Source organism: Coffea arabica, chromosome 1e (genome assembly GCF_036785885.1).
Source record: "Coffea arabica cultivar ET-39 chromosome 1e, Coffea Arabica ET-39 HiFi, whole genome shotgun sequence".
NCBI lineage: Eukaryota > Viridiplantae > Streptophyta > Magnoliopsida > Gentianales > Rubiaceae > Coffea > Coffea arabica.
In genome coordinates this window covers 47,123,967-47,194,034 of record NC_092311.1, presented here as the reverse complement: position 1 = coordinate 47,194,034, position 70,068 = coordinate 47,123,967, and the positions used below count along the sequence as shown (strand labels likewise).

Below are 70,068 nucleotides of genomic sequence, written 5' to 3'. Positions count from 1 at the left end.
GGGGTTGAGAGGTGAACCTCCAGACCACAAATACAGGGAACAGGAAGCTCAATTAGATTTGTATGGAGGTTAGGAGATGAACTTTCAAACCAAACAAGTGGAGTAACACAACAATCTACACTATAGGCGAGGGAAACTCTTGTATGAGAGTTGAGAAATCTTATCATATTTTCTAATCAATTTTTTTACTTCACATACATCACATTTAAAAAAAAAAAGTGTTACAATGTATTTTCCCAGAGAGGCTCTATTTAATAACTCTCGCTGTAGCAAACCGACCAAAATTGGAGCAAAATTTATAGTAGTTGCACTAAAAGGGCGTTTGGTGGTACGTAGTTTTGAGAGAGACCAGTTGATAGATAAAAGTAACATGTATGATGCCCATCAAAGAGCAGAGAAAGAAGTCTAGCTCTCCATTATTATGTCTTGTTACAAAAACTTGTTACATCAAGGACAGAAAAATATCTACTGTCCTCACTAAATTTGGAATTTAATGATTGCGATGAAGTGCATGATGGGTCGAAATGTCCTGGCTGATTTCTTGAGGTGGGTCAAAGTATTTTGCTGTGTTTTGTCGCATATGTTTTGATTCTGTAGATGCTGTTGTTCGTGTTGTCTAAGCTCCGAGGGGCCTCAAATCCGGTCAAACTTTTAATTTTTCGTGTGTGGCCCGTACTGCCTATCCTTGTCTCATTTTAATGGATTCCGCCAAAGTCGGCCTTCTAAGGAGCTGTATTATTGCCTACCAAAAATGATCCGCATCGAGAAATAAATCCGAAAATTAAAGAGCACCACGCCGTTACAGGATTATTAGCCTGTCCCCAAACAGGAAGGTTGCAGCCCTATTTTGTGGAATGGTTGTTTGTTTTAAACTGGAAGCACCTCGCCGTTGGGAAACATATGGTTTTCTAGATATTGGGCCGGATCCTGCCACGGCCCTCATCACAAATTAAGAAAAAAGGTAGTATTAAAATCTTGGACTTGTTGCTTTTGGACTTTTCGGTGATTATACCCACGGTATTTTATTAATCGAAACTTAACTGCTAAGTTTACAAGATAGTTGGTCTGGACTGTAATAAAATTTATATTCGGAATTACCATTTTCAATGAGGGAAATGTTTAATTGCCCTAAAAAGACAGAGTGATCTGTTATTAAGTGAATCACGACTTTGAACAAGGGGAGTTTTGTCAGCCGGCGCTAATAAAGTACTCCATTTCATTCACCATTTTAGAAGTGCTGTGAGCCAAATTGCTAGTGAATCCGGATTCGCAATTTGGTACATGATTATTTGTACATTAGAGCGATTAAGTACAAGGATAAATGAATATGGGACCTTGACTATTAAGTCTCTTCGTATTATCCTTTTTTGAAAAAAAAAAAAAAGAGTCTGTGTATTAACCTTCTCTGCTTCCAACATGATTTTTGATGCAGTATTAGCTGCATGGTGTACTAAAAAAAAAAAAAAAAAAAATCAAAACTTTATGTATTTGATCAACAATCAAATCTTTCATTGTGGAATAGCATTAATCTGCTCTGGCATTTGTATTTGTACATCACCATTATCACTAGGTGAAACTTCTGAGACCTCAACTATCCTGTCTTCTTTGTTTTGATGAACAATTTCTTGTTGTTGACAATGGGGCTGCTCTTCCACGATTTCATCAGCCCCTGTACCAGAAGCAAACTCTGCCAGGGTTGGCATTCTTCGATGAGAGGATACATCAGGTGTACTGTTTGTGCTTATGCTTCTTGTGGTTGAAGAATAATCGTTGTAGTGGTTAGGATCTCTTGTATCTGCTTGATTCTTTCTCTTCTTCTTCACATCTGCATGCCATTTCTTTAGGGCGTGAACAGTTTGTTCATGTAGCACTGTGCTTTTAAACCGTGAGCCCATCTGAAAGAATTTCATACTCTTAGGTTTAATGTACGAATATTAAAAAAAAAAGAGATTTGAATGATGAGTCTAGGAGTCGAAATCAAGATCCAGGTGAGGAATGGTTGACAAACCTGGGTTACAAGAGCATAAAGGGGAAGGGTAATGTAACTGCAGAGAACTTGAACCATCACCCTGGAAAAGAACCATAGTGGATGTGAGTTTTCGGCCCAAAGACTGTACACTCATTAATCTTGTATACATTATCAGTGCAAGAAAACTATGGACAATTATGTCTAAAATCTAGCACCACAATTACTTACGCTAATACAACTCTGATAACGATGATTTCAACTCGTTCATGATAGCAAGATTTTATGCCGAATTGTAACTGAACAAAATTTCAAAAAGAAAAGAAATCAACAACATAACTATGGGAATGATTTTATATGAAGAGAAAATGAAATAGGAATTCATAAATACCGTAACCCATATGAAGAATGCGAATTCAAATGCATTCTGCAATGAGAAAAAAAAAAATTTTTAGTTAGCTAAAGAAAATCAAAGAGAAAATCACCTAGTTTTCTTCTTCCCCTATTGATTAAGAATTGAATGTTTGCGAGCAAGGAGGAGGACTTACCATGAAAAGAGTGAAATGAAGAAGAGTCAAGACAAACTTCGGCTCATTCAACCAGAAAAGGCTATCATTGGGTTGCACCACCGGGGTTCCTCTTATTATACTGTTCTGATCTTGAAGCCGAAGAGCCAGTCTGGCCACGATCACTTCCAGCTTAGTTCCAATTACTAGAACAGTCTACAGAAAATTTTTTGTAAGGTAAAGAAAAATTATGGGCAAGTTTCACCATAAAAAAAAATTTTCTTTTTAATCAAACCAAGCGTTCAACATGTAAAAAGATAGAAACTTGAGATAACCCAAAATCTGAAGTACTACTTAAAAAAGAATTCGCATGTTACAGAAAATATTACTTGGAATTTTAGTACTTACAAACAGTGGGAGAAATGATACCCAGAGGAACACATTCCAACCTGATTCAATTGAAGCCATATCAGAGATTATGGAATTTAACTCGAGGCAATATTTCTTCAGAACTATGAACTAAAAGCTTGTGCATCTTGGGGAAGTACAACACTTGATTGCAAAAGGTTTTAGTTGAAATTGACAGTTCCATTTGTCGTCTGGACCAAGAATATGAACGACTTACCGTGCACATCAACAAGCAAGAAAATAACAACCACGAACCACATGAATGGGCTGCAAATTAAACAACAAAATAAACTCTTAGAATGAATTCTATTATAAAGACAACTACACAAAGGATTTTTTTTTTTTTTGCGGTTTAAAAAACAAAAAGGATAAATAGAAAAAAGAAAGAAAGAAAACACCAAACCCAACATCATATGCGTATCCAACCACTAGCCTTTGGGCTAACATTAAAACTTGGTGGGGTGGGAGGCAAGGTTTGCCACATTAAAAGTAACTTTGCTTAAAAAAAAATCTAAGCGGGTGCGTAGTGCATCCATTTAGTCCGATGGTGGTTTAATCCCCTTCGAATTAGCCCTAGACTTCCTTGGATCCGCCCCCTCCCCTAGTATAGGATAGATTAGATTATATAACAATTATCATCGCTAAAAAAAAAAAAAACCATCATATGCGTATCCATTGTGTCAATGCCCTTGCTAACGGCGTACTAAAATTATGTCCTTGCTACAGTAGCACAAAGGAAGATACACTTTTCGGCCTAGTAGCCTGATACCGTCTAATCATATATCAATGGCACATTTTATTGACGGTGCCTCATATGTGTTTAAAAATACTCAAATTGGCACATCTGGTAACATGTTTCAAAAGTTATGGCATTTGGCAACAATTACTTTGTACCAAATGTTCACGTTAGAGATAAAATGGAAATGCGTATGAAACATAAAGGATCAAAAGCTTAGACCCTTATGGACAATAGTATAACTATTTCAGAACTGCTTTATTTTCCGACTCCTTTTCGTTTTAGAGGCAAAGGATGTTAGTTAGTCAACGAATTAAGAACTCAGCAGCATTATTAATATTCTGGTGGTTACTTCTGGAAAATATTACTGTACCAGTCAATGTTAATTTGATTTCCTGTTAGATTGTTAGTCAATAAGTCAACTTTAAGGAGGTGGACAAGTTTAAGTTATACCACTCGTCCACAAGGCACACATAGGTTGCTAGTAACTGTAAAATTTTGACCGAAGAAGAGAAGATTTATAGTAGAGTAGTTGCAATCAATACCTTATTCCAACAACCACTTTGAAATCGTCTTCCAAAGATCGCTGTATATACTTGCGAAAATTGAAGGACTTGTTTGTGGACAAATGAGCCTGCAGCCAGATTATCAGAGATAAGGTACACTCGAGTGAATGAAGGATTTCATACCAAAAGAACAAGTCAACGAGAGATTGAAAATGACAATTTGTCCCATAGACCTTCTTTTTGGAGATGTCACTCCAAAGACATTTGTGGGACTATTCTTTTTTTTTTCTTCTTCTTCTTTAAACCCTTGAAATGTTCAACTTAATTCTTTAACTATTTGATTAAAACGTTAGAAGTTAAAAGGGCAAAAAGGGTCTTCATCTGATGTAGAAAACATACAGAAAAGAATCAGAAATGTTACACACCGAAATGAAGCCATGGCGGAGGGTGAGGTAGTCAACTTTGGCTACTGAATGGAAGAATTGCCTGAAAAAGCATTTCTGTAGGCAATCCAAAACAGTACTGTCACCCATCAGCAAATGTTTAGCAGTAGTAATTGTCAAAGATGAATTTAGATTGCTAATCATTTTCACCCACAATCCACAACAGAGTAGGTGTTTCTGTGCAAGCGCTCATGTGCCTTCGTCCAAAGGTTGTTTGCCTTGCAAACCTGAACCTTTCAGGATCTGTTGAATAATGGATTCACTGATTAGTTCACTAATTTCTCGAAGACACGTGGAAACATCGGATCCGCTAAGTTAGATATGATTAAGTCATTAAACAATTAACAATTTATTTCATCAATTATTTATCGTGTTACTTATGTCAGTTGAGTTTATAAACGTTAATGGGGAAGACTCGTGAAAAAACTAGAAAAATGTAGTACCATTAGCAGCCATGTATTCCACGGTTTCGGTCTCCTTCTCCCAACTTTTCCAACGCCTCATCTGCCAACAAATCATGGGATAATAAACACAAATGTAAATAAATGCAGGAAAAAATAGCAGTACATATGTGTGTGTGTGTGGATTTTTTGAAATATTTTTAATACCTCCAACAAATGTCTTCTTGATTCTGACTAGATAAGATCAACACCGTTTGTGGTAGGAGAATTAAAGAGCGACCAGAAAAGTCTTAGGAAAATAAGGTACCCGATCGATAGTTCAGTTTTAAGTTTAACATCTAGCAACTATTATGAATGAAATTGGTGACCAACCGTCGAAACCAAAGTAGAATTGCTAGCCGACAACAAAGGTTATTATCATCATCTCAGAATCCAATTACTGCTAAATAGTAAGATCGTTCGCTTCACAAAATAACCTACCTATGCACGGGAATAGTCTAATAATAAGCAAGTCAGTGTGTGTAAATAAGGTGAAAATAATGTGTAATCCAAATGCGCTCATTGTCTTCTCTTTCAATTTTTAGCTCTGAGTATCTGTTTCGCTCTATTTTGTGTTCAATCTAGGTTCGTTACAACAACAAATGGATCATGCTGGAATTATTCACCGGAAAGCCAACAAAGACTGCACCTATATGTATGAGGCTGTCCAAAACTTCCACTTTTCATGAGCTAATTTCAAATCTGACACTAAATAGCACTGCTTAATAAGTCAACAGATTCTAGAGGGAAGAAAAGCCCAACCCAAGGGACAAAAAAAAAACTGTTCAAAGTAAGCTTAATTATAGGTAACCTATTATAGTACTACTTTGAACGAAGGCTGCTTTATTTATGTGTGCGGCGGCTGCAGTAACTGACTTTTTATTTTCTGGGGTCCTTAATAAATTAAGTCTGCTTAGATTGTCCTTGTTAAACAGCACTCTGAATTAGGGTTGTGACAAAATTGAAGGTGCTGGAGCTTACCTTGGCTCTTCCCAAAGCCATTGTTAGAACACTGTACACAATCTGCATTACTGCTAGTACAAAAATGAATATGTTGAGCTGATTCATACCATCTGGCGATATAAAAGAAGTCATTCCCTGCAACAACAGCAAACCAGTTGTCAGTACAAAAAGTTGCAAAGTAAGTTAGAAATTTGTTAGCTTGGAACTTACAAAAGAAAAAAAAGGGTTGATCTGTTAGCTGTTTATAAGCTAGTTGCAGAAAAACGTTGGATAAATGAGCAAAGAATATACTACCTTAGAGCCACAGTGATCGGAAGAATTGGAGGTGGCAGAAGCAGCAGCAGCCAATATTCTTTCGTGATGAAATCCATCTTCAAATTCGACTGGCGGCAGAAAATTTTGGGATTTGCTCCAGACATTCTCGTATACTTTGGTCGTCTTGGTGGCGTAAACTTTGCGGCATGGAAGCATAGAGTATGCCACTCTATGTGGTACACAAATTTTGGATATGGGCCTTTGGGTCACTGTTAGTATTAGCGACATGAACCCCAGGAGCATCAAAACTGCACCAAAAAAAAGGCCATTTGCTCATTTAAAAGAGAAAATGAATTAAAGCCGTATGATTTTTAAGCAATTCTAGTGAACTTAAATTATACTTCCATTACTGAACTGTTAGCAGGAAGGAAGTCCGAACTCTAAACGCACCTGATTTTAGCTTCTCCACCGCTTCAAATAAAGCAGTTTTCCTATGTTTCTGGAGCCACTGCATCATTAATTACCACAAGAAAAACAAAAACTCTTCATTAATCCGACATCTGAAGTTATAAAATCATGATGAAGAGTTAATATATATACGCGAGCTTTTAGTTTTAGATACTAACATGACCAACGAGATGTATCAAATGTTCGATCAAAATTCCAAGAAAGATGAAAATGAAGCAAACGGTTGCAACAGCCCAAGTGGGAGTTTCTTGTAAAGAGTGTGGTGCGGCTCCTCCTCCTCCTCCCATGATGCTTGATAAGAGTTTTCTGAATTTGAAGTTGGATCAGCTGGACGAAGAAAATTGAGGATGGAAAACATCCGGTGCAGAATTTTGGAAGCTTTTTTTAGATGTTACTGACGTGCAAGAAGAATATTTAAAGAATTGATTAAAGAGAAGGAAAGGGAGGGAGAGAAGACTGAAGCCATGTTCAAACTTTTGAACCAAGTCTTGCAATGCAAATTAATGCCAGTCTTCGCAGAACTGCTACACTTAAATGACTTCACTAGTCAAGGTTTGATCTGTTGTTTGGCTTCGCATTGACTGACAAGGCTACGAGATATGCAAATTCATCCAAGTCCATGGAGGCGGTCTAGAATCTTGATACCAAGTAGGGCTGTTGCATGGGCCTACCTTTCCAAATAAGTTATCACCCACTCCCTGTACATGTGTGAGCATTTATTTTATATATATATATATATATATATATATATATATATCATTTTGTGGATAGAACTTCATTCGTGCCCCCAAAATAAAAAAAAATAGAAACAAACTTTCCAAATAGTTGAAATTTTTGCTTAAGATTTGACTCTTTTTTTTTAACTTTTAAACAGAAGATGGTGGAATTTAAGAAATGAAGAGGAATAGAGAGATTAGAATTAAGAACAGCATTATATATATATATATATATTTAAGTTGAGAAGGAAGAGATTTTTTATATCATATGATACGTTGGTCACCTGAGGTTTATTTTAGGACTAATACCTGCTATTTTTATTCTGCTAGTCAATCCAAGTTTGCAGGTCCTAAAAGATATTCTAAAGGTCCTTTTTTTTTTCCATAAAAGATCCTAAATAAGACTTCTATGCTCCTTTTCCAATATAAAATGTCCGCTTGTTGTTTGTATTGATTGTCTCAAATTCAATCAGTGAAGTCCGTTTTGTACCTATAACTTAAGTTTGTTTAATATATAGTCCCTTTTATTACCAAAAAAAAAAGAAGTCGCTGTTCCCAGCAGAATCTTATGAAGCTCTAGCACACTTGACTCGAGGGGAGGAGGTTCCCAGTTTGTTGGCACGGACGCAGTTGACTCAGAGCTGCAATATGTGACTACCGATTCGGCTTCTCCATGCATTATTAAACGTAGAAAATTTTTAAAAGCCTCTCGTAAAAACTCTTGTATGCGATCTATGATTTTGGAGAAATGTTTTGATCTATGATGATGATCAGAAGTGAATCCATCCAAATTTTATATTACCAAAAAAAAGGTGATACGCTATCCTTCCTTCCAATTAGGACTGACCCCAAAATTCAACATAAGAATGGGATAATTTCAGAGACCTCCCTTGAGGATGTCGTCCGTAATTACTACTAATAAAATTGAGGGGACAATTCCTAAACGGATAATTAGCAAAGATAATGCATATAACCACCATGTTGAATACCCAATTTTATCATCCAATAAGCCGCCATCAAGATGATACAAGTTTGTTCATAGTTCGTTATCAAGATTAATTTTTTCGACCTCTTTTAAACTGCATCAATCAGCTGCTGGAGCATCTACAGAGATGCCAGAAACAAGAATCTGAGAGCTCTGAATATTCAACGTTCAAAGAAAACACAAGCACGCATTCTTCTTTTTTTCTTTTCTTTTGGTGAACTGATCTTGCAGGTACTGCCAATAACAGCATGCAATTACATAAAATGATTCCATTAATTTATCGCGGGTGTTACAATATAGTGTCAAACAACGAAGATGCCAAAAGGTATACAGTCGACAAAAGCCATATAGACGTACCGCATCACTTGAGACATTTTCAGGAATTACACACAGCCACATAGTAAGAGGGGTGTTCTCTTCTTTCTTTTGGCCCTGTCTTGACAGAAACATTCAACGATACTGACGAAATACGACCAAGATGGACTGCCTCAGTTAATGAATCGAAATGAAAGAAAAGTAAACGAGGGACTTTCTATCTTGGCTGCTGGAATATTCAGAATTTCCTCCGGGAGCCTAGGACCACCACATTTATCATTAATCACTGATGGAGACTTAACTTCTTGACGAAACATAATCCACTACAGGGACAGGAAATCAACAGGGCTCCCTTTCCCTTTCATTTGAATACAAGAAGAGAGTGATAGCTGGACACTAGTATAAATTATGCACTCAACTTTGCCATTTCTGCAACTTGAAAATTGAAACGCACACAATCAACTTTGCGGCCTCTAAGAAATATTATTATCACCTACATTTAATTTGGATTAGTCTAAATTAGGATGCGTAATCATAAATGAAGAGGGTAGATAAGCCTATCATTTTTTAACCTCATTTTCAGAAATTGGTTTGGACAAAATTTGTGAGCCAATAGTATACGCCAGTTGCGTACATCCGAAAGTTTAACATGTTTCAGAAAATTATTCCTCCAAGGGATCACGCATACCCTGTTATATTAAACACTAATGGTTTTAAATAGCTATCAGTACGTAGTCGTTCATTTACTACATTTCTTCAACTGGTTAACGTGTTTTTCTCTCAGACGAACTCTTCTATCCCACACTCTATTTCACCTTTTATCCTTTTGTCATGCAAACTGATTTTCTTATCCAATAATTAGGTTCCAAAATCTGTTGGGTTCTGTTGTATTTTCATATTTGATATGAAGTCACTCACTATCCTAGGAATGTAGAATATATATATATATATATATATAATTAACAATGTTATGTACTAAGCGCTTGATGCTTTTTTTGGTTTTGAGAAAAATAATAGATATAATAGCAGTTCTTTTTTTTTTTTAATTGGGGTCGAAGAGTATTGTATTTTGCTCTCTCTCTAGCAATCTCACAAAGACACTCAGATATCACAAACGCAATTATGCAACGAGAATTTTTACTGGGTACAAATTATTACCATTCCAAAACAAGCACATCCAATTCTCATACACTTTGATAGAATTACTTGTCCGATGCAAAAGTTAAACTTTAACCAAAACTCCAAATGATAAACATGATATTTCATAAATTCTATGGACATAGGTTTTTAAACATACAAACAGGAGAAAGGAAGTTAATTCTGCATTTATATGGACATATCGACTTTTGTTCTATTTATAGTCCGAATTGCAAAACTTGTATCACCACAAAAGGGCATTTGGTCTAGTGGTATGATTCTCGCTTAGGGTGCGAGAGGTCCCGAGTTCAATTCTCGGAATGCCCCTTTTGTCTCACCTTATCTCTTCCAAGTTCAAACAATCCCCCGGATGCCACTCTGTTTTTCTATCTTTTTTGGCATGGATTTTGAGTGTTGCTGGAGCAATGAAAGGCGCTCCAGTAAGAGGAGAGAAAACTAATAAGGCCTTGCTTGGATTGCTGTTTTCCGTAGAAAAATTTTATCATTTTCCGTGAACACATTTCTTTATTACCTTTTTTCCTCACATACATCAAATCGCTACAGTAATTTTTTCATGAAAAATGACGAAAAATGCAATCCAAACGGGACCTAAATGCGCTTTAATGAATGAATCAAGAATGTCATCAAATTGTAGTACTTGCATAGCATATCATCATCCAATATCCACTATCCGATTCTGATTCTACAAACATCCACTTCCTACATGTAAATGTAATACAAGGTTCTTGAAGTACCCTTCTGGATACGGGCTAAGGCACCACTGAATGAAATCAAAACCAAAACTACTACACCTCATTAATACTACTGATTTCTTGCAAGATTTTTCAATATCTAAAATGTAAAAACTTCTCTTCACAACAAAATGCTAAGCATTTCATTAGACAAGTGAGACTCCCTCTCATTCATTCCCAGGCTCTCCAGCGACTGGTTCCATGATTTGCTTCTCTTGTTCATCATCACGAGTGTCTCCGGGGTGACCGCTGTCTTCAATTGCCTCTTCCTCCTTGTTATTGTGGCAGAAGTTGCTTTCCTCCTTCATTAATCCATAGCTAATAGACAAATCTTTCCACTCTTTTTCTCCAGATAAGTACTCGTGTCGCCCCAAATATTTCTTCAGCTCAACTTTAGTGTTTCGAAATGGCTAAGGACAAATAATTTAAAAACAGCCACTTCAGTACTCTTTCATTCCACTGCACACAATCTAGGAGATAATTGCAATTCAATTGTCAATTATCATTTTTCCCTCTTCTTGTTTAGTATTACTTTTGAGAATTTAGATAACAGACCAAAATCTTTGTAGCAGCAATTGATGAAAGGTCTAAAAGTACCTCTGCTAATTCCAAAAAAAAAAAAAAAAAAGAAGAAAGAAGAAAAAGACTGTAAAGGAAATAATACCTCTGCTTTGCATTCAGCAGCCAATCGGAAGAAAGCAGCAGAAACAAAATGCTTCCCAACGGACTCAGCTAATCTGATTTGACCGAGCCAATACGAGGATGTCTCAAGCTTGTCGAATCTGCATTTGCTGCATCTCTCAGCACTGTGGTAAGGCGTCCCCACAACATTAGGCTTAATCAAAAAGGGCGATCTTAGAGGAGTTTGAACTCCTGCTGAAACATCACCCTCCTGCAATATCTTATCCTTATTTTCCTCAACCTTTTCGCAAAAATTCACGGTCTTCTTCTTGCTCCTTGCAACAACATTATTATTATTCTCAGACGGTTTCTTTGGAGTTGCAGCGGTTTCTTCAACAGCAGTGGCATTGATTGGCATTTTTGTCGGTTTTTGAGGAACCACAGAAAAGGGCTTTTTCGTGGGCTTTTCGTTCGTCACTGGCTTTGTCGGTGCATTTTGGTTTCTTACTGTTCCGAAAACCCTTCTTTCCCTGAAAGAGACCGGTCGAATTTTAAAACGCCTGAGAGATTGAAACTTCATAAGTAAAAATTCTCGTGCTTAAGTTCTGTACCTGTTGACATGGGATTCCTTAACATTCACTTTTGGTGCTTCAGAAGCTTTTCCATCAGTTCTTGATTTCAGAACCCGGGTTTTTCCTGTAATTAACTCAGGTGATGGAAAAAACTAGGACTCATAAGGAAAAGCCATGCATCTAAAATATTAGAGTAAAAGGAAACAATGACGAACGAATGATACCTGGAAATGGGGTGCGAGGATGAAGATCCATGGCAGATAATCTACAGAGGGAAGTAAGTTAAGCCGAGTATGAATATGCGTTGTATTTGAACAACTTTTCCGCTTTCAAATTAAAGCAGAAAACTGGTATTTACTACTACTATTTAATGGTAGTAGCAGGGAAAAAGTCTCCGAAGTTTCGAATGAAGGAATGGGCGGGAACAGGTTTCCTGCAGGTTCGTTGCAGACGCTCCAAATAGGGACCCATCCTCAAGCACACTCCACTGGCCTTTTGACGAATTGAAGGAATTTGATTAGGCTGTGTAGATTAAAGAAGTACTCATTAATTTCTAAACAGGACTTTTAAAGAATTTAAAGTAATATGAGGTTGCATTTAATTGAATAAATAAGGCTAATCCTTCAGGCTGGGAGAAAGACGTACTACATCAGTTGAATTGAGTGTTTTTCATTATTTTCTCAATAAGCCCCACAAAAAATATTTTATCATCAATCATCCATATGCAATTGGTAAATAAATAATTCTTGCTTGGTTAGGGATGTTTTGTTATGTTAGTTAGTGTTACTTGACAATTGCTCCCACAAAAAAAAAAAGGGGCAAAGTCTTGATCTCTTTGACGTTTCTTCTTGGCTGCGTGGTGCTTTAAGGTTTCCATTTGAATTTGATCTCCACTTCAAGTTTGTTATGTTAGCCTCTAAATAGTTATTGGGTTTTCCTAACGAAGTCCATTAGTTACTTATTAACATACCTAAATTTCACATAACCTATTTCTTTCATGTATATATACGTATTAACAATTATTATCATTCATTGCATTTGTACACTTTTCCTAAATAATCTTACTTTTCCCATTTAGTGTTAGTTGAGATTAATTTGCATTGTTAGCTTGATGTGTTACACGGCTAAAATGTCATGTGGACCAATGTTGGAGCTAAATTAGTGTTAGGTTTTCTAGTTGTAGCCGATTTAGGTTTTTTAATTTGATTAGAAGTTGGGTTATGTATAAGGCTATAGAATGCCTTAGTTATATGTTTGAAAGGATGTCAAGATGAATTAAGAAATTTCAACAAACAACACTTTGTGTTGCGTGAGTCTCTAAAGTTGAATACTTAAAAGAATTCTTGAATTTCAATTGACTTATCAATTTAGAAATACACTAGATTGTGACGTCATTCTACCATTCTAACATGGTTTTGATAATTTAGAATTTGCTAATTCAAACTTTGATACCATATTTTAGATCTGTGGGCTTGTCTTTTACGATTTCGTCATAAGGTTGACAGGGTTCGTATGAGGATTCGGCTTTTACTAAGTGTCAAAGTTGAGGCCTCAAAAATTAGAGATTTTATAATAGAGTCCCACTAAAATACAAGTTTATTACTACTGGATGCTAGTCTTCGTGCTTACAATATGTGGAGTTAATCTTATTGATCCCATAAATTGTGAACTATTTGCAATCATATCAAAAATAAATAAATAAATAAAAATTAAGAAGCGGAACCACGACCCAACAAAGAATAGATAATTAGATATCCGGGCTAAACTTGTTGGCCCAGAGCCCATCAGCCACAAATGCAAATATGACAGCGGGGCTTAGCCAGTGGTGTACGTCCCATGGCCCAATTGCTTGCGTCGATAGTCAAAGCCGATTAGCCGAATCCATTTTTCAACTTCTGAATACTACACACTAGTTTGACATTTCAACCTTTGAGCCATAGGCTCTCGTTTCAACTGGACAAGGGCCTGCAACCGTCCCCAACGGTTTTGGCTATTTTCAATAGCGCGTAACTTTGGTTGCACACAGCGTAACTTTATTTGCACAATTTATAACTTTAGTACAAAATTTTGTGAGTTCTACACACGGTGTGAAAATCGATGCACAACTTGTGATCTGGATCGCACAATTTGTTGATGCCAAATCATGGCTATGACCGCCCCTGCCCCGTTTCCATTTCAACTTTCAACCCAAAAATTCTAATAATTTAAAATATGACATTCGAATTATATTATTCATATAGATGAACTTATAGGACTGCTTTTCTCAAAAAAAAAAAAGGTATGAAATGCATGTTTTCTTCCATGAATTTTGCTTTATAGTTTGACAGAGCACACTCCTTCTAATAATTAACATACACTTTCATGTTCATGTCTCCGCAATTCGTAGACCTATTTTCATTAAGGACTAATAATTTACAATAACATATTGTAGGCAAATTATTTGCAAAATAATACTCAATTAATTGTAGGCAAGTTATTTGCAAAATTCTGCCGACGAGTAGCGGTTAAGGTTGAGGTAGCAAAATAATTTGTTACTAATACAAGTACTATGACGACATTGCCCTAAAAGTAAAATACAGGCTGATATGGAAATAAGGAAAAAAAAAACAAGTAGTTTAATACCAATTATTTCCTTAAAGAGAAACCCTCAAAGTTTGAAAGAAACAAGGAAAAAAAAGAAAAGAAAATGGTAATAAAATGTTAAATGCCGAGCTACCGAATAATCCAAAAAGGCAGAAAAAGACTTGCAGGGATTTGACAGAGTAATGTATTCCTAATTGTCGTCGTCAAGGTTTAGATTTTGGCAATGAATTACTAGTTTCTAAATCTGGAGAGTTGGATTAGTCTTGAAATTTGAAAGATTATAACCGGAATCGTTTATATAGACAATATATGGAACCACAAGTTCTGATGTTCAACGATGCAAAGGAGACCTTGCGACCTTGCAAACTAGCAAGAAATGACCCACCTAAGACCCAAATGCCATTTTATAAAATAAGACAATTTTAAATTTAGATTGTTAAAAAAACTTGCAAACTGAAACTATTATTGCTCTTGGATCAGAAGATGTTATATTAAAATGTGCATTTGGATCGCATGGTCACAGGCCAAACAATACACCTATCTATGAATTTCATTAGATATTTGACAGATAAGTAGTAATCTAGCAGTGATGTAGCCTAGCTTTACTATGGAATAAGTATTGTAATACTTTTTGTGACGTGATATATATGAGATAAAAATGTGTTTAAAAAAAATAAAAAATTGATTAAGAAACGTATTTATAATACAAGTAAAGTAATATTTAGAAAAAAATTAAACAACAGCTGATGAATATATTCTAATATATTCTACCTACTTTGCTACGTATTTATAATATATCCTGCCTACTTTGCTACGTCTCTGATGAATTCAACAGCTGGACTTCAAAGCTCTGACTCACAGCCTCTTTTTTCAGACAAACAACACAGGAGAATTAAACCCTCTATTCCTACTTCTCGACATTGGTGGACCGTTGCTTTGATGGAACCTAGTTCACAAACATATTTAACCCCTTTTTTTCCATCCTTTTTTCTACATTTTTTTTTTAATTAACTTGAGAACTTGGCTGTTCCCCCTTGGTGTTGGTAAGAGATTAAAGCTAGCTAGAAATGACTTGTGATCATTTACACAATTCCAAGGTCCAACTGAATGAGGGGCTTTTGACAAGTCTGCTTCTTATTTTGTAGCCTAATGTCCCCCACCTAGAATTTTTAGGTAGTGTCCTGCGGACCATCTATTTAGTCCAAGTCCGAATTGCTCAGAAGTCAGAAGAATCGATTGTTATTGGTTGGTAAGGTTCACCAATGGTCTCAAATTCGTAGACATCAACAAGGATTGGTTCAGTGTCTTCTGTTTTTGTCCTCAAAGCGTATATGAACAAGAACAAGCCTACGCTCCCCCAACAATTTACCACAAGCTGACTTGTATTCATTAGTAGTACCCGTAATCAATGTTTATGGTGCCCTTAAGTTTGTGACTTTAATTCATTCTTCTTTACCGTGTTTATGCTTATCAATGTGATCCAAAGTCTTCTTTGAATGTAACAGAATTAACTCGCATTTAGAGCATCATGATTTCTTATTCAACAAATTTGATGCAGCTACTGCTACATATAAATACTGAGAGAAACTCTTTTATAGAACTGGTTTATGTCAGTCGCTTCATGAAAGATTTATAAATAACTCGCAGTGGTGGAATTAAGATAAACATGTTACAATTCGGCAGCATTACTAATTTTTTTTCTCCTTAAACAGCAATGATTCATTAATAAACTAAACCAGATTACATCTCTGTGGGCAACTGCCCTTACAATCTGCTTGAACCAACTCAAGCAGCCAGGCTAGGAAGTCACACTTCCATTCAGCAGTTTCTTTCAAATTTATAGCAAATTTTGCTACGCAATGACTAACAGAATTGTTAATCCTTCTAGTGAAGGAGAAACAACATTCATCAAAACTGGACTTTAGTTTTTTTAATGTCTGAAATCACTATTGCAATTGTTACATCCTCTTTCTCTCTATTTATCCCATCAATTACGTGCTTGCAATCTGTTTCAAATTCCATTGTTCTTCAACCCTGATGTTTTGCCACTAGCATGGCAGTTCTTAAAGCCATTGCTTCCTCCAACTTTGGGTTTGAGCAGCTTGTGTTTGGCACTGCCCAAACTCCCTTAATCTTCCCTTGCCAGTTCCTCGCAATCATTCCCCATCCTGCACTATCTGCTTTTTGGTTTGAGGCTGTATCTGAATTCATCTTAACCCACTGGTTTCTTCCAACCACTCAACTCCTCTTTTCCACTCCTATATCTGTTTGATTCCCCATCTGCTTCCTGAGTTTCTTGATACTCCTTCCACTCTAATATAGCTTAATTGACTGCTACCATCGGATCCCTTGCTTTAGCATCAAAATGCCTCTCATTTCCTGATTTTTAGATTCGCCACAGTGCGTTCATTGTCAAGCAATACGTTCCTGTCCATTCTCCTTAGTCACAGCATCTTTCAGCTCTTCTCACCAATGCTAAAATTTGTTCCTGTAAATCTCTAATCCCTTCCAACTTAATGGAGCTACTTTCCAGATTGATTTGGCATTGTTACAAAAGAACAACAAGTGTTCAATGGTCTCTGTATATTCATCAAAGCACTTGCATATATGATCTCATTTTGAACATCTTTCCCTTATGACTGCATTCACTGGTAAAATGCCTTGCAAATATTTCCAGATGAAATGCTTCAATTTATGCTTTACGTTCAGAAAGTTCCAGCTTTGTGATAAGCACTTCCTTCTGCAGCTAGATTCTGCACATGTTCTCACATAATCTTCCTTCTTTTTGCCATTTTTTGCTGGTCTGTATCCTAATTTGACTATATATTCTCTACTGCTCGACTTGCCCCAGTATATTCTATCATTCATATGATGCACACTTAATGGTATTCTCAATATTTCCCTCCCTTCCTTCTCCTCAAAAACTGGTGCAATTAACTCTTTATCCCACTTCCCTTCTTTTATAAGTTCACATACTCTTTGAACGTTATACTCCTTACTTCTTTTAGATTTCACTTTCCCATTGTGAGAACCTCAAAGTATATATATATAAACCTCAGTGCATACTTCATTTGCAATTCTAATTCCTTAATAAATTCTAACATTACTTTTACTTGTTTTTAAATAAAGTGCGTAAAAATAATTTTTATGTGAAAAATAATATAATTGTACTAAATTATTATCTTACTTGACCTATTATAACTAAATCGATATTTCTTGAGTTAGATTAATTTTATTGCTCTAAAAATAAATGCTTTAAATTTTGATAGCTAACTTTTCCCTAATAAGGTCAAGAGTAAATAGGAACCTTAGTGTTAAGGTGAAATCGTTAAATGTTAGATAAACATAACACAAGTATACTAAGTATAAACTTCGGATGTAAAAATTTCGATAATTGAACCCTTGCGAGATTGGTATATTGGTAGGCGTTTAAATCTCATTTGGAATAATTCCTGGAATTAAGTTAGAATTGAGGACTCGAGTAGAAATTAGGAGAAAATGTGAAAAGACCAAAATACCCTCCACTACTTCGAAAATATCCATGCAACCACCAAACACTTTCTCGGACAAACTCTATATAACATAGCCATTTCCTTCGGCCGGATGCAATCTTCACCATTTCCACACTCAACCTTCTCCCTACCGCGCACCATTTCACTCTCCACCCTCTCACCTCGCACCATCACTCCACCTCACCTCGTGATCATCGAAGGAAAGGAGAGAGAGAGAGCCGTAGCCTTAGTATCATCGACGAGAGAGCGAGCTGCAACCCGCGAGCTGCAACATTCCAGTTCTGACCAAGGGAGTGAGCTGCACCATTACCCTCATCCCAACCACGAGCTGACCATTTTCTTCTGTTTCTTCAACCCCCACCAGCGGCAACCAGTTCACCAGTTCCAACCACCAACTCCACCGCCTGCAACAGCCGAAACTGCTGCAACCAGAACCAGCACTTCAGGCCTTGCGCGTGAGCCGAGAGGAAAGAAAGAAAATTCAGCGTACTGTCGAGGGAGCTGGGAGTCTAGCTGAGGTAATTTCTGAGCTAGACTAAGTTAATTAGAGGTAGATGATAGTGTTTAAGAGCTTGCATGTGGGATTTGTGCGTTTGGATGAGAGATTTAGGAACAGAAAATTCTGATGCGCGAGGGAATGGGTTTTGCCGAGAGCTGAAATGATAATGTAGCATTAACCTTGTTTATTTCTTGACAATCTGAGCTTGCATTGGTGATTAACCAACTAACCACTAGATGCTTAAACTGGTTACAGACTTGCATGTTGGATTTGTGCATTCGGACGAGTAGTTTAGGAAAAATAAAATCTGATGTGCGCAAGAATAGGTTTGCCGAGAACTGATTAGGAATAATGCAGCTTTATTTGGCTTAATCGTGATGTTCTGAGATTATAGCTGTGATTGGCTAGTTAATAACAAGATAATTAAGTCCTGCATGAGGCTAATTAGCTCGGCTAAACAAGCAAAATAAAATGAAACAGAAAAGTTATGCATGCAACTTCATCCGAGACCAGCTGGATGAATTTCTGGATTTTTGGAATGATTGTAGTCGTTAACCGAATCTGATTTTGAACTAGATATATTAATTAACAAGCTAAATGTTTGCATGTCAAATTGGAGTATTTAAAACGCTGTTTTAGCCAAGGAAAAATTGGACTTAAGACTAAGGAGCTGCTGGAATTTTTTTTTTGTAATCCGAGAAACTTGAGTTGGAAATTTTAGATGATTAGAGTGTTGTTTGCATCTGATTTTTTTTTCTGGAAATGTTAATAAGCTAGCTTAGTGTTTGCATGTCGAATTTGAACACTTAACACACTGTTTTGGCCGAGGAAAAGTTGGAGTTAAGAACACCTAAGTGCTGGAACATTTTTGATAGCCGAGAGGTGAGCAAGAGTTTTTCAGTTTATTCCTGGAATTGCAGGATGTTTTTGGAGTATTTTCCTTGGAGCATAATACTCAAAAATGCAAGAGAAATGTGTGTTCAAACTTCGGAATCTGCTTAGCTACGAAGCCTTGGTCAGTTGTTTAATTTTTGAATAGAAATGAATCTATTGAAACCTAGGGCTAATGATTGACGAAACCCTAGTGAGATTGCTGTTTGAATTATGAGTTGGCTATATTGACAAATCTGAAATAATATGTGCTTGTGAATCGGAATCGTAAGAAATCCGTTTTGATCCTGTGAACTTGAGAAAGTTTTAAGCAAGCTATTTAAATATATCTTCACCCTAGTATTGAACGATAAAACTTAGTATTGTACGTTAACGTTCAAAATTCTTGTGGAGGGATTTTCTAAACTTTGCCGACTTGATATTTCTTTCTTTAACTCGAACTAGCCCTATTATTTTTAGAAAATAATTTCACTAGTTTCTAAAACCCTAAGTCTTGCTTTATTTCCTTTTCTTTTCTTAAAAAAAAAAAAAACTTGTTTCCGCCTAGTTGTCTAGAGGAAAACTTGCTCGGCAAGAAACTTATTCAAGTAAAGTAGTTTTAATTGCATGTTGAGAAAGAAAAGTATTTTTTTAGGAAACTATACAAAATATTTTATTACTTTTACCAGTTTTAATATTAAGTGGATTGTCGATTTATTTAGAGAAAATAAACTAGTAATATACTAGATAATCTTTTATATGTATAAGCCTAGGACTTGAATAGAAAACTTATAGTTTAACACTTGGTTTTTTAGGATTTAGCGAGGACGCAGATTTCGATTTCCAACTTGAGATCTGAACTTCACTCTTGATGAGTGTCCCTGCTTGTTTTATGACTATTTGATTAAAGTACTTTCTTGACTTGATATATGATAATTGCAAAGTGGTTTTTGATCCATCGAAGTGAGCAGTGTGTATCTTATCACACTAGCCTTTCGAGTGGTGACTTGTGTGAAATATTTTCGTGAATATCTCAAGTGTTGTGACGTCGTTGGGTGAATCCCTCGACTAGTCTGAAAGTGTTGTGACGTCGTTGGGTGAATCTCTCGACTAGTTTATCCAAAGGGTATACTCGAGTATTACCGCTTTCTTATTTGGTGTGCGGGCCCGGGACAGGGGTATGATTGGTGTCGGAGTTAAGAAAAAACAAAAGATCTACATGGACCGTAAGTAGTGAGAGTTGACGGAGTGTCGACTACGGTAAATTTTGATCAAGCGTGGAGAGTGGCTCCTGAGAGCCCCTGTATCCTACCTTGTGCTGTTATACGCTTTCCTATTTATTTACTTCAGTTGAAATCAATACGTGTTATTTGTTTTATTTGATTGCATGTTTTGGAGCACCACTGAGTTTTAGTTCACCCCACGTTTATTTGTTTTCCTTGACAGGTCTTGACGTTTGAGAAATCTGAGCCTACTTATATTTGCTTATGAATGTATTTAAACCTTGTGACTTTGATTTGCAGTTCGTAATGTAATTCGAATAAAACAATGTACTTTTGTCTTGGGTTACCACTTGAAGCTGGAAAAGTGTAAACCCTAATTTTGATATTTGGCTCGTATGTAAATATTTGCGTCGTATGAATATATACTTTTGAAGTTGTTTGAATTTACTATTTGGTTGTAACGCGTGAGGTATTTAAGAGCCGTCGATTGGCTATCTTCAATTGCTGTTATCTCTGAAGTTACTGTGGTTTTAGCAATTGATCTATTTTTGGGAGATCGTTATTGTAATAGTTAGGTTAATCTTCGGAAGGATTTGGGTGAGATTGTTTGCGTGAGTCCTGGCGAGAGTTAGGCTGACGGCCCGCCAACCCTCTGGTTCGCCTTAGGGGGAAGTGGGGTCGCCACACCCATTCTCAATATCTGGCAGTCGCCTATTCTCCCATATGTTTATAGATTTTGCATCTTCCACACGTTTCCTCATCCTTACCTTTAGTAATTCTCTTGCCCTCAGTAAGCTTTTCCAACACCATGAATCAGTACCGTTGCTCTTCATCTTCCATATTGAGGTTCCTTTTAAGTATCTAGCTTTCTTTACTTTACTCATTAGCAAATTTGGTCTGGTTAGCATTCTCTAAAGCTGTTTAACCAACAATGCCAAATTAAACTCATATAGCTCTCTAAAACCCGGACTCCTTTCTGCCTTTACTTCTGTCATCCTTCTCCAGTTCAACCAATGTACTTTCTATTCATTTTTTTTGACCCCACCTTTGTCATCTTTGAACAAATTTTCTTACACAGGTTTTTTGGCAATAGGCAATAGGACATAACGTATGTGGGCAAGGCCATTATGACTGATTTAAGCAGCACTGCCTTCCCTCACTGGCTTAACAACTTCTTTTTCCAACCCTTTAGCTTTTCTATTGTTTTTTGCCTCACAAACTCAAAAGTCTATTTTTTGGATCTTCCAATAACTAGCGGTAGTCCTAGATACTTGCTTTGCTGGACCTGCCTTATCTCCTTTAGCTCCTTCATCACCCCTTTTTTTTTGTCTATCTTTCACATTTCTGCTGAAAAATAATGATGATTTCTTTGCATTGATCAGTTGTCCAGAAGCTCATTTGTACACCTTTAGAATTCTCCTTAGTTTCCTAGCCTCCTCAGCATTTTCTTTGCAGAAAATCAAAGAGTCATCTGCAAAAAATAAGTGAGTAAGGGTAGGAGCCCCATGTGTAATCTTCAATCCTATCAGTCTACCCTGAACAATTGCTTGCTTCAACAAAGATGAAAATCCCTCAGTACAAATAAAAAATAAATAGGGAGATAAATGATCTTCTTGTCTCAACCCTCTTGTTGGCCTAATGAATCCTTTTTCTCTGTATTAATGTTTATAGAATAGGTAATACTGGTGACACACTCCATAACCCACGAAATTCACCTAGGACAAAACCCCATTTTCAACATTACTTTGTCCAGAAACCTCCATTCTACTCTATCATAAGTTTTAGACATATCTAGTTTAATAGCCATGTAATCATCTCTTCCAATCCTTTTATTTTTTAAGAAGTGAATGCTTTCATGAGTTATCAACACATTATCTAAAATTTGTCTTTCAGGGACAAAGGCAGATTGGGAATGACTAATGCAAGAATTCAAGACACATTTGAATCTGTTTGCGAGTACTTCAAAGATGATTTTATAAAAGACATTACATAAAATGATAGGTCTAAATTCTGTAATAGTACTAGGGGAATCAGTTTTGGGAATAAGGCCAATCAAAGTCTCATTAATGGATTTAAGAAGGTAACCAGAATGAAAGAAACTGTTCACTGCATTAACAATATCAGTTTTGATGATTGACCAGAACTTTTGATAGAAAATTGGGGACATACCATTTGGTCCTGGAGATTTGTTTGGTTGCATCAAAAAAATTGCTTGACTAATCTCCTGTTCTGTGACTTTCCTGATCAACTCTCTGTTCATCTCAGCAGTGATAGTCTGTGGGATTCCTTGCAAAATCTCAATAAAATCATCCGGTTCTTCTATTGTAAAAATCTGTTGGAAATAATGAATTATCTCCTAGTATGTTTTCTCTTCATTCTTACACCAACCTCTATTCGTATTCTTCATCATATTAATCCTATTCATTTTCCTCCTTTCTATCACTCTTGCATGAAAGTAACTGGTATTCTTATCCCCCTTCTTCAACCATTTTACCCTGGCCTTTTAACTCCAATATGTTTCCTTTTTTTTATAAGCATCAACCAGTTTCCTCATAAGACTAGTTAACTTAATTCTAAAATCATTGCGTTTACTCTCCTTAATCTCTTTAATTTCCTTCTTTCCCTATTCTATCAATTTCTTAGAATTCTAGCAACTTTGCTTACTCCAACTGAGCAAATAAATTCTGACTTTTTTGATTTTGCATTGTACCTTAAACATCTTTGACCCCATCTGTTGTCCTCCCCAGGCTTTTTCTATTACCTCACCTACATCTCTTAACTGTAACCGCCTTCTATCAAACATAAATCTCTTTTTCCACCTTTTACCTACTGGTCTCGACCTTCGGGGGATGCTCTCAAACTCAATACGAATGGGTGCTCCAAGGGCAACCCTGGTGTTAGTGGAGGAGGAGGGATTCTTCGGGATGGAGGTGGCAGTTTGCTTTTGGCATTTTCTTGCTATTTTGGTCATGCTACGAGTCTTCAGGCCGAGGTTCGTGCGCTTCTATTTGGGGTTCAACTGTGCGTTCAACGTGGCTTTGGCAGGCTAGATGTCGAACTAGATTCACTCGTTTTAATCCACATTCTCCTAGGCAAGGCGAGTTGTCCTTGGGGTGTTTATCACGAGATTCAGCAGTTGTTGGAATTGCGAGGTCATTTTTTACGAGTTAGCCATTGTCTCCACCAGGCAAACCAAGTTGCTGATGCTTTATCGAATGTCGGCTGTTCTCAGGGGGGAGAGAAGATCTACACCTCCTCGTTAGCGTTACCTCCGGAGACTAGAGGAGCCATGCGCCTAGATAGGGTAGGGGTTCCATCTGTTAGACGTATTGTTCATGACAGGGTAGATTGTAGAGGTTTCTCTTCATTTTGATTAATAAAGTCGGATTTATTTAAAAAAAAATAGTTATTTAAAAAAAAAAAGACAGAGGTCTAAAAAGAGGGACTCTGTTGAGATTGTTGGTGTTGTGTAGTAATCAGAAAAAAAAGGTCCTGCCAGATTGTTGATTGTGACAGTGGTGTTTGATCAAACATGAAGCCAGGGAGACTAAAAAATTCAAGCAGGAAAGAAAAATTTTGTAAAGGTGCTTTAAAAAAAAATAGTATCTAGCACTAGAATACAATGATCAGATGTCTCAGTTTCTATATGTATACATTTTGCCTTTACAAACTTTTCTATCCAACCTTGAGTTCCCAAAATCCTGTCAATCCTTTCTTTAACCTCTCTCTCACTACTCAAATTATTACTCCAAGTTCAAGGGACTCCATCAAATCCAATGTCCACCAATTCATTGCTATTTATAAAGGAATTAAGATCTTGGAAGCTTAACTCAACTCTTTGTTTACTTCCCCATTTTTCACCATTTGATCTGATATCATTTAGATCTCCCATAATAGCCTAGGACTCATCCCAAATATAGCTTCTTCTAGCTATAACCTTCCACTGGTCCCTCCTAATTCTAGTATCTGCACTAGCATAGGCACAGACACATTACCATTCAATATTTGCTTCACTGTCTTCTATAAGCAGCTCATTGGTAAATCTTGTAAATAACACTTTTTTCATTTGTAACTCTTATTTCCATAGTATAGTCATTCCTCCAACAAGCCCCACTGGATTAACAATGAAAACATTATCAAATTTAATCCACTGCTTTACACTGTTCAAAAAACTCTTTTTCTTCTTTGTTTCTGACAAAAAAGCCAAAGATGGACAGTAGAGTCTTATACCTCCTTCAATTGGGGAACTGTCAATAGGCTATCTACACCTTGACAGTTTCACACCATAACTCTTATTTAGAATTTGGATCCCCATTTAGGGTGGGCTCCATCCCCTAAAAAAACTCCATCCAATCCCTGTTTTCATTTCCAACTTTGAATTTCTTCCTGTTTTCCTTTCCTACATGTTCCTTCCCTCCCTCCCATTCCCTGATCTCCATATTCCTTTTCTCTTTCTCATTTCCACCATCCTCCCTATTAGCTTTTCCCAAAGGTTTACTCATGCTTATCTCTAGAACCAACATTTTCCACCTTTTATTAGTCTTTTGATTTCCTTTCCCCCTACCACCCCTGTTTCTCTAATTTCTTTTTGCCTTGCCCTGTCTCAAGTAATACATCATTTTCCTTCCCATCCAACATCTCCCTAACCTCTTTTTCCTCCTTACCCTTGCTTTTTTTGCCATCAATCCACATAAGGTCATTTAACTCCTTCACTGTTTCCTCAACAAGTCCAATATCCAGCTGCTCCATTTGCCCTTTCCTTTTGACTTTCTATATCCTCACCTTCTGTCTTACCTACTCTTTCAACTCCTTGCATTTTCTCTATGTCTCTATCCCATCCAACATCTCCCTAACCTTCTTTTCCTTCATATTCTTGCTCTTTTCTCCATCAATCCACATAAGGTCATTTAAGTCCTCCACTATTTCCTCAACAAGTCCAACATCCAGCTGCTCCATTTGCCCTCTTTCCCCCTATTGTTCTTTTGACATTTTATATCCTCACCTTATGTCTTACCTACTCCCTCAACCCCCTGTCTCTTCTCTATGTCTCCACCTTTAATTGCCCTAACCCCCCCCCCCATTCTTCACCAACTCTCTTCTCATTCCTCCTTATCAAAGTATCATCCTGGTCATCTTCTTCTCAGCAATATGTCCTAAATCCTCACCCTTATGAAATGCTTCTGTATAGGTTAGCAGCAGCTTGTTGTCATGTCTATTATCATCACTCTTGTCCTAAACTTGAGACTCCTTTCTTCAGTACTCTTATTCTCACTCCTAGTCCTGTTTTTCTTATTAGAACTTCTAGAGTAGCTAGCTCTCAACCAGTTCCCGTACCAGGACTCCCTTTCCATATTAAGACCTTTTTTGACTGCAACTCCGCTCACTATGACCAATCATACAACAACAGAAACAGAAATCTGGACCATTTTCTTATTTAAATTCTATCCATCTCATCACACCATTACTCTTAACCATAACCCTCTCGGTAAAGGAACAGAAAGATCTATTTTAGCAAGAATTTTCAGATGTTTACCTTCTTTTTCTCCTCCCTGTGGAATGATAACTTCGTCCACCATTGTAAATATGCTTCCTATTTTTCTGCCTACTTCCTTCGTGACCCAATGCAACGGAACATTCCAAATTTGAACCCAAAAATTAGTGTTTTACTCAATGACTTTTCATCCTCTTCCAATCCAGCTTTCCACTTCAGTATAATTAATGGTTGACCATCATATATCCATGGCCTTTTATTCATCACTAGCTCCATGTCATTCTCCTTCTCAAAGATGAATTGGAACAAATTACGTCCAATCTACACCACTCTCAGATTCCTGACCTGAGACCACATACTGCTCACAAAACTTTTAACTCTTCCGATATTAGCTTGCTTTTCCTCCCATACTTTACCAATCAGACTCAGTTTACACTCCATAACTCCTTGAGCTAATTCCTTCTCATCCAGACAAACTCCATCTCTTTTTTTCTTCTGATAATTTGAACCTTGTCAAAACTTCCTCTATATTGTCCATATCTCCTTCCCACAAATCTCATTCTGGGACTTCCAATAACCTCCAGTCCAACACAAATCCGGAACCAGTCCGATCCTTTTTGATGCCTCCTAACTAGTTCCCAACACCAGCTGATCCTATCACAAGCTACAAAAACAAAACGAAATCTAAATTAGAAATAGAGAACAACTCAGACTAAAGAAAATGCAAAAATGAAAAACGTACGATTGGATACGATTATTTCACTTCTTATTCAATAAGAAACGACGTGGAGAAAAAGTTATGGCTATTTCAACTAGAAAGTCTACTGCTAAATTAGAGAGAAGGGAAGAATTCTGCAAGTTTCCTTTGATAGAAGGGATAATTTCAGAAACCTCCCTTGAGTTTTCATGAAATATCACCTAGCTCCCCTAAACTTTTTAAAATCTCACTTAGCACCATTGAAGTGATAGTAGGGCCAATACTAATATCAAAGGTGATGAATTGTCAATAATACCCTCATATTTAAATTTTCTAAACTTGTTTTTCTTTCTCTAAATTTCCTACTTTTCTTTAACAATATCTATACAAACATACATGCATACATGCATACATACATACATACATATATATATGTGTATGTATAATTGAATTGCAAATGTCAATGAAATATAGGATTTAATCAATGAAATATTCAATGCATTTGGAGAAGAATAGCTGTAGGTTTTTTTATTTTTTCCCTTTTTTGGTGTTTCACAACTTTATTTATTTATTTATTCCTATTTATGTAGAGCGCAAGAGAAATAAAGTAATTGAAACTCCAAATAATTTTTCAAATTCTGACTTTTTCAATAATAAAATTTTCATATTTCACACCCATAAAAAAAGACTGTGTATTTTGAGTAAATTTTTTGTATGATATTGAAGTTGAATTTCATCTATTACTAAGTTTTTTTTGCTCAAATGTATGATTTTACATGCTAATTACCTTCAACGTTATGAAGGGTTCTATTTGTAGAAATGGTTTAAAAAATAGTATTTACTTTTACTATATCTTCCTACTGTAGAAGTGACTATTGGCTGTAATATAAAATCTTTTCAATTTTCATTTCCTCACTTTTAAGATGGTTCCAATTTAGTACTTTTTTTCCTTGGTTTGTAAAATGTTCATTTTTTTTATAGCGTAAGGGTATTAAAGGCACTAAAATAATCTCTCTCCTCAAACATGAATTTTTCAATATTACTTTTGGTTAGAAGGGCTTCCAATGTTACCAAAATGTCAATTCAAGGGGTGCTAAGTGAGATTTTGAAAACCTCAAGGGAGCTCGGTGATATTTCATAGAACTTCAGGGGAGTTTTATGAAATTATCCCTTGATAGAAAGTTGTAAAAATTGGCGCCTAAAAGCCTATTTTTGTTTTTGAAAGTTTCAAGGAGAAATAACACCCAAGAGGGGGACTTTCTCTCTCTAGGACAGAGAGAATTTTGCTCTCAAAGTGAGAGACATACCCGGCAGCATTATAAATTAACATGTAAATTTGAGGATCTCTAATTCTTTAAATTTCGAACTTGCTGGGTTTAAATAGCCTCATTGACTATTTACCGTACGTTCTTTGCAAGACATCGAATACCCATTTGAAACACTTTCCAAGGACTGTCCTGATTTTGGAATCATTTTATGGACGAAAGGGTTACAGGATTTGCAAGAGACTATTGACACCAAAGAAACTTCAATGTTTAATCATTACATGTCCAATTTTCCATTTTAAGCTTGACCACTATTAACATCTCCCCAGAAATTTCCTGAAACTGGAAAGCAGAGCTCGTTTCTGTTCGTTCAATTTTTCCATTGAGGTTGATAACGTTTCATTTACGTTGTACAGGACAATGGTGTGGGAGTGACAGCGGCAGTCAACCTGGAATCACGGGACACTTTAGAACTTGAATTGTGGAAACTTTTCCTCCAGGCAACGGGGGCAATGGAGTCATATTTGCCTTCCAGCAAAGAAGGCATCAATCCACCTGAGGTACGTTGCACTGCTATCAAAAGGCATCATTCGGTCATGGGATAAGGATCCATGGCACATATGCTAGGAGGAGTGGGGCAACTTTAGCCTCGAAAAATATAGCATTATATTCGGAAAGGTTAAAATGCACATTTTTTCTATCCAAAATCTACAATTACAATGCATTTATGACTTGTATTAATTGTATAAGGGTTATTCTAACGGGTGCTCTTACGGCATTCATTAACATATCTAGTATTTACCTAACTTACTAAATATATATATATATATGTATACTAACAATTATTATTCTCTTTTGCATTTATATACTTTCTCTATTTAATATTACTTACCCTCCCTTATATTTATTTACTTTTCCTAATTAATCTTATATTTTTAAAAATATAATATCTAGAATATATTTTAACGGGTGCTCACAAACCCGATTGTATAACATGCTAATTTAGAGCGGAAAGATGTGGATTTAACTTTGTCCTGAGATATTCTTTGAAAGTTGTTATATTAACTTAACGGGTTATTCCCCCCCCCCAAAGGAACATGAGATAAACTATGATGGCTGAAGTTGTGATAAACGGAAAAATTATGCTTCATTGCTTTTACAAACTTCCTATGATTAAACAAGCACATTCGATAAAAAAAAGCTAAATCTTAATTGCAACAGAAAAGTAGAAGTGCTACAATTTTCTTCATTCAAGTCATCCAGTCACAATTTTCGACATTCAGTCATCTACATTCTTGACATTGGCCCAAAACAAATAGGGATTCAGCATCGGTCATTGGAAGCCTTTGTTCTCATCAACTCTTTTAAGGAAAATCTTACGCCAAGGGACTATGTTTTCAGAACCGGACCAGATATCGACTCGGTCAAGCTCAGGGGTCAGGGGTCAATGGGTTCAACCGGGTTCGATAGGGGTTGAACCGGATGACGTCATAAATAAAATTTATTTAAAAATTAAAATATTATATGTAAAATACTTAATAACATGTTAATATTAATAAAGGTATATTCATATATATTTGATGTTTCAAATATATTTAATAAGAAAATGCAAATAAATTAGAGCAAACAAGTAGCAATTTATATTATTTAATAAGCATTAACAAGTTTAGAATTAAAATTATGGATTTAATTGAAAAAAAACACCAAACTTTAAGACAACATTTATAAAGTATGAAATATTTGAGGTATGTTAATAATTTTTAACAACTTAAGGATCAAAACATCATATTAAAAATATTCTGACCTTTCAAAAAAAGAAAAAAAGAAAAGAAAAAGAGACTGGGTTCATTTTTCCAGTCAAATCCGGGTTTTGACCTGATTTGACCGAGTTTTTGATTTTTCGGTTTTTAGGATTAATTTGGACCGGCCAACTGGCCGGTTCTCAGTTCGACCGGTCGAATCGAGCGGTCCGGTCCGACTTTAAAAACAGAGCCAAGGGACCTTCCAAGAAAGTTTTAAATTATCTTTTACTTATGAGAAATTAGAGAAAAATGACTGTTGGTTATTATTAAATAAAAAAAGAAAGAAAGAAAACTATCCTCAGAAAAAGAATCCTGCAAAAATTGTCTAAATTTAGGGAATCGCGATCTCGGCCCGGTCAGCCCAAACCAACCGCTACTGCCTTGTGGCTGCTTCGGCAAACTAGCCTCATGGTTTGAGAGAGACGCAACTAGGGCTGCATATATGTATATATTTAACTTTACTTCTATAAACTACAATCGTATAAATGTATGCACTTCTTGTTCCACAAGAGAGGCTTATCCAGACCAACCTGAAATCGAAAGTAGTTAATTTATACCTGCCAAATCTGAAAGCTTAGAACATCAAAACAAAATTAAACTGTGTGTAACGCGGGGGCAGAGTACAGAACATTAAAAGAGTTTAATTACAATTACGATGAGCAGGTCCCTTTTCTGCTCTTTTAATCAACTTTAGTAAATTTATTTCTGATGCAGTGGTATTCACGAAACAGAAAAAGGTCTCAGTGATCTAGTGCTAATGAATTCTTTTCATGCAGGACAAAACGCTTGCTTTTGAGCTTTTTATATTAATTAAATTTTGCATGAAATGGGAGGGGACGTAAGACGAAGACACCAATGCATGAAGTTTACAACTTGTTACATCCTCTTCGATTCTTAAAAATATTATAACTGTGAGAATCGAACTAGATTAGGAAAACTTTGAAAAAGGGAAAAAGTTACTCATCAACAAATCGAAAATCGTATAATTCCTCCATTACAATGAATTGAATGTTCTGTACGTAGAGGTGAGATGAGTTAGATAGTATGGAAGGATGAAATATAAGTAAGAGGTTTCGAGTTCGAAATTTTCCTACTTACACTTAAAAGGAAAAAATGTACAACACGTACCAACACTTGAGTGATTCAAACATGTAAAATATTATTATTTGAAAATAAAAATATATCTGACTGAAATAAAAAAGCAAAAGAAATTTAATAGATTATTCCGCTTGGCGATTAAGATAAGTGCCTTGCAAATCATGGTGTTGTTATAGTTAGGGTTGCAAACGAGCCGAGTCGAGTCGAGTTTTGAGCTAATCGAGCCGAGTCTCGACGAGCCAACAATTTTCAAGCTCGAGCTCGACTCGAATCAAGTCGAGCCGAGCTCGAAAAAATTAAAAAAATAATTATTTTATTTTTTAAAAAATAAATAAAATAATATTTTTTTCTTAATAAATAATAAAATATTAAGGATATATACGTAATTTTACTATGAAAATAAAAATATATATATATATATAATATACGTAATTTTATTATTAAATAAAAAATATATATATATATATATATACTCAAGTTCGCGAGCCGGCTCGCGAGCTAACGAGTTTAATATTCTGAACTCGAGTTCGAGCTCGAGTTTAACTCGAGCCGGCTCGAGCCTGACTCGAGTCGGCTCGAGCCGTTCGATTCGTTTGCAGCCCTAGTTATAGTCATAGTAGTATTATTTGACAGAATGTCTGAAAGCTATGACATCTTGGATACGATAATATTGGCTACTATGATCGCCAACCTTGACGGATTCGCTCATCATTATTTTTGTAGTAAAACTTATTTTGAGAGTTTTACTCTACACCTTTTCTGTTCATAGTTCATACACTCCCCGGGTTCGGACAATTAGCTGCACATATATAGCTAGAGATCATTAGGACAAGAAAAAACGCAAATGGACATGTGAAATATGTCTTGCGGATACTTAGTTAATTTGTTCATGTCAAATAAGGCTGGCTATAACATGATTGACTTTTTTTTTTTTTGTGAAAAATAACATAATTGACTATATACTCGCAGAAATAGTTACACAGTTGAAGCCTTCCCCATAACCACACCTAGACCTATAGGAAAAGATCATCTGGAATTCAGTTAACTTGATCATGGACGATTCACACTAGTTACCACACCATCACACATCGATTGTACTTCCAATTCAGTGCGAAAAGGAACAAACTAACGTCTCAGAATTCAGAAAGCGAAGGAAGGGGAAACAATATTTGTGTTTAGCTTTTAAGAACAGCAACCAAAATGAATTTTAAGCATGTATAGTAACAACTAAGCATTTAAAGCTCCTCATGTTTTAACGGGTATTCATCAATTTCACCTTTGCACTACCCTTTTCTCTTTTTCATTCCAACCAAAAAAAAAAAAAAGGAAAAGATACTTGAACCAAGACATAATTATTCTCAATTTTTCTTAAATTCAATTAAGATGGATAATAATTGTATCTGGCAGGACGGCAGGAAAGCGTTTACATTTTCTTCTGAAAATGAAGTAGTTGACATGCATCTTGTCGAACCAAAAAGACAAAGAAAAGAAAAAGCCCTTGCAAGCTCACTTTTCACCTAGACCAGATCACATCATTTCAATTTTACTTGTGCAATCTTTCTTAATCACGATAATTTGTTTGCGCAAATTTGACTCCTTGAATGTTTTTTCGTTTTCTCTCTTTCTTTCTTGCAAACCAGCAAATGCTGCTTGAATCAGTCATAATCGATCTGTTTAGATCATCAACATTATAGAGGCAACATACCATCAATTAAACGAGTACAATTTTCTACTAACAAGAAAAACGATGCTAGCAAACAATTGCGAATTGCCAATTCCGTAGAAAGCTTGTCTTTTGACTATGTCGCTGGTTTTTAATATGCTGGATTGCTGATTTCAAAGTCTGAAACAACCCCTCCTCCCGCCCGGAAAAAATTTTAAAAAAAAAAGAAGAAAAAAGCTGCATGCAGTAGTAAAAGTTCCCCTTTGGCAGGAGGAAATTTGTATTTGCAACTGCCCAAAGTCGAAGATAATGAACTACCGGAACATGCACGTAAGAGTTAATTGTTGCCTTGCAGGTCAAGTCTGCTTCTGACGGCTTGAATTCAAATAAAGCCGTCTTTCAATTCACCATCTTCGATTTTATTTCAGTAAAACAGGCACTGCTATATCTAGAGACAAAACTTACATTAACTTTCTGAACCAGAAGATGCACATTTTGTTCACATTGGTTGATTCCAGCTGCAAAGTAAAATTTATGGCTTGTGATCGTCGGAATTTAGTATCAATCTACTTGCGTTATATGAATAAGATTTAGATGAAAAAGATACCGTCCATTTCAATTGGCTGGCATAGAAATATCATGAGCACATGCTTCCTTCAAGCATTACAGTTCTAAAGTACGAAAGCACTATTTTTGCTAATTAGTATGGTAACTTGAGGGATAAAACTGTTTTATAAACTTGAGCAACCCAAATATGATTGTGTCCCAACCTTGGGAAAGGATCTGGTTAGGTACGATTATTGTACTTTTTACATTATTTGATATATAATTATATTACATTATTGTATTCAGAGTAAAAGTGACGTACATGAATAAAATATTTGATATATATTAAATACAACATTATCGTGTATTTATACACTAAAAATTTAAACATATGCAATGACCGGATGAAAAGGTACAAAACATAATTATATTGAGTACTTTTCCGTGAACTTAATTTAGGAATTAGTGCACCAGTCATTTGTTGCTCTAGAGTCTCCATAACTCGATTAATTAATTTAAGTTCTTGAAAAGCCTTCTTTTGTTTGTTTGTTTTAATTCAACAACAATAGTAAGAGGTAATAGGTGACTGTAAATAAGACTTTAGACAAATTTTTCAGACGATTAAAAGAAAAAACATATACAGTAGCAGTACCTGACAAAATGTAGAGGGAGAAAAAACATTTTTTTCCCTTTCTGGGTAGGTTTAAAAGGAAAAAAAAAAAACCAGTTTAGTATCCGGGAACCGGTTATTAGTAGAATAGTACACGGAAAGAAGGAACAACAAATTATTGAGTTTTCAGATTCAGAAGTGGAAATGCCAAAGCAAATGCAGACCAGAATCAATTATACGACCTTCTAGTAGTCTTTTTGACTATTTTCCTTGGGATTATATGCCATCAACAAAAATATGAGTTGCTTTTGCACGCAGACACCACCACTACTCTAATAGTCCAGTGATTTGCGTTTGTCAAATACATCATTGGCTGCTGAAAACTCACTGCAAAATGATGCTGGTATTAATCGTTAGTACATTTTCTTCTCTAGGAAAAAATAGTCAGCCCAAAAATTTTGTCAAAACAACACTGCGATACTTCCATCATCAACTAATAATATTCATGCGTTGAGACTTCAACCTATATTAATTGGTCATTGAAAGTTACACTTTATAAAATTGCACCTAATAGAGCAAATAACACAACCAGAAGATGGCGAAGAACTATTGTCAAAATTTTAGCTTTGACTTTCAAAACATTGGGATTTTTTTTTTAATCTAAGGGTAGTTTCCAAACCCTGCAAGAGAAAAAAGGGCGGTTTTGAAGGCCGAATTAGAGATCTCATGCATATAACTAATTTTTCTATCAGCTAAATTAGGTTTTAGGGATGAAGCGGCGTCTTTATCTCCAGTTTTCTGTAGACTATGATACGCACTTGTAGAAAAAAAAAATTCGAATAATTTGATGGGTAGAATGTAGATGATGAATATATATAAAGTAATTCATCTTGCTTCTAAATTCTCTAACTGTAATAAAAATAGCAGAATTGCAGGAGTACTATCGTATGGGAACGTTTCTACTTGCCTCGGGACCTCACCGAAGATGGAGAGTATGTCAATGGTTGAAGTTGCAGTCTTTCTACATCGCAATATGCATCAGCAAAAGTAAATATTGAGAACTCAGAAAAATAATCAATGAAAATGGAAATTGGTTTGGCAGTCTGGATCGTCATTACATTCACACTGTAAAATTAATGCTGCCCACCTGTAAAACATCAGGAATGGAGCTTAGCCTGATTAAACTTTCTTCAAGGTTTTTGATAAAGAAATTACGTAAAGACTTGAAAGACAGATTCTAGTTTCCCAAGTGAGTTTTTCTACTTTTTAATTTGATACTTACAACTCTATTGAAATATTTATCTACCCATTTTTACAAGCTTCGTTTGGACAGATTAAACATCCTAAAATGCAAGTAAAAACCGCTGGCTCTATGTTGATGCTAGAACTGAATTAAATGTACTAACTAGTTTGATTTGCTTGAATTTCATGCTTCAATTATTTACATACTAATGTGGAAATCCTTTGATTGCAGCATCAATACTCAATTAATCAAGCCAACATTTTATTTTAAAGATTCTCATTTTTCTGGTTAGAAGGGTGTTGTAATTCTTATATCCATGCTTACTGACAAGTTTTTTCTCTGTTTCAACGAAAGTTGTAAAACATCAGGCAAGAGCAAAAAAATAATAATAATAACATATAGTAGATTAAGTTGGTATTTTAACTAATAATATAAAATTAAGCATGAATTAAGCGTGAATTATAACTATGACCTTTATCTTTGGGGTGCAAGAATTCATCCTAAAGTGAAATCATCAATTTCTTGAAACTTAACAACGCTCTTATATATCATTTTGTGAACTATGAGAAATTGTCTCATATTCATGACACTAATTTAGTGAGTGATAGTATTTTACTGATTGTGTCATTCAGATATTGGAACGAGAGCTAGCTAACAAAATTTGGGGAAAAAAAACTCTAGTACGTGTATATATGTTCAGTTCTGTTTCATCTTACTTATAAGCTTTTTTACATTAAAAAGAAAAAAGAAAGAAAGAATATACTGGAATTTATATGTTTTGAGTTGTTAAAGGTTTCATTAATTCATTATTATTGGTCTATGAAAGAGTAAAACCAGAAATAATTTAACAAGAAAAATAATTCTTGAATCAAGTAGTTCTACATAATTTTTTCGTGCCTTTGAAACTCAAACACTATGGCTCCGTTTAGCAAGTGAGTTTTTTGGGTATTTGTCTAAAACTTTACTGTAGAAGTTTTTTAAAAAAAAATTTGAAGTGTGTTTTTTTTAAAAAATATTTTAAAGTGTATAGTTTAAAAACTTTGATAAGTTTTTTGAGGTTACTGTAGTTAAAGTTTTTAAAAAACTTGTAGCAGGCAAACTTAACAAAAAACTTGTCTGCGAAACAAGGCCTATGTTCCATACGTTTGACACACCTAATGTGAGACCCCAATTCTTGTCCCGCAACAGAAGTGGGCTAGGAAAAGGAATGAAACATATGCTTGAGTCTATTTGGTTAAGAATTAGTTGGATTAATTATCTTGAACTCATAGTGTCGCTCAAAAATTATTGGAGTTACTCATCAGTAGATGAGCGTCACAAATGGTATCAAAACAAACTCTAGAATCCACGTACGACTAAATAGATAGATTGAATTCATTGGATTTCGTAACGACGCAAAGATCTTAAAAGGGGGTGAGTGTACGTAATACCTCAATTCTTGTCCTACAATGAAAGTGGGCAGAAGGAAAAAGAATGAAATATTTGCTTGGCCAATTAAGTTATTAATAAATTAACTATTGGAACTCGTGATTTCGTTCAAAATAAAAAAAAAAATATTAGGGCAGTCGAGTGAAAAAACTGATTGGATTCCATTGGCTACTCATGCAAATTGCCATGTGAATAAGCTTGACAACTGCGTTGAATGCAAATTGCCACAATACAAGGCACTATGCAGTCAGCTATCTTTGCATTTCTTTTTGGCTTAATAATTTTTTTTTACCCCTTTTATGGATAGGATTTTGGCTTATCTAATGGTCGGTCAACTAGGGTGTTTTCTGCAACCACAAACGCAAGATATAAAACTGAATGGCCATAATATATTAATACATTTGCTTTGAAAACAAAAACGTAAATAGAAAATTAAAAACTATGTTTATGTTACTATATTTTGTAATCAAAGGATGATTTGTCTAAAGGAAAAGGAAGATTGAAAGATTGACTTTGTCGGGTCGATTTCCGCCTCTTTCGTTGTCCTCAAAAACATTTTGCTTTTGGCTGATTTCTTATAGCTAAAGATCCAGCCCATCAAAGCCAGAACTTCCAATTCCAGAAATATATTATTGTATATCTCCAGGAAATTCAATTCAGGTGGCAATAAGATAAAAAGATGATAGATGATATATAATAGTGTGGGCCAAATTATCCACAAACTAGATGAATTCTCTTCCACAGAAATTAGGTGAAACCCTTCTAGTAAATATTTTCTCCTTTGGCTTTTCGTTCTTTGTCCTCTTGCATCTTGTTTTATCTCCCTAAACTGCCTCACGGTAGTTGACACTTCTAACCGACCGGGTCAACCACATTTTGGGCATTTTACGTTTGAATTAATCTTCTACACACTGATATTATATACATTTTTACCGTTGAATGCATGACACATAATTCGAATTTAAATTTAAAATTTAAAATTTATATATGTATCACATATCCAATGGTGATAGTGTATATACTGTTAGTGTATATAAGACTTACTCTCTAGATTTTACGTTGCAAATCCATAATTCAAACTCAAGAATTTAAGAAAAGAAACTTGCATGCGAATCCTAGCTATAATTATTTGGATTTGGTTCTTAATTCATTTTACGAGTCAAATTCTTAGACAAATATGTCCATATATGCGCATGTATACATCAATAGTACAGACATGATCATTAGTTTACTCAATTGTGTACAAGATTAAAGCAGAATCTAATCGCATTTCTTTCTTTCTTTCTTTTTTTGTTGGCACATGCAATAATAAATTGATCTAGAGGCCAACCAATAAATTTCCTGCATCAATGATTACTCATATAAAAAATCCATAATTAGGACAATTGCTCTTTTCTTATTCCCACCTACTCCGGTTCTAAAAAGCAAATCTACTACAGTACAACTACATGATTTTGACTAAATCAATCACTAGCCACTTAATTGGTGATCTGATGAATCCAACGGCCAAAAATGATCAAATAACCAGAATATTAAGGAAGTCAGTCATAGAGAGTTGACTTGGGGGATTGACTTAACCTTTTTAAGAGTTTTACGTTAACAAGGAGCCTCAAATTCTAATTTTCTCTTCTTTTTTTTTCAGTGATCTAGTCAAAGAAATATGTGTAGTTTATTAGTTGTGCCTTCTTTATAGTTTCACCCCCCCCCCCCCAAAAATAAAATAAAATAAAATAAAAGCTCACTAGTAGCTTGATATGTTGATTAAGTCAAGAATCTCTTTCTTGTGTTTCTCTCACGTTCTTGCTAATATGGCGACTTCATTCCTTTTTTTACTTTTCTCCGATTCTTTTTATCTAATTCCGTTTTGTTTTGGCTTTCTTTGAAGTTTAAAGTTTAAAGTTTAAACCCATCCCATTCCCCGGTCATCAGTCTTCTTTTAAAGCTACGCGTCTATAAGTCAAAGTCATCATGTACTGCTCTCTTCTACGTTTCCCTCCTCAGCTTAATTGGAAAAAGTGGACCATAACCCGGCTATATATGCATATGAGTCTCCACCACCATTTGATTCCTACCAAGTTGTGATTCCCACATAATTACTCTCTCTCTCTCTCTTGTCCAACATCAGCATCAGCATCAGCACCCCTTTTAGCCGTCTAAGGAGTTATCAACATCCAATATTGATACTCAGCTCCCCAGAATTCATTCATCTTTCTTTTACTTTCATCAGTAGATTCAGTACTAGAGCAAATCTTTGAAAAGGGTTGTTAAATTTACTAAAGTTTGATAGAATTGTAAGACGAAAGACGATAAAATATGGCTGGAGGAGATGGAGGAAGATCCTTGGAGCAAACGCCGACGTGGGCTGTCGCCGTCGTGTGTTTTGTTTTGGTTGCGATTTCAATTTTGATTGAGCATATTCTCCATCTAATTGGCAAGGTAAGCCATAAAAATCAGTCGGAAAAAAAATGGTAATAAATACTTAATTCTGTTGCAGCTTTCCGAGGCTAAATTTTACTCATAACTTCTGGGGGACCAATGTTTTACAGTGGTTAAAGTCAAAGCATAAAAGATCCCTTTATGAAGCTCTGGAAAAGATCAAATCAGGTAAGAAAAATCGCAAGGGTTTTACCTCGTTTATTGTTCCTATTTTAAGGGTTCTTTTATCTAACTTTGTTTATCATGTTTTTTTTTTTAAATGTTTACTCCTCAGAGCTTATGTTGTTGGGATTCATTTCCTTGCTCCTTACGGTAGGACAAGGTCCAATAACCAAAATATGTATATCCAAAGAAGCTGGAGCTACATGGCATCCGTGCAATAAGAGGCAAGAAGCAAATTTGGACAAGTATTCTGGTAAAAGTCATGGAGAAGACGGACGGAGACGACTTCTATCAGATGACGGGGCTCGGCGTATTCTGGCTTCGGGAGGGGCCGATAAATGTGAAGCCAAGGTACACGACTAGGTCTTCTAGGCTTCTTTCTTCCCGCTTCGATTTCTCCGACAAGTTTCGAATTGTGATGGTACCATCTGATGATAGGTACCTGGAAAAATGTGAAATATAACGTGTAGAAGAAATATAATGAAGTGTCAAAGTGACGGAAATGATCATTCGTAATGAAACTTATAAAAATATCGATATTATCTTTGTTTAAAAATTAAAATAGCTGAAATGATCAAAATATATAAATATAATATGCATGACACTCTATTCTCGTATGGTTTTATATTTTATCATATAACCTCTTTATAATTTAGTGTTTTACCATATAATCCCTCTCTGATTTTCAATATATATATATACATAACTCCTCTATGGTTAATAAATAATTTTCAACTTTATATAGGAGTATTTTTGATATTTTAGTTAATTTCATTATGGATTGCAAATTTCATCACTTTTAACACTTTAATCCAAACCATGAGCGGGTTATGTATAGCTTTTGAAACCATAGAGAGGTTATATAAAAAAATACTACTAAATCACAGGAAATAAAGTATAATTTGCCCTATAATTGATCCATGATTTGGACTTATTGAAATTGTGCATGGAATGAGGAAAATGGTTGACTGGCGTATTGGACAATATGGTTATTTTGCAGGGGAAAGTATCGTTTGTGTCAACAGATGGTATACATCAGCTGCATATTTTCATCTTCGTCTTGGCCGTTTTTCATGTCCTCTACTGTATCTTGACCTATGCCTTGGGGAGAGCCAAGGTAGCCTATCTTGTTTTTCGTCAACCTTTTCTTTTCTTTTCTTTCCATATAATCATAATCATGGTTTCTTGATGGTAAAATACTTCTGTGATGGTATCATCAGATGAGCAGCTGGAAGGCATGGGAGAAGGAAACAAAGACTGCTGAATACCAGTTCTCACACGGTATGACTACTATGTTGTACTAACTCTTTTATCTTCCTAGCACAAGCAATCAACCAAAATAATAATAAAAATAATAACAGTAGTGTACCAACCAAAAATTCCAACATCTTAAATGCATGTAACCTAATGCTATTCAGCAGTGAGACTCGTACCTGCATGAGCATATACAACACGCTTTGCCTTTGTCGTGGGATAAATAATACATTTGTCGTTCCATATCTCAATTGTAACGTTGTTTGTGCGCATGCAGATCCTGAGAGATTCAGATTTGCCAGAGAAACCTCTTTTGGAAGAAGGCACTTGAGCTTCTGGAGCAGGACCCCCTTTCTACTTTGGATTGTAAGTCTCAGACTGATTACTTCCTAGATTGGCTGCAAAATCTCACGATTAAGATTTTGTCTGTGGCAATGCACGTGCACTTTCATACATACATACATATATACATACGTGTATATATATATATATATACATACATAGGTACATATATATATGGCCATAGAAGGATGATAACAGACGACGAATGTTTTTAAAAGTTGCTCATTCTCCAGATTTCGGTGATTATTTTACATTTTTCTTCGTCAGAAAGTTTGAAATGTTTACGAGCCTAAGAAAGAAAAACACGCATAAATGCCTAGAAGAACCTCAAGGGATAGGTTAATAGTTAATGCTTCAACAGAAAATTAGAAAATCAATTATCTCCTTCTTGTTTCTTTTCTGAAATCACTGTTTCATCTCAAAAAGAGAGTTAAAAAAAAAAAAAAAAAAAAGGATTGTACCGTCCCGAGGATAACTAAAGATGGTTTCTACTTTTTCATATATGCCCAGTAATTTTCTTGAATTAGTAGATATATCCCTGAGGAATATCACCTTGCAGCCTACGGCCCCACACCTATAAGATGTTAAATTAGTTGGCGGGTCAGAAGTTCTACTGTGTTTGACCTTTTCTTCCTTTTCCATTCTTTTTCTTCCGTTTTTTTATTGGGACAAATTAATTGACTACGAGAACACCGATTCGTCCTGTCCCATTCCCTTCGTTAATGATATCAATCTCTATGGCATTGAAAAATTTTCACTCAAATACTCATTTTGAGTGGCAAATATAGACATTTGACCTTTGTTTTGGGTATGGTTTCAGGTCTGCTTCTTCAGGCAATTTGTCAGGTCGGTGCCCAAAGTTGATTACTTGACCCTAAGGCATGGATTTATCATGGTAACTTCACTTGTACCATTTTATTTCACTTCTTTTTTTTTCACTTGTATAAAACTTTAAAAAAAAAAAAGAAGGATGCAAGCCAAGCCACTCAATCAATCTGCAAGCGATCACTTAAAGTCAACTTCTGACTTTCTTCGGAGCAAGAAATGATGATCCAGCATTCATTTAATTTAGAGCATAAAAAAGAAAGTCTTCTTCCTTTTGTTTTTTTAATTCTAGTAAGAGGTTTAATGGTTAAGTATGACCCATATATTTATGTTAAATTTCAGGCACATTTGGCGCCTCAAAGCCACGCAAATTTTAACTTCCAAAAGTACATCAATAGATCACTGGAAGAGGATTTCAAAGTGGTTGTTGGTATCAGGTTGGTAATCCGGATTTTTTATCTTTTATCTCCCTAATATATTTTGTTTTCAGAAGTTATTCAATTTTCTTGGATTCACAATGTCTATTGAGGATAGACCACAGAATTAGATGTACATTTGCCTAACTTATTCATTTTTATCCTTTCAACTATTTTCAGCCCTCCGATCTGGTTATCCGGGGTGATCTTCCTCCTCTTCAATACTCATGGTGAGTGAATGTATAGTATAAATTTGGCAAATTGCTAAATCATTCTTCAATCATCTCCTTGTTGGCACTTACAGCTATCAAATAACGATGAGGCTTCTGCCTCTATGTCAACAATAATCTTAATTGTATCCGCATCTTCTATTTCCATCCATTTGACTAATTTCTTTTTTTTTTTTCATGTCCGATTAATTGGATAGGCTGGTATTCATATCTGTGGCTGCCATTTGTCCCACTGGTGGTGAGTAGTTTTCCTTAAATAATTGATGATCCTTTTCATATTGATATATCATATTATAACTATCATGTATTTTAAGTCTCTTTTTGTGTGTGTGCGCACGCGCGTATTTTTTTAGTGAATCGTTTTGAATTCAGAATCTCCTACTTATAATTCCCCTTTTCTTACCTTACCATAGAATCCAACCCGCGTCCAAGTTAAATGGTTAATAAGCGGGTGAGGCGAAATGTTGAATTAACAAGTAACAAAGTCTCTATGGGATTTATAACTACAGATAATCTTGTTGGTTGGGACCAAGCTACAAGTGATTATAACCAAAATGGGCCTAAGCATTCAAGAAAGAGGTGAAGTTGTGAAAGGCGTGCCAGTGGTTCAGCTTGGAGACGACCTCTTCTGGTTCAATCGTCCACGACTCATTCTTTACCTCATCAACTTCGTCCTCTTCCAGGTATCTAATTTACTTATCTATTTTTGCCAAGAAGATAGAAACATGGATAAATCTGCCTTACTTTTACACTCACTCACGCGTGAAAATCTTTTTGTTGTCTATCTATGGATGCAGAATGCATTTCAATTGGCCTTCTTTGCCTGGACTTGGGTACGCAATGAGTCGCCTTTTATCATTTCCAATAACCTATCCATATAACGTATAAATAAATTTGAAAAAAAAAGAACCTGCATTTACAAAGTCTGATCATTCAATCAATTTTTCTGCAGTATGAATTTGGGTTGAGATCTTGTTTCCACGAGCACTTGGAGGATATTATAATCAGAATATCGATGGGGTAAGCAGCATCGTATTGTCTACCATCCCATGATCTTTGACACAATATTATGTTAACTATGGCTGACCTATTGGATGACGTGCTTTCAACAGGGTTCTCATACAGATTCTTTGCAGCTATGTCACCCTTCCTCTATATGCCCTTGTAACGCAGGTAAGCAAGCAGTTTTCAAAGAGTTTGTCCAAAATCTACTTCTTTTCAAACTCATCTCACAAATATTTAATAAGAATTGAAGATTCCACCACATATAGCATTGAATCCGATAATATTGAATAGTAAATTGTGAGCACTCGCTATCAGAGGATATGGATTTCTTTTCTTTTTAAAGTACCAAATTTTGCACTATTGGTGCTCATTCTCTGACTTTTAGTATAGTGCACGGTGCCCACAAATATCTTTCCTTGCTTAAGAATTTGCCAGAATTGAATGTTGATTAAGACCATAACCATCAAAGCATTTAATACGTTCAACTTTTTTTTTTCTTCATGAGATTGAAAGTTCAAGTTGACTGATTTTTGCGTGGTGTGGACAGATGGGTTCCACAATGAAACCAACAATATTCAACGAAAGAGTGGCCACAGCCTTGAAAAACTGGCATCACACAGCAAAGAAACACATCAAAGAAAGCAAGCATTCAGGGCTTGCATCCCCAATCTCAAGCAGAGCAGCCACACCATCCCACCACCTATCCCCTGTCCATCTCCTCCGCCGCTACAAGAGCGAACTCGACAGCCTCCAAACATCTCCAAGAAAATCAAACTTCGACATTGAACAATCGGAGCCCGAGTCACCTTCTCCCAGCCAATTCCACCAGGGAAGTATTGATCATGTTTCTTCTTCCCAACACCAGCACAATATTGAACTTGGATTCTTGGACCACGACGGTACTGATGTTCAAGCGCCTAACTTGTCATCACAAGTGGCTCCTCTGCCTGAACACGAAATCAATACTCGTCATTCAAATAGTGGAAAATCAAGCGAATTTTCATTTATTCAAAGGAATGCTAGTAAATAGATTGATTGATACACGAGGGCAGTGAGGTCCAGAGGCTTCTTTTCATTTGTATATAAATTGGAGGAAGCCGGGTTCTTGGCAAATTGCAAGTCGCTGTCGAGGATAAACGCTGGCAATAGCAAAAGATCAGCGAAACGGACATAACGATTGACGCCACGCCGGCCCATAACATACGTCTATCAGCAATTGAGAGGATTTTGAGATTTGTTTTTACTATCATTTGTTTATCTGCTTTGTAAAGCAAAAATTTTCGTTGCAGATTTAAGGCAACTTGTTTTGTATACATAATAATAATACAATGAGAAACTGAAGAAATCCCGAATCCAACTTTCGATCTGAAAAATCAAAGTCTTATTATTGGCAGTGCGAAATGCAAGTTCTTGGAGTAGACTATTGTTAACGTACGCAGTATCTCTAGAAAGAACGTTGAACTGAATTTTGATTGGAAGCATTACGCTGAATTTTCAGTATTTGCCAGCTTTTGATTTCTCCAAGTCGTTGCGATATATAATGATTATATGCACAATCAGCCTGATGGAGATGTCACAATTTGTAATATGGGAAGCACTAGGATCATTTGTACATAGACGACTGATTGATGTATGACATTCAGTCTCTGCTCTCAACTTCTAAGCAATGGACGAATGATGCTGGCCTTACTCAACCTTACTTTAGTCGGAAACCTTTATGGTAGGAAGCCTTTGACCATTCCTACCGTAAGCAGTCCCTCAGAGCATGATACGTGTATTTGTAAAATGAGAAACTCATGGACCGTTATGTTGCAGTGGTAACACCTGTGGAGATAAACCAAACAAGACGTATACGGATGCAACCTTTTTTCCCCTCCAATTCCTCCGTTCACTGTGCATTGTTTCCCTACTGCTTTATTACATTTAAAAAATTGTGAAACTATAATTTTCTAATAAAATTAATAATAACATACCAACAATATATACCCATGACATAAATATATTAAACAATTATAAAAATATTTAGGATTATTTAGAAGTTGCTCCCAAACACCGTGCAACAAAATTTTTCATTCAAACTAACGATAGTACGAAAAAAAAGACTAATTAACGAAAATACGATCTCGAAAAATTTTTAATTCACAGTCACAATATATGAATTCGTGATAAATACAAAAAAGTATGGTACTTTGATTATATAATGAAAGAAAGCCATAAAGATCAGACCCTTTACGGGAAAAGTTTCATTAATAAAAATACCAGCTCTTTACGACTTTCTTATCAGTCCTCCAACGTATGAGCAAACTGCCAATAATTAAATTAGTAATTTTTTCGATTTATACATAATTAAATTTTTTTTTTTTGCATTTTCACAAAAAACAAATGAAATTTTTTTATCAGAAAGCACAAAAGTATTGGTCTAAAAGGGAAAGGAATAGCAGATATATACAGTACTTGTATTTCACATTCAAAATGCTACAGTGCTGTTTTTTAAAAACACCCCCTGTTGACCTTGGTCCCTAACTTTTGATGATTACAAAACAAATGGATGTTGCTAACATCTCCTCAAAGGCTTTTTCAGTAATGAAACAAATCAGGTTCAAAGATTAAGCACATTTGAAAAAGACAGAGTATGCTGAACCTGTCGGACGCTCAAGAAGACAGTATCGGACGTCCGATAATCATTGCACAACTTCGGACGCATGCTTCGGACGTCCGATAGGATCCTTTGAAGTCGACAAAACTATCGGACGCTGAATATGTCTTTACCGGACGTCCGATAGAAACAAGATAATTTCTCAAATCTCTTTGTTTGCTGTCGGACGCACAAAAAACTTGTACCGGACGTCCGAAAGAATTGAAAAAAATCTCTTAAACTCACTGCCTGCTTCGGACGCATAAAACAGGCTATCGGACGTCCAACACTCCAACGGCTAGTTGACTCTTCAGTTACTTTCTATCCGTTGGAAGCGCTAATGAGGAACTTTCTTGGTCCTATATAAATAGTGGTTGGTCAGATATTTCAAACAACTTTTGCACACTGAAAATACAAAAGATCTAGAGTGATTTTAGTGAGAAAATACTCTTCAAAGAAGATTTGTAGTCTTAGTGGTGTGAGATTCATTGTAAGTTTTTCATTTGTAAGTGAATACTTCATGAGTGTAGCTCTATAAGGGTTGTCCTGAGGGATAGTAAAACGTCCTGGCTTGACCGAGTGGAGTTCGGGGCAAGGAGGAGGTGAACCTTCCTTTGTACGCAAGAGTGATTGTATTTCATCAACTTGAAGTAGCTTGTTTGAATTAATCTACAAGTTCAAGAGGAGTTGGGTAGTTAATTGGTTTGCAATTCTTTCCTTTTTATTTACTTATTGTTACATTTGTGATCTGTACATTGTTTATCTCTTCTACTCACAAGCACTTGTACTTTCTCATCAATTGCTCCATTGTGTGGTCGCCTAGAAAAAATGTTGTCTTTGATCCTTACAATTGGTATCAGAACTTGGTCTCCTAGAGATTAAGCTCAATCGGTTTTGAAGTAAAAATGACAACCAATAATGCCATATTTTTTGAAGGACATTCTGTCATTAGACCACCTATGTTTAATGGGTCAAATTATGTGAGTTGGAAAGAAATAATGATTATCTTTTTGCAATCAATTGATATTGAATTGTGGTTATTATTAGTGAAGGTCCATATGATGCCTCTCTTATAGATGAAAATACTCAGAGATCTAGACAAAAAATAAGAAGTGAACTGACTGTTGCGGATAGAGCTCATCTCACCTTAAATGCAAAAGCCATGAATGTGTTATATTGTACTTTAGACTCAAATGAATCTATTAGAGTCAAGGGTTGCATGTCAGCTAAAGATATTTGGGACAAATTGAAAGAATTTCATGAAGGTAGCGAGAATGTTAGAGAGCAAAAGAAATCTATCTTAGTTACTAAATATGTATTGTAGATTCAATGATCTTATTAAAGATTTAGAGGTTCTAGAAAAGGAATATACCTTAGGAGAGAAAAACAGAAAAATCTTGAATGCTCTGTTTAATGATTGGGAAAATAAAGTGACTGCTATTGAAGAGACAAGAGATCTGAATTTCTTGTCCATTGAATCTCTTATTAATTCTCTAACCTCTTATGAGCTGAAACTTAAGTCCAAAGTGTAAGAGGAAGAGAATGTGAAAGTAAGAAGGAGAATTGCTCTAATGGCATCTCAAGATGAAGATGATTCTACCTCCCTAGATGAAGAAGATGCGGAAGCTGATGATAGTGATCTAGCTCTCATCACTAGAAGTTTCAAGAGGATTATCAACAAAAGGAGATTTAGAAGAGGAGGACCTAACAATTCAGATTCTAATCAATTCAACAATGCAAGAAACAAAGGAAGATATGAGCCCAACAAAAAGTAAGGTGACAAATGCTGTGAATGTGACCAATTTAGACACTACATGAGTGAGTGTCTAATGAATAAGAGAAACGGTGAACGAAAGCCAAGATTCAACAACTTTCAATTTACATGGAATGTGTGCAACTCCGATGGTGAAATTGAAAAGGAAGAACAATCTGCTCAATTGGATTTTATGGCCATTGGAGATGATGAGGTAACAACTTTTAACTCTCAATTTGAAAGTGATGATGAAACTGATGATGATATTGAATCTTTCATTATAAAATTGCATGATAGTTTGAAAGAATCCTATGCAAGAAACAAGGAGTTAAAACAGAAAATTAGTTTTTTGTTTCGAGATAATACAAATCTTTTTCAACAAAATAAAAAGTTCAAAACTGAAAATGATTACTTCAAAAAGAGTGAGACTGCTTTACACTTTGAACTTGATAGAAAAACAAAGTTTTGTGAATTGTTCAAAAAGGAACAAGGTGATTTGAAAAGAAGAATGGATGGTCTAAATGAGTTGCTTAAACACAAGAAACAAATCTGTTTTCAAAAGAATAGGTTGAATTCTAATTCCAACGAATTTGCTATTTATAAGAGAAGACAAGTAAGATTTATTAAACCTGTTCATGTAAATAATTCCTTGATTATGTGTAATTTCTGTTGTCAAAAAGGTCACATGAAAAGTGATTGTTATGTGAGAAAAAATATAAAAAATGCATGAAATGCATGTGGATAGTTAGACATGATGCTAACTCTAACAAGTAGGAGATATTGGTAAGATAGATGACTTTTCTGTAATTCTTTTTTGAAGTTTCTGATGCTTAGAACTGAGTTTTTTTCTTGATGTTTTTGAATATTACTGAATTTATATGATGTCAAAAAGGGAGAAAAAAGAATAATTCTGATCTAATGATGATTTGATTTGTTAAACTCTCTGTGATATGTTGGTATGTTGGTGATTGCTGATTTCTGGTATCATTTCTCTGTTTTTGTTTGGAATGTTGGATTCCCAGTTATTGTTGCTGGATTACGGTATGAGATTTTTACTCTCACCTTATGATGACAAAAAGGGGGAGATATGGATGCTATGTGTAAGGGGGAGTTATTCTGAATTCATAAGTTTAGATGCATTGTGTGAGGGGGAGTTTATGCTTATATGTTCAATTTTTTTTTCTTCCATCCATTATTTTGTCATCATCAAAAAGGGGGAGAATGTTGACCTTGGTCCCTAACTTTTGATAATTACAAAACAAATGGATGTTGCTAACATCTTCTCAAAGGCTTTTTCAGTAATGAAACAAATCAGGTTCAAAGATTAAGCACATTTGAAAAAGACAGAGTATGTTGAACCTGTCTGACGCTCAAGAAGACAGTACCGGATGTCCGATAATCATTGCACAACTTCGGACACATGCTTCGGACGTCCGATAGGATCCTTCGAAGTTGACAAAACTGTCGGACGCTGAATATGTTTCTACCGGACGTCCGATAGAAACAAGATAATTTCTCAAATCTCTTTGTTTGCTGTCGGACGCACAAAAAGCTTGCACCGGACGTCCGAAAGAATTGAAGAAAATCTCTTAAACTCACTGCCTGCTGTCGGATGCATAAAACAGGGTTATCGGACGTCCGACACTCCAACGACTAGTTGACTTTTCAGCTACTTTCTATCCGTTGGAAGCACTAATCAGGCACTTTCTTGGTCCTATATAAATAGTGGTTAGTCAGATACTTCAAACAACTTTTGCACACTGAAGATACAAAAGATTTAGAGTGATTTTAGTGAGAAAATACTCTTCAAGGAAGATTTGTAGTTTTAGTGGTGTGAGGTTCATTGTAAGTTTTTCATTTGTGAGTGAATATTTCATGAGTGTAGCTCTGTGAGGGTTGTCCTGAGAGATAGTAAAACGTCCTGACTTGACCGAGTGAAGTTCGGGGTAAGGAGGAGGTGAACCTTCCTTTGTACACAAGAGTGATTGTATTTCATCAACTTGAAGTAGTTTGTTTGAATTAATCTACAAGCTCAAGAGGAGTTGGGTAGTTAATTAATTTGCAATTCTTTCCTTTTTATTTACTTATTGTTACATTTGTGATCTGTACATTGTTTATCTCTTCTACTTACAAGCACTTGTGCTTTCTCATCAATTGCTCCATTGTGTGGTCGCCTAGAAAAAAGGTTGTCTTCGATCCTTACACCCCCAAAAACATCTAATTCAAACGGAACCAATTTTTATTATTTAAAATACCAAATTTGTAAATGTGTTTTAACTGTTATCCATTGATATCTTAATGTATCATTTTTCCATCAAATATCAGCTCTTTAACACCCATTTTTCCATAAACAAATTTATTTATCGGATAAAATAAAAATATACCCGTTATCCAATAAATAGCTATTTCCAAGAAATAGCTGGTGTTTTATTAAAATACGGGTTTATTTTTATTTTATCCGATAAATAAATTGGTTTATGAAAAAATGGGTGTTAAAGAGCTGATATTTGATGGAAAAATGATACTTTAGGATATCAATGGATAACAGTTAAAACACATTTACAAATTTGGATAGGGTTTGTTTGGATAGGGTATTATTTTAGGATATCAATGAAAAAATGGGTTTGTTTGGATAGGGTATTATTTTATCCGATAAATAAATTGGTTTATGAAAAAATAGGGTATTATCTGAAAGTGATTGGATAGGGAACATCTGGGTTTGTTTGGATAGGGTATTATTTGAAATATTATTTGGAATAATTACGGTAGCACTTTTTGTGATGTGATGTATGTGAGATAAAAAGGTAATTGGGAAGATAAAAAGTTGTATTAAAAATTGTAATGATGATGTCAGTAAATATATTTGGCCAAATAATCTACTGTCCAAACAAACCTACATATAGGCTTTGAGAATCAAGGCATTATTAGTGTTTAGTGCTGTTGCAGTAAAAAGTACTGAAATTTGTCTAAATTGGCGTCCTCGCAGATGCTGTCAGCAAGTAAAGCCCAAAGATCAAACCTTTTGTTCTTTCCTGATGTTTTCCAGCGGGAAGGGAACGTCATTGCTGATTCCCTGTCATCGCTAACAGAATACTAGGGGCAGATGTTTTTTCTCTTCCAATCTAGCTTTTCAAAATTGGCTGGTGGTTCCAACTTCCAGAAGGTGTTGAGGGGGGAAAGTCAAGAAATTTTCATCCTTTGATTAGTACAGTCGAAATTCTGGTTTCAAAACGTTTTGTACCATCTATGTGTCCCCACACTTTATTTGGTCCACTTCAAGATTTCTTCAAATTTTCTCCTTCCAGGTCCAATTGGTATTGGAAAAATGACAGGAATGACGAGACAAAGTTAGGCATTGTAATTTGGATTATATTTTGTATGAAAATAAATTACTATTAACTAAAAATCGTACTAGTTTAAAAGCAAAACAATCAAGGTACGTCTTTAAACTAATCTTTACCACTTTAGTTGTAATCTTTTTTCTTTAGTGCTTTACCCAAACAGCCATATGAAAAAAAGATTAACTTATCATAAAAAAAATTAATTGTCATACCAATAAATTTACCAATATTTGTGGAAATTAAATATTTGTTGATTTAAAAATTAAATTGTTGGATCTTTTGTACTTAATTAAATATGAATATGTAGCTAGATTTATGGTCATTATAAATGTTTTAATTATATAAAAGAATATCTATTGACTTTTTGACCTGCGTTATAATATTTGATAAATACTATTATATTATTAATAAAGGAAAACGTTAATTGCACTCTCCTTTTTGTTTATTGGACTCCTGCTATCATTTTTATTATATAATTTTGTTTATTAGACTATATGATTAAACAAATGGTAAGAGTGAGATTAACATTACCCTATAGATAAAAGTACGTAAAGAAGTTTTTAAAAATTAGAATGAAAGTTAAGCATTTAAAATACCAATTCTTAAAAATTATTATGAATAAACATGTAGGATCATTATTATTTTTTATTTAAATTATTTATGCTTCTAAAAATAAACCACACTAAAGCACGAGCAAAATACAAGGAAAACGTGAATACAATTTAGGGTCCATTTGGTTCATGGGATGACATAAGATTGGATTAGTCATCACGTATCATCCTATGTTTGGTTACATTGTATATATAGGATGACACATCCTACCTAACCGAATTAATCCCCTATTCATGGAAAAAAATAATCCCATGGGGGAGATAGTATTAGTCATTCCGGGATGACTAACAGATAAGATAATAAAATTTTAAACTAATTTATCCTTACAAGAATACAAATTTATATTCTTATAATTGTATAACCCTACTCCTACATGATAATACAATATAAATGGATAAATTTGCCCCTACTAATTAATTTTAAAATTTTTTGACTAATTTGCCCTTACTACCAATGTAGCAATATTTGGACTAATTTGTCCTTATGAATGATTCAAATTCATATTGACTATTATATAACCATACTCTCACGTAATAATATGATAATAAATGGACTAATTAGCCCCTACTAATTATATTAAAAAAATTTGACTAATTTGCCCCCATTCATTATTTTAAAAAATTTGACTTACCCCTATTAATTAATTTAAAATTTTTGACTAATATGCCATACTAATATCATAATAGAAGGACTGTATTGCCCTTGGACTAAATTCAACTCATTTAAAGCTCTTAAATGTGTTAGGTTTTAATTGATTTAACCTTAATTTAGCCAAAACTCAACCCATTATTTAATTGGATTTCAAATTTTTTATCAAAAACTTAGTCAAAATGTATTTTTAAGGGCTCGAATGGGCTAAGTTTGAGTGAATACAAATTTTTATAGATCAAAACTCTTGATTTAATTTATAATTCTAAAGTTTCAAACTACTCTATTTTAATAAAATTTATAATATTAGCATTTTTATTAAATTATTTTATTAATATTTTATAAAATGTTAAATTATTTTATTAAAAAGAATCTATAAATTAAAGGGTGCTTTGGTCGTTAAAATAGTAAATCCCACCCCATCCAATCTCCAACCAAACACAAGATAGGATTATTTACCAACATATTCTGTCCAAATCAAAACCAATCAAATACTAAATAACTTGAATTATTTATCCGGGAATGACTCAACCTAGGATTAATAATGCGAGGATGAGTCATCCTATTTCATCCAGTCCGTGAACCAAACAGACCCTTAGAGTGTATCCCTTCGAGTCTCGGTCAGGTGTACTGGGCCTGAACTGAAGAAATCAGCCGAAACCCATTTGTTTTCAGCAACTAAAAAAGAAGGTAAGCCTGCTAGAGCGCGAAGGAGCCCGCTAAAGTTTGGACTCTATTTACAGGTTACAAAGCAAAATTTCTCGGACGTAAGACGCCAAGCAGAATTAGCACCTGGCAGGGAAAACGAGACAAGCGTTACACCCATCCCGCGGATTTCAGTGCAGCGTCGCATCGATTGCCGCCCATCGTCATCTCTCCTGTTTATATGTAGCTTTATTTATTGCAGCCCCTAGTTTTCTTCCTTCCTGTGTATATAAAAGGAAGAACAAATGTTTTATTAAGCAGATTCTAGACAGGAATAAGGGGAAGAAAGAAAGATGGAGAGATGGAAAGTATGCAGAAGATGCTGGCAAAGTTAGGGAGGCAGTGCTATGCTTGGTTCTGTTTGGGGGTGATTCTTGTTTCAGTAGTCTTAGCCCATTTTGGCTGAGACCAAGAGGCGCCTTCGAGCTTTGCATGGTTTCGATCAAATTCAGGGCCAATAAAGAGAAGCCTGCAACTATTGCTTAGAAGAGGCAGAGTGGGCAGCAAATTTGCTGAATAGCAAAGTCCTGTTGTGTACTCCTTGAATTCAATAAAGAGTGCTCTTTAACTTTCTCGTTACCCCTTTTTTAGAAGAAGCGTTGAATTTCAATTAACTTGTAAATTTCATTATTGAGGAGAGGCGTTCTAAAATTTCATACCCTAATACAAGGTTAATTTGAATTCCATATCAGACTAAACTATAAAAATAATAAAATAAAATAAAATGCCCTATGGATGATTTCAGCATTATAAAATAAAATTTTAAAATTTTTTAAAAAAATGTGGCCCCATGGACTCATGCATATCCCATATGGCCATATCCCAAAGCCCAAGGTCAAGCCCTCCCCCATTAAACAAAACCAACATTCATTTATCCATCCGCCACTTCATTAGTTCCCCAGATTAATAATTACGCTCATCATCTCAATTTCCATACTAAATTTGCTCCTCCTTCCTCACTAAGCTGCCACTTTCTCAGCTCTGTCTCTCTCTTTCGAGAACAATCCGAAATTCTCGAACTGATCAAACAAAAAAATGGCACGAGGCACCTCACAGTCTCAAGCCGCCTCCGGCCCCACCTCGCGTCCTGGTATGGTGGCGCCCCGTGGCTCTGCTGCAGCCACTGCTGTCCAGCGCCGCCGCAGACTCGGCGGTGGATCCTCTAACGCTGGTGCCTCCGGCAACGTTGGCGGTGGCTCCAGTAGTAACATGCTGAGATTCTACACTGATGACGCCCCTGGGCTAAAGATCTCGCCCACGGTCGTCCTTGTCATGAGCCTTTGCTTCATTGGCTTCGTCACCGCTCTCCACGTCTTCGGCAAGCTCTACCGCTACCGATCGGCTCCCGGAGCCTGAAATTTAATGGATTCGGGTTTTAGTCTGGGATCCTGTTATTTCGGAGCCTTTTCAGCGATCCTTAGTTTAAAGACAATGTCTGGCGTGGCTCCTGTAAAGTTCCCATTTTAGTTCTTTCGAGTTTTAATTACTCCGTTCCTTTTTTCTTTTTTCTTTTTCTAATTTGGAGACTGGATTGAAGAGGAATTTATCTGCTTTAATGAGTTATGGGATATGGTGACAAAATTTTTCTTCGATTTTTAGAAGAAAAATGTTATGTTTGAATGTGAATGGTATTAGTGTTGATATAAACTGCGTAGTGAAATTGAGGATGAATATGCCTAATGTTTAGATAATTGGAGGAGTTTAGGACATCGGTTTGCTATTGCCTGAAGATAATAGGCTTAATGTTATCAATTTCGTCTGTTCTAAATGCTGAGGAATTCTGAAAATGACTGATCATATCGCGATTGCGATGGCATTTATTATTACCTGAAGATATTTCTAGTTATATTAGTTCTATGCTCGTGTTGTAGAGACCAAAGTTGGCTCAGAGGTAATATGTCAAGCTTCAACTCTGAGTGCTCCACTCTGTTCCAGTACAATTTATTGGAAAAGAACAAAAACTACAATTTTCCTTCTTCTTTTCTGTTTATTTTTACGTTGTTCCCATGCTTCTGGATCAGTTAGAACATTGGAGTAGGATCATACATTCAAACCAGTTAATTTGTAGAGTTTTCTATCACCACATTTCCTATACATTTTGATGGCTATATCTATTGAAACTGCATGGGTTAAGGTGACAAATGAGGACGATTTTGTTTCTAGGCTGGATTGTACTACTGTACCTCCCTAATCAATGCCCTTATGAGAATGTTACTGAGAAATGGTATTAGGTTATAGAAGTTGAAAACATTCTTAAACTTAATTGTCGAATTGGCAGAGTACATGTGTGTTTTTGTCAAATTTTAGTACATTATGGGTCCATTTGTCAATTGTGTCCAAGAATTTGTGGCTTTTGGGTTATAGTGGTATTGGTGAAATGTGCTTATGGTTATAAGCAGCGTCTCAGGACAACTGGTATGCAATCATGTTCCTACAAGTGTTTGGTTCAGCATTATTCCTGGGTACTGGGAACCTTTATTGGTCCTCAAGATTAAACCATCCGTAAAACATTAACATCTTCCTGCATCATGTTATTTATACTGTCTTGCTGCTTCCCAATACATGAAAATGGATCTTAGGCAATGGTACATGTACCCCACTTTTGACACTTGGGCAATTCACTTTTGTGTCTTGCATGTTAAAGTGTTGTTGTCCTAAAGTTAAATGCTTAGTAAAAGTTTCCTTCATGAGTTTCAATCGGCTAGTTTATGCTTGCTTTCGTCAAACTGTTTTTGCGTGATCTTTGCATAGATAACTGGGTGGGTTTAAGATGGCGTTTCACCAAAATGAGCGACTCTATGTGCTTGTGGCAGTACATGCCCTGCCCCTTGAAGCTAGAAATATCATATTTAATGATTGAAGATGAGATAAATCACACAATTTCTTGCTCTAAGGGAACTTTTTGGCTTCATATCATCTGCTTCTCTGGGAGTCTGTGATTTCTCTTGATATTTGTTGAGGTTGGAGCTTTATTTATTAGCCTTGGCTTGTGTGGTTTTGGGAAGTAAGTGCTTGCTAGACCAGCAATAGCATCTACCATTAAAAAGCAAACAATAATCACACTACTTTATCATCATCCCTTCTCTTCTATCTTTGCTTCGCTTCGTGATTGGCGTAATTCAACCTTTTCCTGTCTAGGTCACTACTTGCTGGTTCAGTTTTGGAAGCAGTCCTTTAGATTATGTGCTCTAAATCAGTTTGGGAGGCAGAGTTTAGATTTATGTGTTAAACTAATACATTTTGCATCAATTCGCATTCACACACTCACCAACTAATACTTATTACATGTTCTTTTGACATGGAATCAGTGCAACTGCATTCAAGTCTCAACTTTTTCTGCTAATGATAGTTCTATCATGAATAAGGATCTTGGGTTAGTTCTTTTGGCATCTTAGCTTTGCTGTTAAAACATGTTTGCCAAGGAGATGAAGCAAATAATGGGCCCGCTTAGTTTCATGGGATAATTGGGCCTGTTTGTGATATTGCTTTCCTAAACTTTTAGAAGTCCAAAGTTGTTCTGCCCTTCGTCTTTAAGGGCAAGCCGACCTGATCAAGGCGGGTCCTGAATGACAACTTTAAAATGTTATCCAACACTTGATAATTGGGCTCTCAATTCATGCAAACGAGTTCCAGAAAAGGCAAACCTTTCTTCACGATGTGGCTATTCAGTGATGAATTCAAGATATAGGTTACCTGTTATTCTCAGATACCACCCAAAAGTTATTTAAAAAAAAAAAAAAAGGGTTGGTCTCATGGCTCTCCGATCAAAGCTTCTTCCGCCATCGAGGGAGAACTCGTGGTAGATAAATGATATACACTAGCTAGCCAAACGACAATTTCATGGAAGAATGGGTCATTTGGGTTCTTAGAGTCCAATTGTCACCGCTTTTTGCTTCCAAAGAATAAACAATTACTTGGCTGCGATTGAATTGAGAAATTTGACGAAGGATTTGAAATGCTCTCAAATCTCTGTAGTTGTTTAGATTATTTAGAAAGTATTTGAATTTGTAAATTAATAATTATTCCAGTATTTAAAATGTATTTTGATAATTGATGAATTACAAAGTCAGATGCTTTTTAAACAATTCAAATAACTAATGTGATTTGGGTGAATTTCAAATTCTTTATTAAATTTATCAATTCAGACGAAGCCTAGAATGTTTCTTTTTTTTTTTTTCACAAACAAACAGAAGCAGAATATGAAAAACAAGGGGAGGAGTGATGAGTTGGATTGTTGGGAAAGAGAGTGTAAGTTGTATCAAATGAGGAGGAGAAAGTGCAGCACTGCATTGATGCCCTGACCTCCGGTTGGATTTGGGGCCACGTAGGGTTCCACTGTCAACCTTGGCAAATCCTACTACTAATGCTATTGAAGCCTATTTATATTGGTAATAATTTCTTAATTATTAATATCCGCAACAATAGCTTGCACATTAATTAATTAGCACTCATAATCTTGAAAATAAAATAAATACTACATATGATATGATGGTATATGCTATATCATTGCTTTCTTAATGAAAATAGCAGTAGTATTAAATACTGGCGTCTCATACCTTAGTTAAGAAACACACACACCGGATTAAATACTGGCGTCTCAAACTTTAGAATTTCTTTTTTTTTTTTTCTTCTTTTGCTAAAATGATTCTAGACCCCATAGCACGGTTTGGAATAGTCGTGTGCACAAGATGTGACATGCACGGGGCCATGGAAACTGGAAAAAGTGTACCTTACTGGCTGCCCAACTGCCAATGATGCATCCATCATTTTATCGCCTCTTCGGGAAGGACGTTTGGGGCAAAGTAGCAGTGGTATCGAAAGGTTGATTTGACGGCCATGATTTGATCATAATTTATGCATTGATTTTAATGATGTACGTGAGTTCTATAAAATTTTATTCTTATTCTATGTTTACAAATTGTTAAAAATGAGTTACATATTAAACAAATGAGATTGCAAAGTGTGAATTTGGAGTAAAACTGATCCAAATGATTTTTTTTGACAATCGTTTGGACCCTAATTTGGTTATGAATGAAAAGTTAAAAAAAAAAAAGGAAAAAAATGAATCTTTTTGTTAAACTTTTAATTTTGTTACTTGTAGAGAAAATTATTTTTTCCATCCCTTATTTTCTGTCACCCTTAATATTTATGACATTCACGACTAAAAAAAATGTACAGGTACTTTCATTTTTCCATATATGTTAGTAAAAAATTGCCATGAACAATCATGAAAGTAGTACCACCACCAATAATAATCCTCATCACCAGTGGCTGTTGGATCAAATGGTAAAGTGTTTGATACCCATGAAACAGGTTCTCGAATTTGTTTGAGTCTTGTAAAAGGAAAAACAAACATTCAGCAAGAAAAATCAATTGAGACCCAGTGTGATCAATGAATGTTGGGTAGTATTCACAAGAATAATAACAACAACAATGGAAAACATAGAAAGATTCCTTTCTTTCTTTCTTTCACATCAGCATATTTCTGTCTCTGTGCTGTCTGTTGCCCGTACTTTATGCATCATTTGAGAAAAAAAGTATCATATTGGTACTAAAATGGTATTGGAGAAGCACATGAAAGTCAGTGGAAAAAATAGGTAGAGAGATAGAAAGATTCCAGAGTCCAAATTGATCTAACAATCCAATCCACCTCAGGATTCCCAATTCTTGATAGACTATATAGCACCATCATTTGTTACTCCAGTTCATCGGAAGAAAACTGAAAAACCAAATTTAATAGGAGGAAGAAGGAGAAGAAGCAGTAGGAGTTGTGGCCTGTGGGGCCATACCCCAATATCCATCCAGAACAGAAAAGAGTAATCGGTTGTTTTGGAATATGGAGGTCCGAAACGACGTCGGAGATGGTAACTTGTCGCCGGAAGATCACCCTCACGAACAATCGTCTCCGGCTCTGTCTAAGCAAGTCAAGTCTTCTCCTCACCCTGTCGACACCAATTCCGTTACCCAAAGGTCCTTATCTTCTTTCATTTCCTTTTCCCATGCAAACTTTTGCATTTCTATTTATCTTAATTTCTTCAATATTATTCATCAAGAATTCAAGATCTAAGCTTTTTTAAGCTTTTCCCCTTTTCCTTTCTGTTTTGTTTTTCTCTATGATTTTTCTTTTCTTTTTGTTTTCAGGTTGCAGAAAGAGTTGATGGCCCTCATGGTACCTCCCCGCCCACCCTCTTTCTCTCGTTATCTCTTCTTCTTCTTCTTCTTTTTGTAAGCATTTGAATTTGTGCTATGACTTGATTTTATGGACTATATTTGGCTGATCTTGTAGTCCTTTAATCTTTTCTTATTTGATATCATTAATTATAGGGATGTGTAGCAATCCTGGAGTACATGCGTTTCACTTCCGTGATTTAGGTCGGTTGTAGATTCGAATAAAGTTTTATACTTTAAACACTGAGCAAAACTCAGAGGCGCATAACAGAGAATTTCTATTCGAAATTGCCGTTTCGTAATTGTCTTGATGAGCGTAGAGTGGAAAAATGTTTCCCTTTTCAAGCTGAACAATTGATTCCATTTTTCTATGCTAAAATGACATTTTTGTCGCAGGGTTGTTCTTAGTTTTCTGTTTCTCAGCTAGGTGATCAAGCGTAAGTTTGGGCTAATTAGGACTTAGCTACTGAAAACCTTGTATTCGGTTTAAAATAGTTATGCTTTTTTTTTACAACACTTCCTTGTGTAATATGAAAGGAACACTTTCTGAACCAATGCACAAGCCCTTTAGCATTGGTGCAGGCTCCAAAACTTTTATTGGGGGGAGGGGGGGTGGTGGGGGGGAATGGATAATGTGGCTGGAGTCTGGTATGAACTTCTTTTGTTCAAGTTTAAACACCGCATAAGCTCCTTGACATTTTCATTCCTCGTCTTGTTTTGGTTTTGTTGTCCTTTTCTTTTTTTTCAATCTAAGAAAAGATTCCTTTAAAGATCGATCAACAACATCTTCTAATAAGCAATGCAGACTACAGTGCAGGCTATGGGTTTTAGTACTATAAGTTTTATTACTCCTAGATACTGGATGACGAGGTCAAGAGTGAAACTTTTGTTGCTCTAATGTGTTCTACTACTGATAGTTTCCTTTTTTCATGCATGTTCAGATGAGTGGAGGAGATCTTGGAGTGTCTGCTTTTCCGGAAGGGGAGAGCATTTTTACTTGGATTGGCACCATTGAGGGTGGTAAAGGAACTATGTATGAGGGTCTATCCTACAAGCTCTCTTTACGCTTTCCCCTCGATTACCCTTTCAAGCCTCCACAAGTAAAATTTGAGACAATGTGCTTCCATCCAAATGTTGACCAATATGGGAATATTTGTTTAGACATTTTACAGGTATCCCTCATCTATAATAGTTTTTTTGTACTGAATAAATGCCTTCATGATCCCAAAAGTATGGATAAGAAAGCGCTGAATGTTATCGATATGGAGGTCTTGAAACCTAGAGATGCAAGAAATGAGAGTTGGCCTCTTTTAAATTAACTTCGACTTCTCAAATATTCAAGGGGCTTGAAGTAGTTCTGGTTAGTAATTTTGAACTAGGAGGGCTGATTGAATTTGCTTCGATATGATCATGATGTGAAAGTTGAGTGGGTCCCACTGTGGCTCTCGTTGATTTGGTACCGTTAGAATTCGGATTGTGTAGTCATGAGTATTATCCGTTTGATTCTTTGACAAGATGAGTCCTTGTTGTAAAAGCTTTTTTTTTTTGCAGACCTTACAGGGCATTTTCATGATTAACTGAGACAGTGGAAATAGAAAAAAGTATATGATTCCTGTTTTATGCTTCCTATTTCAGTTTGGATTTTTTCCCACAGTTTCTTTATAGTTGGAAAAGGTTTGGAAGACAGCAGAATGAATCAATAAAGTCCCTAATCCTTCTTGTTATGCATTTATATTATCGCACACATATTTTTAGGACAATTGTGTAAGCACAATACCTGTTCTGAAGTCAATGTTAATTTTTTTTCATCTGTTTGCAGGACAAGTGGTCTTCGGCTTATGATTGCAGAACTATTCTTCTGTCAATCCAGAGTCTTTTAGGAGGTATGGAATTTCTTAATTGTTCTTCTTTTTATCATTTTTCCTTTTCTTTTACTAGTAGATTCTAGTAATCTTTTTTCCACTTGTCAAAAACATGCAGAACCCAATAATGAAAGCCCTCTCAACAGCTCTGCTGCTGCACTTTGGAAAAACCAGGAAGGTTAGCTTCCCGTTCTATCTGAACTTTGATGCCAAGCCTATGCATTGCTCTATTCTTTCAGCAAATCCTGTCACCATTTTCCTGCTAGAATAAGAAACTTTGTATGGCTGGATGTTTGACTGTCAAAGGTTGCTTATATCTTTGTTGGCAATCACATGATTCTTTATAAGGGTATTCAGTTTAAATGTTGGAGATCCCAAGAGACTGTGCCCATTAGATCTCAAAATAATCTCATTTGAAGATTTACTATTAAATTATGGATTAATCTCTCCTACACTAACAGTGTATACACTGTCAGCGTATTCAATTTTTGCACATATGTCATGAATCCAACGGTGATAGCGCATACACTGTCACTCACTGTATATAAATTTTACTCTTAAATTATTCACTTCTCAAAACAGAAAACGTAGCTCCTGACTTTGGTGCTTTGATATCGTCAAGTTTGCACAGGCTAAAAAGCAAATCGACATGCTCTGACCCCATCTTTTAAGTTTTCAGAATTACATTTGGATTTTCATCTTCTTTTCTGTTCCAAATTAAATCAAGCAAATATTGTTAACATTCGACCTGAGATAGAACAGCATGACCTTCATAATTTGCCTCTCTGGACTGCAATGATGAAAAGGGAAGTCTTCTTCAGACAATTTGGTGGTAACACAGTCTTCTGAGAAAAACATGTTGTATGTCGAAACCTGTTTTGCAGATTACAGACAGATGGTACGCAAATATTATTATTTAAGCGGAGAAGTATCGTGTTAATGTTTAAAAGTTCGTCGTCTGGAAGCTTCATTGCAATCCTCTAGTATGCGATTTTCTCAGCTGGTGATGCAAGGAGTCTCTACACAATGTAGAAAGAGTGTCACTGGGAGGAGCTAAATGTAATTGGAGCACAATTCTGCTCAGATATATATATATATATATGACTATTTGAACATTGGGTGTTTTTTCTAGTTAGAAAGAATGGTATCTGTTGGAACTTTTAACATTTCTATTGTTTATAAACTCATTATAGTTTATAACTTTTCATGCTGTCCGGTTTCTGTCGAGTCTATATATATTTCGTAAACTCACCGTAACTGAAAACTTGTTCTTCAAAGAAGAACCTTCCCATTTCCAAGTTGCAAATTACCGTTATTTAATAATTAACCGAATTTTCTCCTCATGCTTAAAATCTTGAATGCTAGAAGATGCACCCAAAAAAAAAAGAAAGAAAGCTGAAAACCACGCTTGAATTTGATCAATTAAGCAGCTGATAAAATGCTTATAATTCATGCCCGCTACTATATCATCTATCTTCATCGCGGAACTTCCTCGGAAGAATTAATTTGTGACTGAACCGCTCCACCGCTGCTAATGAGTTGAGTCTCCAATGCAGCCGTTGTTTATTGCGGTGGGCTTCCTTGGTTCCAATCGGTAATCCGGCACACTCCGTCGCTTTCTATTTTGTCAGCGCAATTTTTTTTCCTTTCTTATTATTTTGTTTTGAATTTTGCCGCCACTCTGAAACCGAGTTTAACGGCCAACCGTTCGTCTTCCTAACCTTAACCAGACAAAAGAGAGAGCATGGCGACCAATCAGACCCAGAAAGAGAGGAAGAAATTTGCCTCAACAACCACATTATTCATTTTCTGATTCTCTTTCTCCATAGTTTCATTTGTTTCCAAGAACAAGTCATTGGATTTTTGTTTTCTTTTTAGGTGACAAAAGAAACAATTGAACAATAAAAGATGAGCGTGATAGATATTGTGTTCAGACTCGACGACATATGCAAGAAATACGAGAAATACGACGTTGAAAAGCAGCGTTCCCTCAAGACCTCCTCTGAGGATGCCTTTGCTCGCCTCTTTGCTTCCTTCGAGTCCCAAATCGAAGCTGCTCTCCAGGTCCATCATCTTTCCATTCAACGATGATAATTCACATTTATATCATTGGGTCTGATGTTTCAATTTCTTTTTTTGCTCTAAATTTGTAGAAGTCGGAGATGGCTGCAATGGAGACAAGCAGGGCAAAGGTGGTGGCTATGAATGCTGAGGTTCGGCGCGTAAAGGCCAGATTAATGGAAGAGGTTCCTAAATTGCAGAAACTCGCCCAGAAGAAGGTGGATTCCCTTTTTTTCATATTTTCTAAAATCATGTTTCGTATTTCATGATTTAAGATTATTTTGTCAGTTGTTCTTAATTGGTTTGTGTTTTTTGCCTTTTGTTTCATTTTTATTTTTTGTGTACTTGTTATAATTTGAGAGAATTCTGATGTTGAGATTATTTTAATGGCCGTGGACAGAAATTATTATATGGTTGAATATAATGTGCCTGTGTGTGTTATCAATCTAATTGTGAGGTGGAAAGTTGAAATCATAGAGAAGTGCTGAAATTGTTGAAGGAACTTAAAGTTTTAATTAGCCTTCCTTGAAATTGTTCTCTGGTTTTGACCCTCTAAATCTTGGATTAATCCACCGGGTTCATTAGCACTGAACAATTTAATCAATCTTAATGTGAACAGGTCAAGGGGATCACAAAGGAAGAACTAGAGATTCGTTACGATCTGGTTCTAGCATTACCGGAGAGGATTCGTGCCATACCAGATGGAACTTCCAGTGCTGCAAAACAAACAGGAGGTTGGGGTGCTTCAGCGTCTAAAAGAAATATTAAATTTGACTCAGGTTATAATCCATTTAACAGGGATCCTTTAATAATAATTCTGATGTCTATGGCTTCTTTTTTGATGGTTCTATTGTGCTTTATTGATATCTGGAAACCAGATGGGCACTTCGGTGATGATTTCTTTCAACAATCTGAAGAATCAAGCCAATTTAGGGAAGAGTATGAAATGCGCAAACTAAAACAGGCTTGTAACTCATTTAATCCTCTTCAGTTCTTTGTTGTTACCCTTTACTATGGCTTTTCCGTCAACAGCTTCACAGACACAACTGTAATTCTCATTCTAACGTAGTCTTGCTCAAATTGTCTTAGGATCAAGGTTTAGACGTTATCTCAGAAGGTCTGGATACACTGAAAAATCTGGCTCAAGATATGAATGAGGTTAGCATTTGTCCATGTGTTTATGCCGCTGGAAATTGATCACTTTTATTTATCTCATTCATGATACTTTTTTTTTTTGGTTTCAGGAGCTGGATAGGCAAGTTCCCTTAATTGATGAAATTGACACTAAGGTTTGAAAAACTTGTACTCGGTGTTTTTTTTTTTTTTTTTTTCATGAAATTGCTGTCACAATGATTTTGAAGATTTTCATGGGATGTATTCTTTGGTATATATTTACAGGTGGACAAAGCAACATCTGAGCTCAAAAACACAAACGTTAAACTCAAGCACAAAATAACTGAGGTTTTTCCCCTCAAGAATTATTATTTAGAGCATGCTTTTGCATTTATGGATTTTAAATAGACTGTTTTCCTGAAATTGTTCCAGATTAGGTCCAGTCAAAACATGTGTATCGACATCATTCTTTTATGTATTCTTCTCGGAATCGCTGCCTACTTGTACAAGTGAGTTACTCAACCTTCTTATCGTGAAGAAAAAGATGATTTGATTTGTTTCCCATGTGTTATGCTTTTTCTGTCTCATCGCATGGAGGCTATGACCTGTTAGTGCCCTTGAAGGTATTTCTAAATTATGCTGATGGACTCCATGGTTATCGTCCCTTATTAACCGCTCACTGCTCTCCTCATGAACACCACTTTCTTTCATCTTAGTTGCTGTGAAGTAAAAGAAAATTACGGTATACTGTCTTGAGAATATCGATTGGCGCTTGTGTAGCTGTTAATTACTATGATTTTTTACCAACAGCTACATCAACATATTTTTTTTTTTCTGCATGAATTGCTATTGCAATCCACCTGAAATCTCAATAGAAGCTGACAAATACAATGGAAAAAAAAAAATCTTACTTCTAAAATTCATGGTATCATCTAATCATCATGACAACATGCTGTTTTTATCCTTTGCAGTATACTGACTAACTAGTCGACACGTTCTCATCTCCCTGATGATCTTCCGGTCTGGTACTTGCAGTCGCTTTGCTGCACTTCGACCATCTCAGACGAATTTCTCATACCAACTTCAGTGAATTGGTTTACCATTACCCATTGAAGGGGCATTATCTATTTAGACTGTCGTGTTTCCTGTTAGATGTTACTTTTGTGTGAAAATATAGTAAATCGGGGATTAAAATCTGCGATGATTATCAAAATACTGTGAATAGCTGGTCAAAAGCCTTGAGCAGAATTTGCTTGCTCTTACGATGTTGGGAGAGTTGGTGCATGAATCTTCATTGAGCTTCAATATATCTGACTTGGGGATACAGCTTCTTGTTACTATGATCAGATTCGTCTATTACATTTATAATCAAGGCAACTAATGTACTTTCATTCACTGCATCTAGCTCTCTGTTTTTCTCTCAAGTTATGAAAAAATTTCACCCGTATGTTTTGCTACCTCTCTCCCTCTCGTGATATATTGAGAAGATGAAGTAATGCACTTTAGGGTCACACACATATATATATAGCTGATAGGAAGAGCTGCGTCCCTCCACATCAGTAAACTCCTAAATTATTTTACTTTCTACATTGTTCTTCCATTTCATATTCAGAGCTACCAATAGTCGTGCCCATGTATAGATCAACTTAGCTTTCAGGTCAACCTAACAAAAGTTGGACAACGAAATTCTTTCTCAATTGAGATTCCATTGGCAAAGCTGAGTGAATAACTGAATCAGAGTCTATGACGTAAATGTCAACGTTTGCAACATAGTATATAACTTAAAAATGGAAATGAAAGACGCAATAAGCAAGCAAACTATAGGCTAGCAAACATTAAAAAAAATAAATAAAAGTACACATTATTTATTGAGTTCCCAAATACAAGTAAAGGGGTAATAGCATTAACTGCCATCCATCGGTACACAAAGATCGATGCTTCAAGCATCGTACTGGCTACTGTATCATCTATGCGCTGTGAGTTTTGGCGCATTCAGTTGAAGAGTGAAATTCAGAGGAAGCTTGCCTGTTACTGCAGAAATTTTGCCGCAAATGCAGACACTTCAAGAGATTGATGTTAATTATAGAAGCTTGTACAATCCATATTACCAGCTAGGAAAAACTCGTGCAGATTTGTCATTGCTTTCTCGGATGGAGGGATGCTCCCATATCCAATCTCTTCAATAGGTTTTCCCTGCTGGTTCAAGGAACTTGGAAAGAAAGAATTTGCCACTTGATTCTCCTTGATTATTCCATGTTCATATACTGTCTCGCAGTTCTGGGATTTGTTGCCGCCGTGAGAGGTTGCTCTTGTGTTTGTCTCAATGGGAGGCAAATCTTGAGTAGCAAGCAGTTTTGCCAACAGGTGACAATCTTTTGATAGGAAATAGGTGGAGCAGATATCTGAGGCGTTATTTGCTGGGTATGCTGGAGGGAGTTCCTTCAGGTTTGGGGTGTCCTCCATCACCGTGTTCGGACTTTGAGGAACTTCCCATGAATTCTTTGACATGGTGCCTTTTTGCCTAATCCGGCATAGGACCCAGTCATCCAACTGCAAGAGATGGGCCAAAATTTAGCCACAGTTGATTTGATTGATGAAAATGATCCTCTTGTATATATCCAAAGTCGTTTAAAATCGCAATAAAAACTATTGCATCCAACCGCGTTTCAGGGCTTAAAAGAGAGAAGACTATACTTCTAGAAAACTAAAATCGTAAACAAACCCTATCGTTTTCTGGCTCTTGGCGTTGCTTCTACAATAATTGTAGCCTTTTTCATGAATCATGATATGGAGAACACAGCACAGTTATCGTCTAGTTCTCATGCATTAACAATAGGCAATATGAATGAGCAGATCAATGTATTTAGCCAATTACTTACCCTCATGGACCCTTTAGACCTTGATGGCCTTTTATGGGTGTCAGGAAGTCGGTACTCGATCATGATCCAGTCCGTCTTGACTCCGTTCAGAGGTTTTCCGATGTAGAAGACAAGAGATTTCTTGATTCCTATTCTTGCTCCAGATGAACTGAGAATAGGCTTGTCAGTTCCAGTAGCCCTCCAATATCCTGAAGCTGCCGTCCTGTTAGGCTGTGCACCATTTGGGTACTTCCGGTCCCTTGGGCTGAAGAAGTACCATTCTTCCTCTCCAAACAACGCCTTCTCTGTTCATTCCAAATATGAAAAATAAGTCATGATCCCTCAATAAAACTACTGAATAGGAAATAGTTTGTACAAATAAATATCTAAGTAGATAAGTTGGAGAACAAACTTGGCAAGTCCCAAGGATTATAGCTGTAAAGCTCGATTTCGCCTACAACAGCAGCTGGCAGTGGACGAGAATTCACTTTGTTGTGGAGATAATAAACGATGAGCTCTTCGTCAGAAGGATGGAATCTGACGCCAGGAGGAAACTGGAAGCTAGAAATGGGTTGTGTCTCCATTGAAACAAGTTCCCGGATTCTATTTGCCTGGTGTTCAGTGGGCTGGCTGCAAAGCATAAAGAGGGGTGATGGATACACATATATAGATAGCAGTCATATATATGGTTCCCTTCCCATCGTTACTCCGTAGGTTCAGTTCGATAATATAGATAAAGTGACGATAAACAAAAAAAAAAAAAAAAAAAAAGATAGTAGTCATGTCACGTGCATTTCACGTGATTATAATGTCAAGAAATATAATTTTCTTATACATTAAAATTTATTTGAGAAAATTTTAACAAATTTAATGTTTGCATATTTTTATTTTCTTTTTCATTTAATTTTTCATCTTATTTAACTAATTGTCATTAAAAGCATTATTTTAAAAGAAAAAAGGATTACAAAATGTTATATCTACAAATTCATATAAATTCTCCAGAGAAGTTTTTACAAATGAGGATACATTCAATTTTAAATAGGGATAATTTTAGAAACCTCCCTTGAGGTCTCTGACAATTTAACTCCACTTCCCTCAGGTTTAAGAAATTATACTTATCTCTTTTGACATAGTAAAATACCTATAATGCCCTCCATTTGCTAGACAATTTTAAATTTAAGGCAATAAATTTTTTAAATCTAAAAAAATCTATTTTTTTGTCTCTTGTCTTTTTTTGCTTGTCTATTTCTAGTTAATCTAACCTCTTTTTATTATCTTCAGTTTTGTGGATATTAGCAAATTGAAATTACAAAATCTACAGAGGGAGTAGATTATGTGTCAAATTAGAAGAAAAATAAGAGACTCGCAGTGATAGAAAAATAAATAATGAAATTGATGATTGAAATAGGGAGAAGAACTAAAGATGTAAAATTTGTTATGTTTTGTTTGTTGTTAAGAAAAACTTTTATAAAATGTCAATAATTACATAAGGATTTCTTTTATTGGATTAGAAAATTTTTATTATGAATTTATTGTGGAGGTATAATTTATTCTCTAATTTTGAAATATTAATATTTTTAAGGCCATAGGAGAATTGTAATGGTGATTCTAGATTAGATTAACTTGTATTGAAAAGGTATTTGACCATTAATGTTTAATTTGGGGGTATAAAATTGGTTGCCAAGGGGGTTTGTGTGTGTTTTTTCTTTTTTTGTAGCGTAGCAAGTATTGATACTGTATATACAATTTGGGATCTTTTGAACGACTACTTGATTTTAGAAATTATATTTGGATGGTTGTTAGGAATTAGACCCGTTGATTTGTGTAAAGTGTGGAAGAAAATGATTGAATGTTTTTATTTCTTAGTTTGGTACAAAAGGGCGACTTAGGATTTTTTTTAGAGAAAATCTAGCTTGTTGAACCTATATTATTACTAAACAGTAAAAGTATGGGAGGTATATGTAATTTTTAAAACTTGAGAGGAGCTCTCTATAATTGTTAGAAACCTCAGGAGATGTTTGTGAAATTATCCCTTTTAAATAATGGTTTTGAGGACAATTAATTAAAAGAGACAAAAAATTAACATGAAAAAAAAGATTTGACCAAATATGAAATGATTTGACAAAAGTATCAATATTTTGAATTGCGTGTATAATATCAATATTTCTAGTTTTTTCTTTTGTCCTTTCTTTTTTTTTCATGACGAAAAAAAAGATTTGACCAAATAGGATTTGACAAAAGTATCAATATTTTGAATTGCGTGTATAATATCAATATTTCTAGTTTTTTCTTTTGTCCTTTCTTTTTTTTTTCATGACGAACAAATTATGATAATACTGCTGAAATTTTTTTATTTTTAATTAGATATATGAACAATATTTTATTTTTCTTTTGAAGTTGGATGACCTAAATTTGCATGCTAAGTAAAAATTATTTGTTTGCTAACCACTAGAGTCGGTCCAGTGTTTAGGGAAAGGCTCTTAGAATTCTCTTCGATATCAAATTCAAGGTTCGAATTTTATACTTAGAGATGAAAAAGATGTGGTCAGGGGTGGTAGGGTAAAAGAATAAAATAAAATAAAATAGAAAATACTTGTTTGCATAAATATTTGGTGCATGTTCTACCATTATTATTTTTCATGTTACATAAGTTGAATTTTTCAATATCTTGATGAAATTCCTCGATAAAGTTACATGCATCTTTTTTTGAAAAATGAATAGATGTACATTCTTAGAAGTTAAACTCTTTATATTATTTTGTGTGTTATTTCTATTAACAATGGAGTACAAATGATCCACAACATATAAATTTTTTCTATCTAACTGTTATTTTGGAGAATTGAATTTCATTGAATGAGATAATTGAGTTTTTTCTTTTATTTTATTTTCTTTTTTATTTTTTATGCAGGATCTGACATAAAGCACAAACGAACAAAGAATCTGTTATCCTGAAAGCACCTTGTTTTGGTATTAATAGCAATATTTTTGAAGATTTGAAAATTAATTAGCCTGTGACTAATCATGAATTTTTAGTGAAAATAGAATGCAAAGAGAAACATTAGGTTGGAGTGTTATATTTTGTTTATTGTGTTCATAATTCAAATTTTGTAAAGGACAATTTTTTCCTAACTATGACAATTATTGCTATTATTAAAATGCAATAAATCTAATTATTAGGGAGAAGAGTATTTTGGACAAATAGACAACTAAGACCAATACCTAGTTAGTCTTAATGCTTATTGTCATTAACTGTTATTTTCTTCTAAATCAAAAGATATGATATAATGAATTTTAATCATCATAAAAAATTAAAAAGAGTATGA

At 35.4% G+C, this 70,068-nt stretch overlaps 7 protein-coding genes and 1 non-coding gene across 8 annotated transcripts; 5 read left to right on the top strand and 3 right to left on the bottom strand.

Moving 5' to 3' along the window:
* Window positions 1–1,462: 1,462 nt before the first annotated feature.
* LOC113708240 (MLO-like protein 3) lies at window positions 1,463–7,160 on the bottom strand. Its single transcript, XM_027230704.2, has 15 exons — window positions 6,850–7,160; window positions 6,674–6,731; window positions 6,263–6,531; window positions 5,987–6,103; window positions 5,009–5,069; window positions 4,720–4,808; window positions 4,548–4,622; window positions 4,162–4,250; window positions 3,098–3,147; window positions 2,881–2,921; window positions 2,515–2,688; window positions 2,358–2,393; window positions 2,198–2,265; window positions 2,009–2,069; window positions 1,463–1,895 (listed from the first exon to the last, which is right to left on the bottom strand). Exons 1-15 carry the CDS (start codon window positions 6,976–6,978, stop codon window positions 1,509–1,511), a joined length of 1,704 nt encoding a protein of 567 aa, XP_027086505.2. The 5' UTR covers window positions 6,979–7,160; the 3' UTR covers window positions 1,463–1,508.
* Window positions 7,161–10,099: 2,939 nt separating this feature from the next.
* Window positions 10,100–10,171, top strand: TRNAP-AGG (transfer RNA proline (anticodon AGG)). Its single transcript has one exon. It is a non-coding gene; the product is annotated as a tRNA-Pro (tRNA).
* Window positions 10,172–10,483: 312 nt separating this feature from the next.
* On the bottom strand, window positions 10,484–12,115 carry LOC113708224 (uncharacterized). Its single transcript, XM_027230688.2, has 4 exons — window positions 12,014–12,115; window positions 11,829–11,913; window positions 11,261–11,747; window positions 10,484–11,006 (listed from the first exon to the last, which is right to left on the bottom strand). The coding sequence occupies exons 1-4, from the start codon at window positions 12,042–12,044 to the stop codon at window positions 10,764–10,766; spliced, it is 846 nt and encodes a 281-aa protein (XP_027086489.1). The 5' UTR covers window positions 12,045–12,115; the 3' UTR covers window positions 10,484–10,763.
* A 26,263-nt stretch (window positions 12,116–38,378) lies between these two features.
* On the top strand, window positions 38,379–44,346 carry LOC113708214 (MLO-like protein 6). The gene is made up of 15 exons (XM_027230680.2): window positions 38,379–38,755; window positions 38,866–38,923; window positions 39,030–39,268; window positions 39,918–40,034; window positions 40,138–40,198; window positions 40,449–40,537; window positions 41,334–41,408; window positions 41,681–41,775; window positions 41,935–41,984; window positions 42,182–42,222; window positions 42,494–42,667; window positions 42,782–42,817; window positions 42,937–43,004; window positions 43,097–43,157; window positions 43,537–44,346. Exons 1-15 carry the CDS (start codon window positions 38,633–38,635, stop codon window positions 44,017–44,019), a joined length of 1,770 nt encoding a protein of 589 aa, XP_027086481.2. The 5' UTR covers window positions 38,379–38,632; the 3' UTR covers window positions 44,020–44,346.
* Window positions 44,347–53,531: 9,185 nt separating this feature from the next.
* On the top strand, window positions 53,532–54,330 carry LOC113708206 (uncharacterized). Its single transcript, XM_027230672.2, has one exon. The coding sequence runs from the start codon at window positions 53,719–53,721 to the stop codon at window positions 54,037–54,039; it is 321 nt and encodes a 106-aa protein (XP_027086473.1). The 5' UTR covers window positions 53,532–53,718; the 3' UTR covers window positions 54,040–54,330.
* A 3,735-nt stretch (window positions 54,331–58,065) lies between these two features.
* Window positions 58,066–61,915, top strand: LOC113708197 (uncharacterized). The gene is made up of 6 exons (XM_027230666.2): window positions 58,066–58,653; window positions 58,825–58,852; window positions 59,793–60,023; window positions 60,671–60,734; window positions 60,832–60,891; window positions 61,598–61,915. Exons 1-6 carry the CDS (start codon window positions 58,520–58,522, stop codon window positions 61,651–61,653), a joined length of 573 nt encoding a protein of 190 aa, XP_027086467.1. The 5' UTR covers window positions 58,066–58,519; the 3' UTR covers window positions 61,654–61,915.
* A 381-nt stretch (window positions 61,916–62,296) lies between these two features.
* LOC113708173 (syntaxin-71) lies at window positions 62,297–64,400 on the top strand. The gene is made up of 8 exons (XM_072072643.1): window positions 62,297–62,777; window positions 62,867–62,992; window positions 63,394–63,559; window positions 63,650–63,738; window positions 63,864–63,932; window positions 64,019–64,063; window positions 64,173–64,235; window positions 64,320–64,400. The coding sequence occupies exons 1-8, from the start codon at window positions 62,622–62,624 to the stop codon at window positions 64,398–64,400; spliced, it is 795 nt and encodes a 264-aa protein (XP_071928744.1). The 5' UTR covers window positions 62,297–62,621.
* A 1,295-nt stretch (window positions 64,401–65,695) lies between these two features.
* LOC113727869 (NAC transcription factor 32-like) lies at window positions 65,696–67,431 on the bottom strand. Its single transcript, XM_072059140.1, has 3 exons — window positions 67,158–67,431; window positions 66,767–67,050; window positions 65,696–66,437 (listed from the first exon to the last, which is right to left on the bottom strand). The coding sequence occupies exons 1-3, from the start codon at window positions 67,384–67,386 to the stop codon at window positions 65,964–65,966; spliced, it is 987 nt and encodes a 328-aa protein (XP_071915241.1). The 5' UTR covers window positions 67,387–67,431; the 3' UTR covers window positions 65,696–65,963.
* Between the last annotated feature and the right edge of the window lie 2,637 nt (window positions 67,432–70,068).

What these genes read in the sequence shown, in the direction of transcription:
- LOC113708240 (XM_027230704.2), bottom strand. Translation starts at nt 6,978, where the DNA reads ATGGGAGGAGGAGGAGGAGCCGCACCACACTCTTTACAAGAAACTCCC. An exon ending in GGTGGAGAAGCTAAAATCAG is followed by an intron (nt 6,532 to 6,673) that starts GTGCGTTTAGAG and finishes TTTTTGGTGCAG; the next exon opens with TTTTGATGCTCCTGGGGTTC. An exon ending in GGAATACATGGCTGCTAATG is followed by an intron (nt 4,809 to 5,008) that starts GTACTACATTTT and finishes ATTATTCAACAG; the next exon opens with ATCCTGAAAGGTTCAGGTTT.
- LOC113708224 (XM_027230688.2), bottom strand. Translation starts at nt 12,044, where the DNA reads ATGGATCTTCATCCTCGCACCCCATTTCCAG. An exon ending in TCCTCGCACCCCATTTCCAG is followed by an intron (nt 11,914 to 12,013) that starts GTATCATTCGTT and finishes AGTTAATTACAG; the next exon opens with GAAAAACCCGGGTTCTGAAA. An exon ending in CTGCTGAATGCAAAGCAGAG is followed by an intron (nt 11,007 to 11,260) that starts GTATTATTTCCT and finishes ATTTGTCCTTAG; the next exon opens with CCATTTCGAAACACTAAAGT.
- LOC113708214 (XM_027230680.2), top strand. Translation starts at nt 38,633, where the DNA reads ATGGCTGGAGGAGATGGAGGAAGATCCTTGGAGCAAACGCCGACGTGG. An exon ending in TTCTCCATCTAATTGGCAAG is followed by an intron (nt 38,756 to 38,865) that starts GTAAGCCATAAA and finishes AATGTTTTACAG; the next exon opens with TGGTTAAAGTCAAAGCATAA. An exon ending in ATAATCAGAATATCGATGGG is followed by an intron (nt 43,005 to 43,096) that starts GTAAGCAGCATC and finishes TGCTTTCAACAG; the next exon opens with GGTTCTCATACAGATTCTTT.
- LOC113708206 (XM_027230672.2), top strand. Translation starts at nt 53,719, where the DNA reads ATGGCACGAGGCACCTCACAGTCTCAAGCCGCCTCCGGCCCCACCTCG.
- LOC113708197 (XM_027230666.2), top strand. Translation starts at nt 58,520, where the DNA reads ATGGAGGTCCGAAACGACGTCGGAGATGGTAACTTGTCGCCGGAAGAT. An exon ending in ACCAATTCCGTTACCCAAAG is followed by an intron (nt 58,654 to 58,824) that starts GTCCTTATCTTC and finishes TTTTGTTTTCAG; the next exon opens with GTTGCAGAAAGAGTTGATGG. An exon ending in TTTGTTTAGACATTTTACAG is followed by an intron (nt 60,024 to 60,670) that starts GTATCCCTCATC and finishes ATCTGTTTGCAG; the next exon opens with GACAAGTGGTCTTCGGCTTA.
- LOC113708173 (XM_072072643.1), top strand. Translation starts at nt 62,622, where the DNA reads ATGAGCGTGATAGATATTGTGTTCAGACTCGACGACATATGCAAGAAA. An exon ending in TAAATTTGACTCAGGTTATA is followed by an intron (nt 63,560 to 63,649) that starts ATCCATTTAACA and finishes ATATCTGGAAAC; the next exon opens with CAGATGGGCACTTCGGTGAT. An exon ending in TTGATGAAATTGACACTAAG is followed by an intron (nt 64,064 to 64,172) that starts GTTTGAAAAACT and finishes ATATATTTACAG; the next exon opens with GTGGACAAAGCAACATCTGA.
- LOC113727869 (XM_072059140.1), bottom strand. Translation starts at nt 67,386, where the DNA reads ATGCTTTGCAGCCAGCCCACTGAACACCAGGCAAATAGAATCCGGGAA. An exon ending in TAATCCTTGGGACTTGCCAA is followed by an intron (nt 67,051 to 67,157) that starts GTTTGTTCTCCA and finishes TGGAATGAACAG; the next exon opens with AGAAGGCGTTGTTTGGAGAG. An exon ending in GGTCTAAAGGGTCCATGAGG is followed by an intron (nt 66,438 to 66,766) that starts GTAAGTAATTGG and finishes CATCTCTTGCAG; the next exon opens with TTGGATGACTGGGTCCTATG.